The sequence below is a fragment of the Manis pentadactyla genome, chromosome 12 (assembly GCF_030020395.1).
Source record: "Manis pentadactyla isolate mManPen7 chromosome 12, mManPen7.hap1, whole genome shotgun sequence".
Taxonomy (NCBI): domain Eukaryota; kingdom Metazoa; phylum Chordata; class Mammalia; order Pholidota; family Manidae; genus Manis; species Manis pentadactyla.
Genome location: NC_080030.1, coordinates 3598964 through 3671052, shown reverse-complemented (window position 1 = coordinate 3671052; position 72089 = coordinate 3598964). Strand labels below are relative to the sequence as shown.

At 46.6% G+C, this 72089-nt stretch overlaps 1 protein-coding gene and 2 long non-coding RNA genes across 3 annotated transcripts; all 3 read right to left on the bottom strand.

Annotated features, from left to right (window-relative positions):
- Window positions 1–10406: 10406 nt before the first annotated feature.
- On the bottom strand, window positions 10407–12694 carry LOC130680002 (uncharacterized). The gene is made up of 2 exons (XR_008992992.1): window positions 12597–12694; window positions 10407–11929 (listed from the first exon to the last, which is right to left on the bottom strand). It is a non-coding gene; the product is annotated as an uncharacterized LOC130680002 (long non-coding RNA).
- A 6759-nt stretch (window positions 12695–19453) lies between these two features.
- LOC130679938 (RNA exonuclease 1 homolog) lies at window positions 19454–23160 on the bottom strand. The gene is made up of 8 exons (XM_057489541.1): window positions 23138–23160; window positions 22170–22675; window positions 21596–21669; window positions 21299–21409; window positions 20742–20857; window positions 20518–20656; window positions 20245–20365; window positions 19454–20163 (listed from the first exon to the last, which is right to left on the bottom strand). The coding sequence occupies exons 1-8, from the start codon at window positions 23158–23160 to the stop codon at window positions 20075–20077; spliced, it is 1179 nt and encodes a 392-aa protein (XP_057345524.1). The 3' UTR covers window positions 19454–20074.
- A 17659-nt stretch (window positions 23161–40819) lies between these two features.
- LOC130679999 (uncharacterized) lies at window positions 40820–62589 on the bottom strand. Its single transcript, XR_008992989.1, has 3 exons — window positions 62221–62589; window positions 44257–44346; window positions 40820–44138 (listed from the first exon to the last, which is right to left on the bottom strand). It is a non-coding gene; the product is annotated as an uncharacterized LOC130679999 (long non-coding RNA).
- Window positions 62590–72089: the final 9500 nt, after the last annotated feature.

Below are 72089 nucleotides of genomic sequence, written 5' to 3'. Positions count from 1 at the left end.
GAGACACTGACACCACCAAAGGCCCTGGGTGGAGTTGTTTCAGGGGAAACTGCGCCTGAGTGGGGAGCGGGATCCACGGGGTGGCAGAATGGGAGGAGGATGCCCCAGGATGGCCGGGTGAGCTGCCTTGTGCTGCAGGGAGGAGGTGAGCGAGGGTACCTGTGAGCAGAGCCCCTCCGTTCCCCACCACTGTGGGGCCCTGTGCATCCGGTCCTGGGCGCCTCAGTGGACGGGCTCCAAAGCCCGGACGGCCACAAGGCTCACAGCACACCTCCAGCTGCCTGGGCTCCAGCTCCGACCGGTGGCTGCCTGGCACAGGGGCACCAGGGGCACAGCTGGATGACACCCCTTGTCATCCCCAGGAGCTGTTCACCAAGGTCAGCCGTTATGAATCCGAGGCCTACGCTGCATACAAGCCACAGATGGGAAGAAGGTACCAGCCAGAGAAGGCAAGCATTGAGCACGTGGCCCCCACCATCCATAAGGTCATGAAGCAGTTTGAAGCCACGGTTAGGTTGGTCACCACCTCCTGCCTCGGGACCCCGAGCATGACGGCCCGGGCCAGGGCCCGCGTGGTGGAGTTCTGGATCCGGGTGGCTGAGGTGAGTCATGGGACAGCCCCCGGGGTCCATCCTGGCGTCTTGGGACCTGCTCCCCGCCTTTGCCAACTCTCATGATGAATGCCTGCGGTCTGCCCCGCACGGTCCCTGGGCCCTCCTGCCAGGGGCGTGCTGACCTGGACTCGTAGGCCCCAGGGGGGGACAGCCATCCCTGCCCCTTCCTTGGGTTGAGCTACAGTCCTCCCAGGAGGGCTGCTCACCAGGTACCAGGTGTGCTGGGCTTAAGGACAGGAGTTCATGGGGGGACAGAGCAGAGAAGCAGGCCATGCTCTCAGCTCTGTCTTCCCTCCCAGGACTGTGAGACCTTCCTGAATTTTGCATCCTTCCACGCGATTCTCTTGGCCCTGCAGTGCCCTCCTGTAGGTCGTCTTCAAAGCACCTGGGGACATGTTTCCTGGTGGGTAGTCCTGTCCCCGGGACCAGGGCACCTGAGGGGACAGGGATACCCCGAGGTCTGGCAGTGTCCCCTCAGTCGGCTGGGACTTCCCGGGAGGCGGCAGAGCCTAGGGACAGGGATGGCGGGCTCTTGGAGCCCCCTGTGGGTCAGGCCAGCGATACCCCTGGAGGAATCAGTTTCCCGCAATGTCAGGTGTGGGTTGAAGCCAACTGGAGATCTCGAGCATGCGTTCTGCAGCAGGAGGTCTCTGCCCCAAGGACAGCGACCTGGCCCAAAGCAGATTCGCCCCGGGGAGAACTGGGAATGGAGGCCCCGGGTGGAAACACGCAGCCCCCTCCCCAGGCCACGGAGTGCCCAGGGCCCAGGGCTGTGGTGGAAAGCCCCCTGCAGGCTAGTTGATATCTGGGGTCTCCAGGAGAACAGGTCTGCCCCCAGACTCCCCACCTGCTGGCCACATGTCCCCTCCTCCTCTCCCCGCCCCTTAGGAGGAGCTCCAACAGGTTTAAAGAACTTAACAAGACGGACAAGAAGGCTGACCGGCAGTGGTTCCACGGGGTAAGTGGAGGCTAGACGTCTCGAAGGGAGGGGTCCTTGGGGCAAGTCCTGTGCTGTGCTGCGGCCCTGCCTTGGGCAGACTCAAGGTGTGCGGGGTGAGAGGGGGGAGCTGATGGGGGAAGTAGGGACCCCAGGCCCCCAAGGACCTCGTCTGTCCCCCTCCCAGGCCCCACTTGACTGGGGGCCTGGCATCCAGTGAGGACCCAGAGAACAGGCCCCCGGTCAGGGCTGGGGCTGGCGTGGGGTTGGCAGCAGCGGTGGAGCCCGTGGCTGAGCAAGGTCGGCCTCTCCCTGGGTCCCCTCAGACCCTGGGGTGCGGGCCTGCCAGGTGAGCAGGGTCCAGGGAGCACAAGATGGGCTTCAGCTTGGTACCCATCCCACCTTGTCGTGTGAGAGGAGCCGTGATGATAGCCAGGTGACAGTGGGTGCTCAGGAAACCCTGGGAGGCAGAGGGACCTCCCCTGACCTTCTCAGGGCGGCTGGCCACGGCCCAAGGACTCCCACGAGTATGTGTGTGCTGGAGCTGGGGTCGCTCTAGACTGAGAGCCTGCTGGAGGTGGGGACAGCATAGGTGCCAGGGGACTCGCGCAAGGCATCCATCAACCAAGGCCTGGTGGTGGGAGGCCGCGTGGAAGGGGAGCACGAGCACCTGAGTGTCCTGGACCTTGCAGGCGGGGAGATACCTGTTGCTGCGATGGCGGTGGGGTCGCACAGTATCCCACTACCAGGAGAACCAGGTGAGAGTGGCGTGGCACAGGTTACAGGCAGTGGGGGCGGGCCTGCACCTGCTCCTGGTGCCACCAGCCCTGAGCTGCCAGCACTGGGGTGACCAGGAGGAGGGCGAGAGCACTGGGTACGGGGAGAAGTTGGAGGACAGGTGCAGGGACCACAGGACCTGGGATTGGCCAAAAGCCAGCCCTGAGAGGGACCGGGAGAGGAGCGCAGGGTGAAGGGAGAAGGGGAGGGAGGCAGCACAGGGTGGTCCAAGGGAGCTGGGGGCTGCGGGTGGGGGGTTCAGGAGAAGCTCTGTGGGCGCCCCTGAGGTAGGCGGGGACTCATCACCTCCCCACCCCCGTGGCACAGGGCATGGTCCCCTTCCTGGGATATATTCTCGATGACGTGCCCATGGACCAACTCCCGGAACATAACGATGAAGTAAGTGAGCCCAGCGGGGCACAGGGGGGCAGGATGGTGAGCTCTGGGGAGGAGAGAGCCCCCAGTGAGCCCACATCTCTCAGCACCTGGCCACCCCCACTTCTGAGAGTCTCCCCTCCACCCCAGGAGCTGGACCTCTAGGAGAGGACCCGCCCCGATCCTGGCCCCAGGGCAGGCGGGGCTGAGGGCGAGAGGGGCAGCATCTGGGCAGGACTGTCCTCCCCCTCAGGCCCTGCCCTGGGGGAGGCATGTTGCTCCTTCAGGGCAGGAAGCACATCAGGGGGCTGGCAGTGCCTTCCCGCCTGAGGCCCCGTCTCCCTGTCTGCCATCACAGAGAGCTGCGTGGGAAGCTTGGCCTCAGCTCCCCAGTCCCCTCCCTGCCTCTCGGTAGCCCTGATCCCGGGCCAGGTCCGGGTGCTGTTTCTGGGCAGGCCTGCCCCTTGGAGGGCCCTGGAGGTCCTCCACCTTGAGAAAGGGTGGGGACGTTCCGGCCTCATTCTGGGCTCAGGGGGCTGTTTCCCATGCACTTTGGCTGCCTTGCTGCCTTCCAGGGTGATGGTATAAAATAAGAGTTGAGTGCCCAGCCATGAAAGGTGAGGGACGGAGTCAAGAACCCCTGGGCAGGACCTTGTCCACCCCATACCCTGGGTCTAACGTGTCTTGAGAGAGTTAAGCCACACAGAGCTGAGAACAATAAAGGCTTTGTCAGGTGGGGGGTGGGGGTGGCATCAAGGCCGCCTTCCTGGAGGAAGAGATGGAGACCCAACAGTGGGAACAGGCAGGGCTGGATGGCATTGGAGGGAAGGCGGGTTCCCGTGTCAGCAAAGATCCGGGACCATCCCAGTGCCCCCGCTCCTCACCCCCCTCCTCGTCTGCATCCTGTCCTTCCTCTGCCCCAGGTCATTTCCATCGTAAATGAGATCGGGATTCAAAGGCGCGTGGCCAGGCAGTACGACCTGGAGCCCGATGAGCGCTTCCAGTCCTTTCTCCAGGCCATGGAGCCCCTGGATGAGGAGCAGAGGTGAGGCCGGCAGGAGGCAGGCGTGGGCTGCAGCTGCCCGCAGGCTCTGGGAGAAGGGACCCTGACGTGTGGCTCCAGGGGCTCACAGGTGTCCCTCTGTCCTGCAGCTACACCCTGTCCTGCCAACTGGAACCCCCACGCCAGAGGAATGGCATACAATGGCTGTTGCAGTTATTCAGGTGCCATAAGATTTAAACTTCCTGGCCAGGGCCAGGTGAGTCTCTGGGCGGGGGCGACGGGCAGGGGGTGGGCTGCTCCCCAGCCTCAGGGAAGCTACGGGCCACGTTGTGTGTGGGGGCGTCCTAAAGACAGGTGGGGCTGGGATCCCAGCTCCACGGCTGACCAGTCCTGCCAGACTGATGGGTGGTTCCCCTCCCCCTCTGGGACCCAGCCTCCTCCTCTGTGAGTAGGTGACGCCCAGGAGCCTTCCCGAGACAGGGACCCCCCGGATGCTGGTGATTGACAGGACCCTCCGTGCAGGGCCAGGGGCCCAGAGGGCAGTGGGGACGGGATGGAAGCAGGATAACGGGGGGAACCCGGGATAACCTGCCTCTTCTGTTCACCTGTGTGGCCCTGCAGCTGCTGTCATCGGGCCCGCGGCCCTGCTGGTGTCCTGGCTGCATGTGGACGAGAGCTTCCCCTTCGGGCAGGCGGCACCTGGCACTCCCAGACCCGAGTCTGCTTCCTGCTCCTCTTCCTCCCCCTGCTCATCCTCCCCCTCTGCTGGGGCAGGTGCTCTGGCACCTCCTCGGGTCCGGCAGACCCGGGCAGCTCCCCGGGCTGCCGCTGCATCCTCAAGGACCCGTACGCAGCAGCAGCCAATCTGGCCTCCTTCGTGCTGTGTCGTCCCCTCTGCTCGTGTCCCACTGGACAGAGGCGAGCTGCCCCACCACGCGGAGGGTGTCACCATTTGTGCACGTGGCCTCACGTGTTGTCAACACCACCTGCTGCCTGGGTGCCATGAGCCACCGAGTTGCAGCCACACGGTTCCAGGAAAAGGTGGGGCCGTCCTCACCAGGCCTGGACATTCCCGGGATGGACACGGACACGGCGCAGTGCTGCGTGGAACCACCGCCCCCTGGGTGCCCAGAGGAGGCATCTGAGGATGCAGGGGTGGCCGGCTGCCGCAGGTTCCCAGGGCATGCTCCCAGGGGTGCCCCCTGTGCAACTTCCACCCCTCATCCCTGAGGAGTAGCCTCCCTAGGGATTAAAGACGGCGGGGTGAGAGGTGAGACAGAGACCTCCTCCCAAAACCACATATAATATGAAAATGTAATTCATACAACTCAGCCTGAAAGAATAACAGGAAAGAAGGCTGCGCAGACTGCACACACCTAGAGAAAAGAGCAGACCTCACGGAACAGGGTAAGGTACCAGTGCTGTGACCCGGCGGGACTCGAGCCCTTCCCCCACCCCAGCGCATCGGCGGGAGGAAGAGACACAGACCAGGGACGGAGTGGAGGCCTGGCACTGCTGAACACCCAGCCCTGGAGATCTGTTCGGAGCAAAACCTACACTGCATGGTGCTCTGGTGATTAGTGGGGCTGGAATACCTGGAGAGATGGAGATTCCCGCTGCTTGTGGAGAACAGGCATTCATATCCGGCTGCTCTGGGCGGGCAGTCTCAAAACCTTCCTAAAAGCAAGAGGGCTGCTAAAGGGGCAAGGATTGCACAGACTTTACTGCTCAGGAGAAAGGACAGGTAGCCAGAATTGGGCGGGTGCACTCTGCCCAGCAGGTTGGGAACTTAAAACCATCTTCAGGTGCTACATCCCCCTGGCTCGCTACGCAGTTCCAAGGACCCCCACGCTGATATGCAGCCTGCTGTGTCTTCCTCCTGGCTAGCCTGCACCTGGCTCGCAAACCGGCTGCCCCTGCCCTGGCATCAGGCCAGCCAGAGGGACGTCCCACATCACATACAAAGGAAAACCCATCAGGCTATCATCAGACTTCTCAGCAGAAACCTCACAGGCCAGAAGGGTGTGGCATGGTATATTTAACGCAATGAAGCAGAAGGGCCTCGAGCCAAGAATACTTTATCCGGCAAGATTATCATGTAAACTTGAAGGAGGGATTAAACAATTTCCGGATAAGCAAAAGCTGAGAGAATTTAGTTCCCACAAACCATCCCTACAGTGTATTTTGGAGGGACTGCTATAGATGGAAGTGTTCCCAGGGTTAAGTAACTGTCACCAGAGGTAATAAAAAGGGATAGACAGAGAGTCCAGAATATGATCCCTAACATATAAAGAATGGAGGAGGAAAAAGGGGGAGGGGGAAAAACCCTTTAGATTGTGTTTGTGATAGCATACTAAGTGAGTTAAGTTAGGCTCTTAGGAAGGAAGTTACCCTTGAACCTTTGGTAATCACAAACCTAGAGCCTGCAGTGGCAATAAGGACATACCTACCGATAACCACCCTAAATGTAAATGGTCTGAATGCACCAATCAAAAGTCACAGTCACTGAATGGATAAAAAAACAAGACCCAACTATATGCTGCCTACAAGAGACTCACTTCAAACCCAAAGACATACAAAGACTAAAAGTGAACGGATGGAAAAAGATATTTCAAGCAACTAATAGGGAGAAAAAAGCAGGGGTTGCAGTACTTTTATCAGACAAAATAGACTTCAAAACAAAGAAAGTCACAAGAGGCAAAGAAGAACATTACATCATGACAAAGGGGTCAATCCAACAAAAGGATATAAGCATTATAAATATCTATGCACCCAACACAGTATCACTTACATATGTGAAACAAATACTAACAATTCAAAGGGGAACTAGAATGCAATGCATTCATTATAGGAGACTTCAACACTCCACTCACTCCAAAGGACTGAACAACACACATTAGAACAGATGGACCTATTGGACGTCTACAGAACTCTCCACCCAAAAGCAACAGGATGCACATTCTTCTCAAGTGCACATGGAACATTTTCAAGAACAGATCATATACTAGGCCACAAAAAGAGCCTCAGTAAATTCAAAAAGACTGAAATTGTACCAACCAGCTTCTCACACAACAAGGGTATGAAACTAGAAATAAATTACGCAAAGAAAATGAAAAAGCCTACAAACACATGGAGACTTAACAACATGCTTCTAAATAACCAACGGATCAATGACCAAATAAAAACAGAGATCAAGCAATATATGGAGACAAATGACAACAATAATTCAACCACACAAAACCTGTGGGACACAGACAAGGCGGTGTAAGAGGGAAGTACATGGCAATACAGGCCTACCTCGGGAAAAAAGAACAATCCAATATGAACAGTCGAAACTCACAATTAACCAAACTGGAAAAAGAACAACAAATGAGGCCCAAAGTCAGTAGAAGGAGGGACATAATAAAGATTAGAGCAGAAATAAATAAAATCGAGAAAAATAAAACAATAGGAAGAATCAATGAAAGCAGGGGCTGGTTCTTGGAGAACAGAAACAAAATAGATAAACCCCTAGCCAGACTTATCAAGACAAAAAGAGTCGACATGATGCATAAACAGAATCAAAAACGAGAAAGGAAGAATTACTACGGACACCACAGAGATACAGAGAAGTATTAGAGAATACTATGAAAAATTATATGCTAACAAACTGGATAACCTAGGAGAAATGGACAACTTTCTACAAAAATACAACCTTCCAAGGCTGACCCAGAAAGAAACAGAGGATCTGAACAGACCAATTACTAGCAACAAAATTGTATTTGTAATAAAAGTACCTAAGAACAAAACCCCTGGAATAGAGGGCTTCACCACTGAATTTTATCAAACATTTAGTGAAGACCTAATACCTATCCTCCTTAAAGTTTTCCACAATGTAGAAAAAGAAGGAATACTTCCAAACTCATTCTATGAGGCCAGCATCATCCTCATACCAAAGACCATGCAGGGACACCACAAAATAGAAAATTACAGACCAACATCCCTGATGAACATAGATGCAAAAATACTCAACGAAATATTAGCAAACCGAATTCAAAAATACATCAAAAAGATCATCCATTATGATCAAGTAGGGTTTATTCCAGGAATGCAAGGATGGTACAGTATTAGAAAATCTATCAACATCATCCACATCAACAAAAAGGGGAATAGAAACCAGATGAGCATCTCCATGGATGCCAAAAAAGCATTCGACAAAATTCAACATCCATTCATGATAAAAACTCTCAACAAAATGGGCAGACGGCAAGCGCCTCAACATAGTAAAGGCCATAGATGACAAGCCCATAGCTAGCATCATACTTAACAACGAGAAGATGAAAGCTTTTCCTCTAAGATCAGAAACAAGACAGGGATGCGCACTCTCCTCACTGTTGTTCAACATAGTACTGCAGGTCCTAGCCATGGCAATCAGACAAAACAAAGAAATACAAGGCATCCAGATTGGTAAAGAACAAGTCAAACTGTCACTATTTGCAGAGGACATGATATTGTACATAAAAAACCCTAAAGACACCACTCCAAAACTACTAGAACTAATATCTGAATTCAGCAAAGTTGCAGGATATGAAATTAATATACAGAAATCTGTTGCTTTCCTATACACTAACGATCAGTTAGCAGAAAGAGAAATCAGGAAAACAATTCCACTCACAAATGCATCAACAAGAATAAAATACCTAGGAATAAACCTAACCAAGGAAGTGAAACACCTACTATACCCTGAAAACTGCAAGACACTCTTTTAAGAGAAATTAAAGATGACACTAAAAAATGGAAACTTATTCCATGCTCTTGGTTAGGAAGAATTAATATTGTCAAAATGGCCATCCTGCCTAAAGCAATCTACAGATTCAATGTAATCCCCATCCAAATACCAAAAGCATTCTTCAACGAACTGGAACAAACAGCTTTAAAAATCAAATGGAACCACGAAAGACCCCGAATAGCCAAAGCAATCCTGAGAAGGAAGAACAAACCAGGGGGATCTTGCTCCCCAACTTCAAGCTCTATTACAAAGCCACAGTAATTAAGACAATTTGGTACTGGCACAAGAACAGACCCACAGACCAGTGGGACAGACTAGAGACTCCAGATATTAACCCAAACACATATAGTCAATTAATATATGATAAAAGAGCCATGGACATACAATGGGGAAATGACAGCCTCTTCAACAGCTGGTGTTGGCAAAACTGACAGTTACATGTAAGAGAACGAAACTGGATCATTGTCTAACCCTATACACAAAAGTAAATTTGAAATGGATCAAAGACCTGAATGTAAGTCATGAACCCATAAAACTCTTAGAAAAAAACATAGGAAAAAATCTCATGGACATAAACATGAGCAACTTCTTCATGAACATATCTCCCCAGGCAAGGGAAACAAAAGCAAAAATGAACAAGTGGGACTATATCAAGCTGAAAAGCTTCTGTACAGCAAAGGACACCACCAATAGAACAAAAAGGCATCTTACAGTATGGGAGAATATATTCATAAATGACAGATTCAATAAAGAGTTGACATCCAAAATATATAAAGAGCTCATGCACCTCAACAAACAAAAAGCAAATAATCCAATTAAAAAAATGGGCAGAGGACCTGAACAGACACGTCTCCAAAGAAGAAATTTAGATAGCTAACAGGCACATGAAAAGATGCTCCACATCGCTAGTCATAAGAGAAATGCAAATTAAAACCATAATGAGATATCACTTCACACCAGTAAGGATTGCCATCATCCCAAAGCCAAACATTAACACATGTTGGCGAGGTTGTGGAGAAAGGGGAACCCTCCTACACTGCTGGTGGGAATGTAAGCTAGTTCAACCATTGTGGAAAGCAGTATGGAGGTTCCTCAAAAAACTAAAAATAGAAATACCATTTGACCCAGGAATTCCACTCTTAGGAATTTACCCTAAGAATGCAGCAGCCCAATTTGAAAAAGACATGTGTACCCTTGTTTATGGCAGCACTGTTTACAAGAGTCGAGATATGGAAGCAACCTAAGTGTCCATCAGTAGATGAATGGATAAAGAAGATGTGGTGCATACACACAATGGAATATTATTCAGCCATAAGAAGAAAACAAATCCTACCATTTGCAACAACATGGATGGAGCTAGAGGGTATTACACTCAGTGAAATAAGCCAGGCGGAGAAAGACAAGCACCAAATGATTTCACTCATGGGTGGAGCATAAGAACAAAGCAAAAACTGAAGGAACAAAACAGCAGCAGACTCACAGAACCCAAGAATGGACTAACAGTTGCCAAAAGGAAAGGGACTGGGGAGGATGGGTGGGAAGGGAGGGAAAAGGGGAATTAAGGGGCATTAGGATTAGCAGACATAATGTAGGGGGTGGGACGGGAAGGGCAGTGTAACAAAGACAAGTAGTGACTCTACAGCATCTTACTACGCTGATGCACAGTGACTGCAATGGGGTATGTGGGGGGGACTTGATAATGGGGGAAATCTAGTAACCACAATGTTGCTCATGTAATTGTACATTAAATATACCATTAAAAAAATTGCATGGCCCCACCAGCATTTCTCAGTGTCAACCTTTCAGCTTCCAATCACTAAGCTGTGAAACTCAAGTGATAATTTCTTGAAAAATAATATCCAAATTATAGCTACATACACTAAATCAGGTGGAAATGGCAGCAATTATCCAGATAATAAAAGAAAAATAAGCCAAAAATATCCAATTATTTGGGTGAAACATTTTCAGTTGTTCTAGATTTAGATAATTATATCTGTTATCTTTTTAGGTATACAATTTGAAATTCTTGCCTCAAGTAAAATCAAACAGACAAGCCCTACAGAGAACATTACAATTTATGAGACAGATTATTGTTAGATACAATGACTAATTCCTTTTTAGATCTATACTGATTTAAGTCTTGAGTAAATACACACAGTCTATTTAACACTGAATTGAAATACATCATCTACAGGCAATGATATAGTTCTTTACTCATTTCAAAAGGTTTATTTGGAAAACACTTTTTTCTTTGTGGTTTTGCTATACACCTAATTAAAATCTTCAGGCTTGACCTTAAAGACTGTGAATGGTGAGTTGCTATTGTTGTGTAATATAAGCGAGCATTTACGTGATACAAAAAAAAAAAATTGAGTGGCGGCGGAAACAATTTGCCAAGCCCCTGTACTGGTGTGTTTGACTCAGGATGGATTTGGGGGCGCACTGCAGAGGGCCACAGATACACTCAATCCTACATTTGCTTGACCCAGATGGTCCAGCCTTTATCTCTCACCACCCCACCATGGAAGATGGGGATGTGAACATCCCTACACGTTCTATTTTGTAGTTTCTTCTAAGGTGTTTTTGGTTGCAAGTCAGTTCAAGTTCATTGTTGTAAAGCATTATATTGTTTGAATATACCACCATTTATTTGCCACTTTATCATCAATGGATATTTGAGCTGTTTCCAACTTGGGACTAATAGATTATAGGGATGCCGTGATGTCTTTTGGTGAGTAAACATACCCTTTTGTGATGAGAAAGACCTTGTTTAACTAGGTCTGAAATAGCAGAGTCATAGGGAGGTCCACCAATCCAACTTTATTAGATACTGCTAAACAATTTTCCAAAAATGGTAAGTCAACTTGTTCAACCACATGTTCAAAGTGTACGAGAGTTCTAATTACTCCTCAGCCTCACCAACACTGAGAGTGGTCTTTTTCATTTTGATACTTTATAATGAACCAGTAGCGGTCTTACATTAGAAAAGATTTTCTTTTAGCTTTTTATTTTGGATTTTAAATTAAGTTGCAAAGGTAGTGCAGACAGTATCCAGTTTCTCCTAAGTTAACATCTTAAATAACAATGGTACATATGTCAAAACTAATTAAGTTATTGGTACATGACTGTTCAGTAAGCTATAGACTTTATTGGATTTCACCACTTTTCACATGAATAGCTTTTCTGTTTCAGAATCAACTTAGGACACCACACTGTACTTAGTCATTAAGTCTCCTCTGGTCTGGGAAAGTTTCTCAGTCTTTCCTTGTTTGTGATCATGGTAGTTGTGAAGAGGGTTGGTCAGGCACTTGGTAGAGATCTGCCAATTTGGGTTTGTCTAATGTTTTCCTCAAAATCAGCCTGCAGTTGTGTATTTCGGGGAAGACCACCACGGAAGTGAATTGCTCTGCTTAATCACAACATACCGGGGAATAAAGTTATCAGCTGATTTCTCCCTGGTGATGGTAATCTTGATCAGTCAGTTGTAATACTGACAAAGTTTCACCACTGCACACTTCCTCCATATCCCCTTCTTTGGAAACGGGTCACAAGCCCAGCCCATACTCCTGGGGAAGGAGTACCTAAATATATTATGTTCCTCCCCAGGACACCACCTTTATTTATTCAGTCGATCATTTGGATCAGTATGGACTTGTATACTGACTTTATATTTTCGGTTATAAACCAATAATACACTATTTATTATGTTAAAGAAAACAACTCAGATTCCAAAAGACATATGCACCCCTATGTTTATTGCAGCACCATTGACAATAGCCAAGATATGGAGGCAACCTAAGTGTCCCTCAGTAGATGAATGGATAAAGAAGAGGTGGCACATACACACAATGGAAAACTACTCAGACATAAGAAACAAACAAATCCTACCAGTTACAACAACACGGATGGAGCTAGAGGGTACATTACGCTCAGTGCAATGGCCAGGCGGAGAAAGACAAGTACCAAGTGATTTCCCTCCATTGTGGAGCAAAGCAACAAAGAAAAACTGAACAAAACACCAGCAGACTCACAGAACCCCGCGCTTGGCGGCCGCGTCCCGACAACCCCACGGCCCCCACCGCCCCGCTCCTCCGGGATCCCCGCGCCAGCGCCCCGTCCTACCGAGCACCAGCGCCCGGAGCAAGTGCAGCTGGAGCGTCCGGAGCGGCCACCACCCGCCCGCCGGCCTGCGCTCAACGTTGGAGTCGGCCGCCCGCCGCGCCGCCACGCGTCCTGGCCGGGCTCTCGGGCGCCGCGCGGACTCCGCGGTGCAGGCGCCGCCGCCGCTCGGGGCCTGGAGGGACCCCCGCGGGCCATACTGAGGGGCCGCCGCCGCCTGCCCGCGGCCCAGGGCCCTCACGCGCTCGCGGGGGTCCCGTTAGCGGGCGGCGGCGGGCCTCGGGGGGCGCGGCGGCGGCGGCGGCGGCGGTGAAGTTCTCAGCAGGAAAATTCCGTCAGACCGCCTTCACCGGCCCCGCAGCCGGAGCGCCCGGGCAGCGCCACGCCTCCCGAGGACTCCGGCTGCAGCTGACGAGTCGCCGCCTTCGTGGTCCTCCAAGAGCGGCGCAGGGAGAGAGGCGCGCACAGGCGCCCGCCACGGCCGCTGATTGGCCGAGGGGAGTTGGCTCGCTGGACCGCGCCCCGCCCCCACCGCCTCGCCTGTTTTCTAACTCGCGCTGGGAATTCCCCACAGAGCCGCGAGCCCCGCCGGCTTCCCGCGCCGCTTCGCCCCCTAGGGACGAGCGGCAGGCCCTGCAGGCACTGCTGCCCTTGACCCTTTGGTAACCACGAATCCAAAGCCTGCAAAGGCAGTAAGTACGGATCTATCGATAATCACCCTAAATGTAAATGGACTGAATGCACTAACCAAAAGACACAGAGTTACAGAGTGGATAAAAAAGCAAGATCCATCTGTATGCTGCCTACAAGAGACTCACTTCAAACCCAAAGATATACACAGACCAAAAGTGAAGGGATGGTTAAAAGATATTTCATGCAAACAATAGGGAGAAAACAGGAGTTGCAGTACTTGTATCAGACAAAATAGACTTCAAAAGAAAGAAAGTTACAAGAGAGAACGAAGGACATTACATAACGATAAAGGGGTCAGTCCAACAAGAGGATATAACCATTTATAAATATCTATGCCCACAACACAGGAGCACCTACATATGTGAAACAAATACTAACAGAATTAAACGGGGAAATACAATGCAATGCATTCATTCTAGGAGGCTTCAACACACCACTCGTTCCAAAGGACAGATCAACCAGACAGAAAATAAGTAAGGACACAGAGGCGCTGAACAACACACTAGAACAGACGGACCTAATAGACATCTATAGAACTCTCCACCCAAAAGCAGCAGGACTCACATTCTTCTCAAGTGCACATGGAACATTCTCCAGAATAGACCACATACTAGGCCACAAAAAGAGCCTCAGTAAATTCAAAAAGGTTGAAATTCTACCAACCAACTTCTCAGACCACAAAGGTATAAAACTAGAAATAAATTGTACAAACAAAACAAAAAGGCTCACAAACACATGGAGGCTTAACAACATGCTGCTAATAATCAATGGATCAATTACCAAATTAAAATAGAGATCAAGCAATATATGGAGACAAAGGACAACAACAGCACAAAGCCCCAACTTCTCTGGAACTCAGCGAAGGCAGTTCTAAGAGGAAACTATATAGCGATTCACACCTATTTAAAGAAGGAAGAACAATTCCAAATGAATAGTCTAAAGTCACAATTATTGAAACTGGAAGAACAAATGAGGCCCAAAGTGAGTAGAAGGAGGGACGTAATAAAGATCAGAGAAGAAATGAATAAAATTGAGAAGAACAAAATAATTGAAAAAATTAATGAAACCAAGAGCTGATTCTTTGAGAAAATAAACAAAATAGATAAACCCCTAGCCAGACTTATCAAGAAAAAAAGAGAATCTACACACAGAAACAGAATCAGAAATGAGAAAGGGAAAATCACAACGGACACAACAGAAACGCAAAGAATTATTAGAGAATACCATGAAAAATTATACACTAACAAACTGGATAACCTACAAGAAATGGACAACTTTCTAGAAAAATACAACCTTCCAAGACTGACCCAGGAGGATACAGAAAATCTGAACACAACAATTACCAGCAAAGAAATTGATTCAATAATCAAAAACTACCCAAGAACAAAACCCCCAGGTCAGATGGATTCACCCCTGAATTTTATCAGACGTTTAGAGAAGACCTAATACCCATCCTCCTTAAAGTTTTCCAAAGAGCAAAGGAGGAGGGAATACTCCCAAACTCATTCTGTGAGGCCAGCATCACTCTGATCATCTGAGGCTTGGGACAAAGGGAAGAGAGGGTTGTATGGGGTGACTGTCTAAGATGCAGTGTAAATTGGTCCTGTCTGAATATTTTGGTGAATAGTTTCACCCAAGCAAAGCACTGGTCATAAACATTTCCTTCAGTCTGTTCCCCATGATTAGCAGAAGGTTTAGATTGATCTTTCTGCATCCCCTTGTTCCACTGGGAACAAGCATCTTCTCTGTCCACTTCCCCGCCACCCCCGCCGCCCTTTTCTTCCTCCTGGGCTTTCATCTGTTACTCTGCCACTGATAGGCTTCCAAGGAAGACCGCCTCATTCATAGTCCCTGGCCCTCTGAGCACTTTTTCTGAGTTGACGCTGACCTCTCGAAAAGCTAAACTGTCTTCTGTGCCCCACTCCTGCAAACACACGCATTCCTACGCAGCTCCTGGACATCTCCCGTGTCTTGAATCCTTGCCAAGATGTAAGAGAGCAGGACCGCCTTGCTAGTCAGGCACGGGAACTCCCTCCTGGGCTTCATCAACGGACCCCATGTATTAGGGCAGACTTTCTAGCTAAGAAGCCCTGGTGAATTTATCCATGGAGGAGAGAGGAATCACCATTCTACCCTCTCCACCCTTCCTTGGAGTCCCCCCAAATATAGGAACACTCAGATGTGTTAGCAAGAGCCACAGAAATGTGAGAGATTCAGTAGTAATTATTCACAGCAGTAAAATAATTTTGTGTAGCCTCCCATTTTGGTCCTGAAGTCATATAAGGAACCCCCACAGGGATTTTCCTGCCTCAGGGGGTAAACTATGGTAATATCCTGAGCCTGAATCAAGTCACTATTTCCTAAAACAACTTTTATCATCTGATCATCTGAATTCATAGAAAGTTGAAAACAGCCTATTTTACTAGAGAGGATTAAGTATGTGCTCCTTCCTGGTGATCATTACATTGAATGTATATATATATGTTTCTAAATCATAAATCATATAAGATGGGTTAGAGGAATTTAAAAACACACAGAAAACTTTAGTAGCACTGAGTCCTGACTATGCTTAATGCTTAAAAAATTTCTTGACAAAATTTATCAGACCAGATAGAAGTTCGTCATATTCTAATAATTTTAGTAGAAGCTTATTTACAGGCACAGCGGCTCATAGTAAAACCTAAAGTATATGAACACTGAATTAAGTAGAAAATGTGATTATGACCATCAAATGAGAATCTTGTAAAACAAACCAAGGGTAGTGGTAATTATTCTAATATTGTATTTTAAAACATATACATATGCCTTTTAACCTTTGGGGCAACCCAGTGAAGCCCAGCCATTGGGGTATTTGAGTTTCAAGGGAATTCAGTGGCTGTCTTAACTCGGTTCCCTAGAAGCAGAGCCTGGGGCTAGTTGAGGGAGGGAAGCAAAAAAGAGCCAAACAGGGACACAGCCTCAGGTAAAATCTAGCATCACAAGGTGCTCAAAAACGTAAATCCTGTCTCCAGGGAAGGGGCATGAGTGAACTAGCTTCAGTCGGCCGAGGACAGTTGTCTGGAGACGGAGGGGCAGCGGTGAGCCTTTAGCAACTGCCTACAGCAGCTGGGAAACGGGTCCACCGGTCTTGGTGAAAGGGTTTTGGGCGGAGACCAACAGCATCCACTTCAGTGACCTAGGAAAAGGCTAGAAAACCAAGGCTGAGCAGTTCATCAGAATCTTCTGACTCTTAAGCCAAATGCCCTTTCTTGTTCCCTTTTTCCTCCCCCCTCCTCCTCGTCTTCCTCCTCTTTCTGTGTTTAAACCCTTGATCACATCAGAATGTTTGCAGGTCAGGATCTGGTCATGGGTTAGTGGGCTCAAGGTTTTCCATGAGGTTGCAATCAAGTCATTGGCTTGGCCTGAGGTTTCATCTGAAGGGTCGACCTGTGTGTGTACATGTGTCGGGAGACATCTTACAACCTTACTCACATAATTATTGTCAGGCTTTTGTTCCCCACCACATGGGCTTCTCCACAGGACTCCCTCAAGACTCGGTAGCTGGCTTGCCCAGGATGAGTAGACACAGAGAGTGTGTGAGATAGAAACCACAGTCTTTTCATAACTTAACATCAGAAGATACATGGCATCCTTTCTGCCATATTCTAGTCATTAGAAGCACCCAGCAAGTCCATGCCACACTTAAAGGAGGAAGTTATACAAAGGTATACATTCCAGGAGACAGGGATCACTGGCGGTCATCTTAGAAGCTGCACATCACAGTCCACCCTCTGGCGCTGAATGATTCATGTCCTTCCTTATTCAAAAGGTGGTACTCAGGTCCGGATTCTAATCACAGATGACGCCGCGGTCAAGGGGGCTCACAGGGGCCAAGTCAGAATCCAGACACCCGAATTTGCCAGATGAGACAGTGGCAGGACAGGAGTGAGTTTCTAGGGCTGGGGACTCCTCGGGACCCCGGGGAGCATGACGCTGAGACGCCTTCACCCAGACTCCCGGAGTGATGCTGAGAGTTGTGTCTCAGTCCTAACATCTCCCTGCATGAATTCACCTCTCCGAGCCTCAGTTTCTTCATCTATGAAATGGGGGTGTGGATCCTTGCAGGATGTTAGTAGTGCCTGGTCCACAGTAGGCATTGTAGAGATAGGTATTTATTCAATACACTGTATATTCATTATAGCATTATATATGCTATGTTATAATATGAACGGTAATGGTAGTTATTAAAATTAAAAATACAACATGCAAAAACTAAACAAGTGAATTAGAAAGATTGTACCAATAGCTAAACTAACATTTCTTACCTAGCCCATGTAGGTGCTGTTCTAAGGATCCCTCATGGATTAGCTCACAAGTATACAATGAGGCTATTTTGCAAAAACAAGAAAATTGAGGCTCAGAGGTTAAGGAGCTCGCCCACGGTTGCAGTTGGTAAATAATTTCTGGATTCTGAGCTTCCATGCCTCATTTCTGGAAGGAAGAACTGAGCAGGGGAAATTCAACGAGATGGTGTTTGCAAGCATGCTGTGAGCCAACACTTGAGACATTTAAACATCAGAGTCCGGCGGAAGTGATGAGTTAGAAGTGTGAGCTCTTCAGCCCAACAAATATGGGTCTCAGTCCAGGTGGCCTAGAGCAATCGTACCTCAGTTTCCCCATCTGTGAAATGGGGCTGAAAATAGTGCCAATTCTTTCAGTTGGAGGATGAAGCCCACGGCAGCCGCCACAGGCTGGGAGCTGCCCCGCAGCGCTGACGCCAGGACGTGGGGCTCAAACTGGAACCCACAGCAGTCATGTTAGGGAGGGGGCGTGGCCGGGGCTAAGTGCTGGGAGTCGAAGGAGCAAATGAGGACGTGGGCGAAGCTGGAGGCTCCTGTGGCTCTGCCCCTTAGACTCGCAAATGAGTCTGTCTCCACCATCAGACTAAAACCTTCAGAGGGGAAAACAAGAAAACAGCCCATCGGGGCCAGAGACAGGACAAGGGGCTAAGTGGGGGGAAGAAGTTCGAGGGGGGCCCATCAGTTGAGTGCACATCACTTCTTTCCTTAGGAAGTGGTCCCCCTATTCCCGATTCACTGAGGCCAGGCCGAGGAAGAGCGCAGAGAGGGCATAGCCTGCTGAAGGTCACACAGGCAGCTCAGCTCCCCTCCCACAGAGCTCTTCGTGCTAATCGGATCCTTCCGGGAGCCAGGACACTGGACTGTCCCCCACCCCCACGCCATCTGAGCACCGTCCACACCCTCTCCCAAGGGCAAGGGTACAGTGGGCTCCTCCCAGAACAGGAGGCCCACTGAGAAGTCACCTGCCCGTTTTCTTCTTGGGGAAACTGAGTACCAGATGGAAAAAATACACACCCACATGCATATGCACTCATTTATCCACTCAACAAACACGAAAATATGGTTCCTATAGCGCTAAAAAGAGAGTTAAACATAAGGGCCTGGAGGGGGCAGGAGAGTGAGCTTTGGAGAGGAGAGAGCCCCCAGTGAGCCCAGACCTCTCAGCACCGAACCAGCGCCCCTCCTGAGAGTCTCCCCTCACCCCAGGAGCTGCGCTGCATGGACAGGACTGCCGGAAGGACCCGTCTAAGCCCCGGTCCTGGCATCAAATTGCCTGATGACCACAGGCATGACCAGAGCCAGGAGCTCAGTGCCTGCTGTGTAGGCCTTGCAGTGCAGTGTTCAGTCCTGCTGTACAGCTCCTGGGGGCCACAAGGGGGGGTTCATCCAGCTGTGCCCCCAGTGCCCTGTGCCAAGGCAGAGTCACGGGTCAGAGCTGGAGCCCAGGCAGATGAGGATGTGCTGTGAGCCTTGTGGCCATCCCGGCTTTTCTGGGAGTGGGACAGGTGCACAGGGGGCCAGTGGCCACCGCCCTTCCCATGGTAGCTTCCCAGATTCAAGGCAGTGGCTCTCCGGGTCTCCTCCCCCACCCCTCTGCCCCCCACCGGCAGACAGGGCAGCAAGCAAACACCGCTGCACTTGCAGGCCTTGGCCGCCAGCTGCACTGTGGGCCCTGAGGCAAAGCCACAGGGCTCAGGGCCTGCTTCCCCCGGCAGGCTGGCTGCCCGACGTGGGTTGGGACAGGAGCTGGTTCTCAGAGAGGCAAGCCAGGTTCCCACCCTGCTCCCTAGCTGCAGCCTCACCAAGAACACGACCAGATGCCAGATCTAAAGTCCATACAAACATTTATTCTGTCCCTGTTGGGGCTGGGGGAGGGGGTCAGGGCACTGGGCTGTGGGCCTTTACACACAGCCTCGGGAAAAGGGCAGGGGCTCCGGTGAGGCCTGGGGGGAGGGTGGGGGGGCTGGCTTGGTTCCCAGAGGTCCTGCAGTCCAGGTAGGCTGCGCCAGGGAAGGGGACTCCTGGGCCCAGCCGGCTGACCAAGCCCGGCCCAGGAAGGCAGGCAGCACCAGGGTCCTGCTGCTCCAGGTGGGAAAGACAACTGTGCAAGTCATCAGGCTTAAATTAAAGAGAATAAAAATACAAAATAAAAAAGGACAACCCCGTCTCAAACCTGCACGGCCCTGGAGGTGGGGGTGGGAGCAGGTGGTCTCGCTGGGGGACGCGGCGGCCCTCGCGGCAGCAGCAGCCTGGAGGGCAGGGGTCCAGGGCGGAGGGGGCGGGGCTGAGCGGGGCGGCGGGGACTCCGGCGGCTCTCGTGCTGCTGCTTGCCCGCTCTCGGTCTCCAGTCTCAGCGACGGACCCGGTCAGCTCCCGAGGTTTATTGCACTGTTTGGAAGAGGCCTGGGGCAGAGGGCGGGTCGGAGCCCCGGGGGAGGTGGGCGGCGGTCACCGCTTGGTCTTGGCGTCTTCTCGGATCTTCCAGATCACCAGGTGCATGCAAGCGCTGGCATCCTCACTGGAGCTGTGCCCGTCCACTACGGAACAGCGCCGTGTCAGGAGGGGCCGGCCTGACTGCTGGGCCCCCGCCCTGTCCCCCGCCCCTGCCGGGCCCTCACCGCTGTCCTGGATGATCTGTCTGAGGTAGTCGGCCATGAGGGTCCTCAGGGAGCGCTTGTACGGCAGGCCCAGGCGGTGTGGGAAGAGCACAGCCGTGTCCACCACGGTGCTGTGGATGACCTAGGGACGCACGGCCAGCTGGGACTCGGCGCCCAGGGCCCAGGGGCTCCGGGGTAGTGTGGCCACGGAGAGAGGCAGGCTGCAGACACGGACCCTACCCCCTACCCGAGGGCTCGGGGCCTGCAGTGAGTGGGGCCAGGGCGGCTGGGCACCTTCAAGGCCAGCAGGTCGCTCTCCAGGCTGTGTCCGATGAGGATGGTGTCAGCGCTGAACATGCTCAGCAGGACAGCCTGGACGTCCCGGAGAGAGATGCTCGTATCGGCAAGGTCAGCCTCAGTCACCCCTGAAAACCTGGAGTGGGAGGTACAGGGTCCATGAGGGCAGCTGGGTGGGCTGAGCAAGGCCTGAGGGCAGCGGGGCAGGGCTGGGGCCCTACCTGGTGTTGTAGTCCACGATCTCATTGTCTGGCTTGACGAAGGTGTCGTAAACGACGTGCATGTCCGTGTCCACCACTGTGACGCGCGTCAGCTCCAGGCCGTAGGTGGTGTAGGACTGCAGGGCCAGGGATTCACCCTCAACTCCACCTCCCCTGCCGCCCAGGCCCCGCCTACCAGGTGCCCGGGCCCTTTTCAGACAGATTCGCCAACTGGGCCAGAGACCTTTGGGCTCCTGTGGCCACTGGAGCGAGCGGACCTGGGGCGCCCCTTCCCAGAGCCCACACAGCCCCTGCACAGTGTGTGACGGGTGCAGGCAGGGATCCAGGCACGGGCGGGCAGGCGCTGGCAAGGCCCGGAGGTGCCAGACACGGCTCAACACATGCCGGGGCTGGGACCTGGCTGCTGTCCCGCCGTCACCCGCTGTTTACCCCAAGACCTGCACTGCCTCAGAGCTCGGGCGGAGGAGCAGGGGCGGCCCGCTGCGGCCAGGATGCCTGTGGTCCTGAGCAGCAACGAGCGCCTGGTGGGCGCCCGTAGAGGCTGCTGGGTGACTCACCATTTCACAGTCGAGGGCGAATATTCCTGGATGGGCACCTTCTGAAAGCTCTTTATCGAAGGTCTTCACGAAGCCTTCGAGGTTTTCCTTCCGGCCATCCAGCACGTGTTGCTGGGAGCGGGGGCGGGGGGCGGAGGTGAGGGTGCAGGCTCGGGGGCTGCGGCAGGAGGGGCCTCAGGAAAAGCCAACAACCGGGCGGACCCAAGGCAGGAGGAGGGGGGCTCAGGGCTCCAGCCTGGGCCATACCTCAGCCCCTCAAGGTTGGGGGGCGCTCCGAGCAGGGCCCAGGAGACCTACCTTGGCGACCTGGCAGCCGGTGGAGCCAACGGCGGCTGAGCAGCACAGGTACTGGGTCTCCCAGCCACCGGCCACTGAGAGGGAGACGCGGTCAGGGCCCATCCAGCCACCAGGCCCCATCCCCACGCCTCCCGTAGGTGGCTCTGGTACCGTCTGCCTGAGCGGGGCAGGGGCTCCCCAGACAGGACCCCGCCCTGGGCCAAGGGAGTGGGAGCCCCCTTTCCTGGGAGGTACCAGGCTCCACGAAGGGGTGAGGATTTGGGACAGGAGGGCCCTTCCTGGTTTGGCAGTGGGGTCACGCCCAGACACGGGTGGGGATGATACCCCACATGCCTGGCAGAGATGGGTGTGCAGGAGGCTGGCAGGCAGCTCGAGAACACGTGGGTCCCCAGAGCACGAGCCGGGCGACTGGATGCAGCCACAGGCCAGGACGGGCCTCCCCGTGCAGGCGGGCGGCCCCCTGGGCACGGGGCCCAGGGAAAGCCGGTCACGGTAAGCCGTTCATATTGCCTTTGGCACAAAAAGCAAATGGCAGAGACTAAACTGGGGTCAGAGGGAGGGGCCCGGGTCTCACCTCGGTTCCGTCGGAGCCGCCCCCAGTGGTAGGAACACTCCTCGTCCCGCACGCAGCGGCCCGAGGGCGACAAGAGGTGCTCAGTGCCACAGCGGCAGCAGATCCTGCAGGAGGCTGTGGGGGCCGGGACGGCAGGCAGCAGGGGGCCGCAGCTCCACGCGCACCGCACCCATGCTGGCCCCCGACGCGGCCGCGACTCACAGTCCTTGGGCTGCTTCTCCTCAGCCGTGAAGACGAGGGCACCGCCTGGCCGCCCCGGGTGCGGGAACGGGTAACCGTTCTCCTTGAGCTGGTCCTCGGTGAGCAGGTACCCCTTGAGGCGGCCGTACAGGGCGGCCCCTGGGGGTGGCGGGAGGCAGTCAGCCCGCAGCCGGGCCAGGTGGGGCAGCCGTGTGGGGGATACCCCTATAACGTGAATATTGTTCCATTTGCATTGGTCACACCGTTCTCTCAATATTCTTTCATTCTTAGGGATCCTTTTTTCTCTCTGTGCCTCAGTGTCTTTGTATTCCTCTTCTCTAATTTATTTTCCATTAACTGTCTCTTCTACTACATCTAACCTGCTTTTAAATCCCTCCATTGTATGTTCCATTTCAGATATGCAATTTCTTAATGATTGAATCTGTCTTAAATTTGTTCCTGAATTCTTGAATATTTTTCTGTACCTCCGTGAGCATGTTTGTGATTTTTATTTTAAACTCTCTTTCAGGAAGATTGGTGCGTTCAGTTTCATTTGGCCCTTTTTCTGGGGTTTATGAGATTTTGATCTGAACCAGGTTCCTTTGATATTTCTATGTGGCTCCCTCTAGTGGCCAGAAGCTGCAGTCTCTGGAGCTGCTCAGCCCCTGGAGTGAGGTTGGGGGTCACAGGGGGGCGGCGCTGGTGCCCGGGTGGAAGAAAGAGCTGTTTCTTGCTTCCCGGCCGCAGTGCCTGTCCCCAGCGTCAGAGCCAGTTGGCAGAGCACACACGTGTAAGCCTCTGTGCTTCGCATCTCTAGCTGTTGTAGGCGGGGCCTCCCTCTGACTGGCCTGATGGTTTCCGAGCTGGTGCCAGCAGGCCAGGAGGAAGGCGCAGCAGGCATCGCAGTGGGGGCCTCGGAGCTGAGGAGCCAGCCAGCGGGTTGGGGCACCTGAAGCTCCTCAAAGTTCCCAACCTGCTGGGCAGAGTGCACCCAGACAACCTTGTCCCCCTGCCCCTTCTCCCGTGCAAGCTCCGTGCAAACTCGCCCCTTCAGCAGCCCTCTTGCTGCTAGGAAGCCTCTCTGACCCCCTGCCTTTCCTTTGTCCCAGAGCGGCCAGATGTGGATCCCCTTCCTCCACAAACGGCCCGGCCCGGAATCTCAGTCTCTCAAGCACTCCCTGTCCCAGCTCCCCACCACCACCAAACTCCACAGCACCACACAATGTAGGTTTGTGTTCCAAGGCAGATGTCCAGGGCTGGGTGTTCAGCAGTGCAGGGCTTCCACCCCCTCCCCGCTCCATTTGTCTTCCTCCGGCCGGTGAGCTGGGGTCAGGGAAGGGCTCAGGTCCTGCCGGATCAAGGCTTTGGTACGTCACCCTGTTCCGTGAGGTCTGCTCTGTTCTCCAGGTGTATGCAGTCTGGTGCAGCCTTCTTTCCTGTTGCTGTTTTAGGGCTAGTTGTATTAACTATATTTTCGTACTGTATGTGGTTTTGGGAGGAGTTCTCTGTCTCACCTCTCATGCCACCATCTTATATCTAGACCAACCACATTAATGGGAAAACAATTAAGTGAAATGATTATGCACTAGTAATCCACTTTGGCGCATCTGTAAAGACCAGAGAAGGATCACAGTGAGAGTTCTGGAACAGTCTACCATGGAGAAGGGAAAAACAGGACCATTAATGCTGGGAAGTTGCAAATGAATTGAAATTTTTTAACCTTTAAGTTTCATTACATGAGCCTCTCTTATTATTCATGTCTGATTCATAAAACACAAGCCAGTACATGCATTTCTGGTTAGAAACTTTGCATGGAGCAATACAAATAAAAGGTTTTAACAGGTCTTTCTTTTTTATCTACAAATTCTGAAGTTTTACGTTTTCGAATGACCTTTGGTTGAGTTTTCTTCTATTTGTTTTCTTTGAGGAAAACATGTTAAAGCAGACTGCATTTCAGAGTTGTGTTCTGAAAATTATGAAAGAATGAAAAAGTAAGAAGGAAGAGATTTAATATGATTTAAGTACAAGGGACACAGTCTGTTTTTGACTTGGGAGGCTTTTCATAGTGTATTTGTACAGAGATGAAGGTTTATTTCTTCTCAGGGCTGTGGTATGAGGTTGAATTAGGGAAGATACAATGTAATGGCAAATCTTAAAATGTGAGAGCTCTTACATACAGTTTTTCGTCAGTCTTCTGAGTTTAACTGCGAAGCTGTGTAAGTCAGAACCCAGTTTTTCTTCTCAGTTTTGTTTCAGGGGTTCATTAGTTTACGACAATTCAGGAACTGGTTGAATAGTAAAGATGCTATCTCTGGTGGAAGAAAAACAAACTTTATGATTTTATATCTATAGGCTCATTTTATAACTTGTGAAACAGAATCAGGGAGTTTTTCTTGCTTTCAGACTTACTCCGTTTTTACATAAGAATAAATTTCTCTTTGAACTCATAGAAGAATGACAGAATATTTGGAATTTGTGTTTAGATTTATAATAGTGCTGATATTTTAAAAGTAAAATAATTTTTGATTCCTTACTTGATCCAATGGTTTACTATTTTTTTCTTACATTTTCAAATGAATTAAAATACAGTAATGCAGTTAACATCAAATCATAATGATGACTTGTTAGTTAAAGGCTATTTCAGTCTATAAAACTTTGATTACTATGAATTTAGCTGTGGTTATATGAGTTTTCACATATGACTGCCCACAAATTTTTATGTTAACTAAAATTATAAACTGTTTAAACTGTTCAAATTACTTAGCAATTAAACCTTCAACAAAATTGCAATTCATTTTAAATTTAGCAGAGGTTCGATGCTCTTTCTGAGGAAAACAACTGAACGTAATAGTGAAATATGTAAATTCAGTATTTTGCATGAACTGTTTCCCATAGGACAAAACATTCCCAGCACCAGGTATAGGAAAGCCTTCCAGTAATGTGAATTAATTTTCTAGTAAGGATATTTGGGAGGATTCCTGCTTTTTTGAATTTTATCCAGTTTTCACTCTTTGGAGCACACATTTTTAAAATTTGTGTTATATTCCTAATTTATGGCACTTCAAATTTTAATATTTAAACTCACATTCAACTCACTGAAGTCATGTCACATCGAATAAAGTAGATATTACCTATTACTTTGAGAATTGTATGACCTGAGACCATTAAAAACTAAGTTGGACATTGATACCAAAAATAGCATTTATAAAGCTCACCTTCCGTTTTGTTTCACTGGATAGAGACAGTGGTAATGTTCTCATATTATGTATGCCTCAGCCTTTGTGTCAAAATTTACATCATTTGGATCAGTATGTAGTGTTTATCTGTAAACTAGTGATTTCTTGTGTGCACATCCATAGACACCTGTATCCCGCAAGAAATGATAGGATGAGTTTTTAACCTGAATTTAAACACTCCAATTAGTTTTAGGTACATTTGTCACTTTCGGGTTCAATTTCAGCAGTGCGGCTGTTTGCGACAAAAATCTTTGTTTTTGATTTCTTTGGTGGTTTGTCAGCCACAGCCTACCAATACCATTACTTTATGACTACCTATCAGTGTGGCCCCAGATGTCCCAGTCTTTCTTGATCACTTGTTTCATCAGTTAACTCATGGATTTCAATGACTTAAGTAACAATAGATTTCCTGTAATTACTGAGAGTCAGAGGAATAATGTTTTGTATGCACAGATACACCGAGTCTTTCTCTACATTTTTTAAGCCATCAATCAGTAATATTCCTGTGCTATAACCTGAGCACAAGCACACTTAGTCAAAAGATGAGTAAGTTTTGTGAGTTCTGAACTCGGTCTGCTTTGTGTAATGTTTGGTCTTAAGGCTAAGTACCATTTTTCTCCTGTAGTTTTGCTATTCTTGAGTTAATTTTCTGTACTTCCTTGCTTCTTGAGTCTGCTGATTGGATTGTCATCCGTTACCATTTAAATTCAGCTGTCATTTTTTTGTCCTCATAGTATTACTATTATTCTCAGATTTTTCCAATAAGCAAAACTGTAATCATGTTGCTCCCTCTGCCCCTAACTCTTCCACTTGTTGAGATCATTTACCTTTTCATGCTTGCTTTCTGGTAGGTTTGATAAATGGAAATTAACTTCTAATCTCTTGCCTCCTACAATTCATGTTTTCCATACTAACTTATGGCCTTCTCATCATTTACTTTTTTCTCAGACAGAAAATGAGCAGTTCAAAAAAAAACCACTGTGAATATGTATTTTTGTTATTATGATACAGGGAAGCCTAAAACTAGTCTTTATCATTTTTTGTTGGAAGTATATACATGAACTAAGACCATTTTACCTGCTCAAATTTGTGATCAACAACTGAATTTGTTTCTTGGATAGAAATGGAAGTCCAATGTCACAGTAAATATTTGTCTAATGAATATGGATTTTAATGATTACTAGACAACTTGACTTCATGTGTCAATGGCTTACGGCCTACTAATAAGAAAACTTTCATGTAGTATTTCTGCTTATTATTTCAGGAACAGAATAATTAGGACCACTATTTGTAACTCAAACATAGCTTGTTAACATTCAAATTTATCATACCAAAAAAAAATGTGTGTGTGTGTGTGCATTATAATTCTAGTGATGTTTCAAAGAGTCTTCCTAAAAACTTAAAGTGTTTTAGACACACTGACATTTTGTTAGGTCTTGTTTTCCTTTTTTATAAAATTAAAGTAACTTAGAAATAACTAGTCCATACTTTTTGATGATGCTTTATATTAATTCCTGTTTGGAACACATTGGAATAATAATGATGATTATGTTTTATGAAGTTTGTATTGGTTATCAATTATCAGCTATTTTTTTCACTGTTTTTATCTTGAATATGATAAATGATCATGTAACTGAAAACTGTAAAAGATTAGTTTGTCATAATATTCTTTGGTCAATATATATATGAAATTAACCTTATAAAACTGCCTTTATGTTTGCATTTTCTTATCAGTGTGCTTTTATAGAAACCCAGATTTACTATTTACATTGTCAATATATTTAGAGCATCGCAAATGTGGGCCATGAAAATGATAATTTAATCGTTTCAGTGAAACTGAATAAAATAGAATGTCCTTTCACATCATTTGTGAGAACTTCAAATTGTTCATTTTCTATTTTCTAAGAGTACTCAGTTATATCCTAAAAATGCAAGGCTGTTTTAGTGTTTTGACCGAATGTCCTAACAGCAGAAACACATGGAGTCTCTTGGTAAGTCTGCATTTGATGCCAATGATAGCAGTGCGGTAGGTAGAAAACCAGCGCTGCTGTCGGGGCTCCCCTGGGGAACACTGTGCTGGAGCCGCAGCGGGCAGCTTTCACCTCTTCCAGTTGCCTTTTACATTAATGTCACTCACTGTGGCAACGACAGACTGAGCGTGAGTTCTCTGAATGGACAGTGACATTCCCAACGGCTTCAGAGGACATAGTCCCTTCAAAATGGCATATTAGCACATGACCTTGCTAGAAGAATGTTCTTCCTTAAAAATATAGCCATTTCCTTTTTTCCTTCTCATTTCATGTTGGGATCTCTCCAAAAACTAAAACATTTTATTTTGTAAAGAACTTTTTGGATAAATAAATTAGGCTTGTTAAAAATGTAATCAGATTCGCAAATCTCTTCACTCAAAACAGCCACTCTTAGCTTCTGCTAACATCCCTCAGTGGTAATGTTTCTCACTTCTCATGTATATGTTTAAATGTATGTACAGAATTTTGTACAAATGAGAATCATATTGATCATATTTTGCAACTTGCTTTGTTTCCTCCATATGTCATGGACATTGTTCCCTAATAATTTTATAAATACAGATTTGCATTAGAATTTAATGGCCTTATAATCTATTCTTTATATGTATCGTGATTATGACTATTTAATGGACCTTAGGAGGGTTTCTAAGTTTTTACTGTGAAAGCAATGCTATGTGTAAATCCTCTCCAAGTTATTAAGTTACTTCCCTTGTGTAGATTCTGGAACTGGAGCCGCCAGAGCTGCTCCTGTTGTGTTCACTTGACCAGTCTCCCGTTTCATTCTCCCACCAAGAAGGCACGGAAGTGATTTTATCGTATGTATTAGAGAAGATTGTTATTTTATGTTAAAATAAACCCATATTTCATGTAGTGGAAAACAAAAACTTGAGATTTCAAAGAACTTTCTAAGTTGCTTTGCATCAGGTCAGTTTAAAATCCTGTTCCTCACTGCCTCTTCTATTAACAATGCTTTGATAGAAAATACCAAAAACTATTCTGGATGTTTGAAATATCAAACAGTGATTATACAGTAAGGGAAAAATAATATATTAACAATACAGTTCATAGTTTTCTACTAGTTTTAACATGAATACGTGTTTCATCAAGCCTTGATGCCCCACAAGAGCTTTAATAATTAAGATTAATGATAAATATGGCAGTCTGTGTTCTAACGTAGAGTCAGCTGTCAGCCGGCTGCTGGCAGAAATGTTTGCGTTGCCAACATGTAGGAATTCCTCATTATCTTAGGGTATCATGCTGTACAGAATTCAGTAATGACAAATAAGGAATGGATACTGATACATATTTTTAAAAGTAAAATTGAGACTTTCCCTGGCTCTTGGTGCGTTGTAGGTAGGGAGAGCGAGGCCTAACCCCGCCACCCTGTGTCCTTCCTTGGACAGCCGTGAGGCCTGTGAGAGTCAAGGGAAGGCACCCTGAGCCCTCGGTCCTCCCAGCCCCGGTCAACTGCTTTTCCCAAATCTCGAGCTGAATGGAGTGCAGCCCCTGGTGCTCCCGTGCTGTGGGGAAGTCCTCGTAGGCCTTAAATCAGCACTATCCTGTCCTGGGTTTGTTCTTACCGGCAGCTGTGCCCCTGAGGGGGGCACCCCCTTCCCTGGCCCTGGTGGCTCCTCTGCGCTGCTGCCAGTCGGCTCCCAGGAGGCGAGACCAGGACCCTGCCTGCCCCCGAGAAGGGGTGCTTGCTGGGATCTGGAACAGGGCTGTGGGATTTCTCTTTATATAGAACTGAACACTGTAATGTCCATCTTGTATTGTTAAAGAGGGATGCATGGTGTTTACCTTTTGGGAGAAAAATGGTTTCCTCATACATAATGACAATTTTTAAATTGATTTTCTAAAATCCTTTGTGTGGTTTCCTTTATATCTTACTAGATTTTGTCAGAAATTTTAAAAGGGCAGATTTTAAGAAATGGGTCAGCCTTACCAGGAAAAGTGTAAGTTTGTTCTGATTTTGCATGAAAAAGAAAGTTTGGTGTTTCTACTTTTGTCATATTTATGTTATGAGAACCAGGGAAGCTGTGTTGTGTTACCTTGCGTCTATGCGTCAGCAGGAAATGACAGAAATAATGTGGTTTTTATCAATATTAATACTTACAGGTGCACTGTTTCAGAAAGGTCAGGAATGACAGCGAAACACCTTCATGCGAACGCCTTATAATGCGTCTTGAAAACATGCAGCAATTTAACCCACTCGGTCGTCCTTGGCTGCGAGAGGACGCTGCCACAAACACAGGAGCAGCAACCACGGCGGCGCCCTCCAGGCCCGAGCCGGGGATCCCTCCGGAGCTGCTGCCGCCAGAGCACAAAGACTGGCCAGGACTTCAGCTGAAGTCACACATTTCATTGTTTTCTCTTTCTTGTATGTGGACAGTACTTCTTTGAGCACTTGAGTTATTTGTAAATCACCACATATTTGCAGAATAGCCTAGGGATTTTCTGGGAGGAATTGTTGTTTTAATAATTAGGCCCTTAGTTTTTACTGAATTGCTGTCATCAATGACAAAAAAACCTCTTTACTATTGCGAGGTTGGACATTTTTTTGAATGTTGACTATCCAATCACGGTTTTTCTATCTGTGCCATGTGACAAATGCACAGCATAACCAGGAAAGATATTAATTACTTTAATTAACATGTGACTTTGGAAGCCTTATATTAATCAGCACATGACTCCTGGTTATTTGTACCCTTGTGGGAATTTTTCACCACCAAATGCCAATACCAGGCTAAAAAATATTGCTTTGTTTATACATGGAGATAATATCCATTGCAATAGTACTGTACATCTAAGAAAATAGAAAGTTATTAAAATATTATTACTATAGTACAACTCTAAAATGTCCAATTATTTGTATTTCACATGTGCTCTCATTTCTGAGAAGTTAGCTTTTGCACAACAACCGACCATGATTATCTGATGTCCTTCGGAAGGTTAGCTGAGTTGTTTCCTATATTAGGAAAAAATTTCTTGTCACAATTGAAAATGTCAGCATCAATTGAAAGTAACACCAAGCATGTGCTTGCTTTCTGAATATTATCCTCCAGCCACCCTGCCGAGGATCTGGCTGAGTTGGATTAGATCATCAATCCTCTCTGCTAACAGCACTTTTCCTGAACACCTGGGCTGCCGGGTCACATCTGAATCCAGCTACCGTTGTTTCTGTGACCCAATGTGCATTCACCAGAGCAATTTACATTATGTGTGCCAATTAAAAGTTACCTTATAACAACAGTTTAATATGACCTAGTTTTCCCCTATGTTAGTTATGTTATTTTACAGAAGGTGCATTTTTTTGTATGATCAAAGAATCTTTTAGGACACAGTTACTCACCATGATGATTATTTTTCTCTTTTTCTTTAGGCTTGTATCAGAATCTCTATAATGAAAATAATGTCTTTCATCTTCTTGTGCTATTCAGAAATCTGCTTTGATTGCATTTAAAATTTGATTTCATTTTTACCAGATTTAAGCCTAAATAAATAATTGAATTTGTCATATATTGTGGAAAATTTCTCTGCTTCCTGCTCCTAAATTCCCTACTTGAACTGTCACACTTGTTTGATTTATACTTTCCTATATATAGTTGTAGTGATAGAGATAAATACCTACTTACATTTTCAGTGCCAATTGTTTCGTATCAGACTGCAACATAAGCATACTGTTAGATGTAGTGTTATCAGATTTTTTGATACCATAATTATCTTTTGTTTTCCTTACTTTATGAGAGGAGAAAAATATAAAACTTTATATCATGAAAATTTATGATACTTTGGAGTAGAGACCTAACTTCTGTTATTCAACCAAAGTTTTACCGTCCAGGTTTGAACAGGGTTAAGTGGGGAGTAAATGTTCCATTAAAGAGAGTTTCTACTTAATGTTGGTAGAGACAATGAAGGGTAAAATATAAATTGGATGTGCTATTTTACCTGGAACTTGTATTTCAATTTTTCGTTCATTATTTTAAGGCACATGTGAGCATTGTACAAGGATATCAAAGTTGTGGTGTGCTGTTTTGGTGAGAAAACTGTACTATTTCTACTTGATTTCTCAGCTTTTCTACTGTCATTATTTTAGGTTTAATGGAAGAGTATAAGGATATATGCATTAAAAAAGACTCTTCTTATTTCTCATATATTGATTGGCCATATGTGCATGGGTTTAATTCTGGGCTCTTTATTCTGTTCCATTCATCTATGGGTCTGTTCTTGTGTCAGCACCATACTGTTTTGAATTACTATAGCTTTGTAGTATAGCTTGAAGTCAGGGAGCATAATGCCCCCAGCTGTGTTCTCCTTTCTTAAGATTGCTTTGGCTATTTGGGGTCTTGTGCTTCTGTATGAGCTTTAGGATTATTTGCTCTAGTTCTTTGAAAAGATAGTCTTATCAATAAGTGGTACTAGAGCACCTGGTTATCCACATGCAAAAAAAAAAAAGTGAATCAAGGTACAGACATTATAACTTGACAAAATTTAAGTCAAAATAATTTATAGACTCAAATGTAAAATGCAAAATTATAAAACTGGAGAAAACCTAGATAACCTTGGGTATGGCAATGACTTTTTAGATATAACAAACACCCAAGACACGGTCCACTAAAGAAGTAATCGATCAACTGGATTTAATTAACATTAAAAACATCTGTGAAATACAATTGTCAAAAGAATGAGAATAAGCCACAGAGTGGGAGAAAATATTTGCAAAAGACGCATCTGACAAAGGATTGTTAATCAAAAAATACAAAGAACTCTTTTAAAACTTAGTATGAAAAAAAACCAACCAGATTTAAAATTTGATGAAAGACCTTAACAGACGCCCCCATAAAGATGGAAAATAAGCATATGCAAAGATGCTCCATATCATATGTCATCAGGGAAATGCAAACTAACTAAACCAGTGAGATATCCCTATATACCTATTAGCATGGCCAAAATCCGGAGGACTGACAACAGAAAATACTGGCAAGGATGTGGAGCAACAGGAACTCTTCATCATACTGGTTATGTTGTAAAATTGTAGTCACTTTGGAAGACAGTCTGACAGTTTCTTGCAAAACTGCACATATTTGTACCATATGAACCAGCAATCACACTCTTTAGTATTTACCCAAAGGAGTTTAAAAACATATCCTCACAAAATCCTCCACGCAGTTAATCAAAATAATATGGTATTGGTGCAAAAACAGACACATAGATCAATGAAACAAGAGAGGCCCCAAATAAACCCACTAGTATATGGTAAATTAATTTACAACAAAGGAGCCAAGGATACACAATGGGTAAAAACAGTCTCTTTAATAAATGGTATTGGGACAACTGGACAGTTATATGCAAAAGAATGAAACTGGATCACTATCTTACCCATACACAAAAGATCAAGTCAAAATGTATTAAAAACTTGCATGTAAAACCTGAAACCATACAACTCCTAAAAGAAAACATAGGCAGTAAACTGTTTGACATCAGTCTTTCCCATGATTTTTTAGATTTGACACCAAAGGAAAGGCAACAAACGCAAAATAAGTAAGTGGGATACATCAAACTAAAAAGCTTCTGCGCAGCAAAGGAAACCATCAACGAATTGAAAAGGCAGCCTACTGAATGGGAAAAAATACTGCAGATGATATATCTGATAAGGGGTTAATATCCAAAATCTATAAAGAATGCACACAACTCAACACCAAAAAAGGCAATCTGATTAAAATGTGGACAGAGGATCTGAGTAGACATTTCTCTGAAGAAGACATGCAGAGTAGGGACAGGCATATGAAAAGTTGTTCAGCATCACTAGTCATCAGGGAAATGCAAATCAAAACCACAGTGAGATGTCACCTCACATCTGTAAGAACAGCTGTTATCAAAAGAGAAGAAACAGCATGTGCTGCAGATGCTGAGAAGTGACTAGAGGTCACCAGGAGGGAGAGGATGGCATGGTGGAGAACGTGAGGGGGTAACAGAGCCATAAAAATCTCAATCACAATTAAAGTTGGTCACAGGGATGGAAGTGCATCATGGAGAATAGAGTCAATGTCTGTAACATCTTCCTATGTTGACAGGCAATAATCTGCACTAGTTGGGACAAGGATTTAATAACGTGTTGAATCACTGTGTTGTATATTTGAAACCAATATAATATTGTATATCAACTACATTTCAATTAAAAATTATTACTACAAATTAAAAAAAAAAGAAATAGCTTGTGCTGGTGTGGTGTGGAGAAAAGGGAACCCTTGTGAACTGTTGGTGGGAATGTAAATTGGTGCAACTACTATGGAAAACAGTGTGGCGTTTCCTCAAAAAGTTAAAAATAGAGCTTGCATATATAATTCAGCAATTTTACTTCTGGGTATTTATCTCAAGGAAGTAAAAACAGTAACTTACAAAGACATTTGCAGTCCCATGCTCATTGCAGTATTATTTACAATAGCAAAAATATGGAAGCAACATTGTGGGATTCACACATAAAGTATCAAAATCAAGTGAATAATCATATCTGACTTGATTGTTTATACTTCACGATTCATAATCAAAACAGAAACAGTTTCTGTGATATGAGTGCCCTTGCAGTGTTCACCATGTAAGAACTTGTTCACTATGTAAGAACTTGTTCGTTATGCTTCAGAAGATTGGAGACTGTTGAGAATTGGAGTTGATTAATGATTGTGCATTGAGTCCCCTATACAGAATTTTATTGTTGTTAACAACCATTTGATCAATAAATATGAGAGGCACCCTCTCAGCACCACTCTTGCGCTGTTACGCCTAGAGTCCCCTGGCTGGCCCCCTCAGGTCCTCGATATCTCATCACGTCTCCTCCCTTATCTGCAGGTCAGAAGCAGGGAGGGACCGACAAACATAGTGTCCGAGTCTCCAAAAGAAGAAGGAACGGTGCCCGACTAGGGCAATGAGCCAGCAGCAAGCAGCCTCACTGAGGACCGGGGTGAGTGGAGGCAAGCGACACACTCAGTTGATCAAAGGGTCCTTGGAACAAGGCACTAAGTGTTAGAAAGGTTATTTTTTAACATGTTGTCTAACTTTTTGTTTTAGATTTTGCCTCAAGGGGTAAACATTTTGTTGCTGTTATTCAAATATCTTTTAAGTTTAGTAAGGTTAATAACTTCAAGTTATTATTGGTTTGGATATCTGGGGTAAAAGTTCATCTTTATATACTTACATGACTTTTTGGTTGAAAGTAAACAGTTTGTTAATCTAATGTGGGGTCTCCTGACTTAAAACATTTGCAGCCTTTTCTTGTTAAGTAGTCAAATCATTCTTTTAAATGACCTACTAAAGTTGTTGCAAATTTATTTACATGTGCTATTTACATTCAGATTTAAATTGCAATCTAAATGTGAGCTAGTATAAAAACTTACCTGGTAAAATAATTTATGTTTTAAAGGCTTATTTTTTATCAAACACAGCTGTAACCCCTTATGTATTTTTGTGCACTTGACACAGTTGTGTAACAGTTGAATAATGCTGGTTAGCTGTAAAGGTGGTGGTGTTTTGTAGTACAGAAGCTTGGCTACTTCATTGTGGATAAAATGAGAGTTCCTGTGGCCAGGATTCTTACCTGGCCCTGCTTGACTAGCTCACTGCACACCTGTGGGCGATACATGGCTGTTGACTCTATAAAAAGAGCTTCACCCAGTGCTCTGGGTGAGACATGGTGGCAGGGCTGCAAGGCTGCAGGAGAGCAGAGCAGAGGCTGGAGTGGTGGCAGCGCCAAGGACAGAGGCCCAGAGGATGGCTGTGTGGGACAACTGCACAGAGAGGCCCGAGGACAGCTGTGTGGACAGAGGGGCCCAGAGGACGGCTGTGCAGACAGAGCGACCCAGAGGCAGAGACTGGCTTGCTGCATGCAGAATCGCTCTGAGTGAACGGGATTCTAGTGACTGACCTGCCACCTGGAAATAAAATTGGGTATAACCCTTTCATCCCAAGAACGTTTTGCTGTCATTTTCTTTGGTCACATTGAATCCATAATGAACTTGCCCAGGGCTGAAACCCATAGGCAAGACATTCATGTTTTCTCCTGATTGCCCCTATGTAAGGGTGATGTGCTATGCTGAAGCAAATGGCTATCCAGTTCATTAAAAATCTGATAATTGCAAAAAAAAGAGGGTCTGACACATGCACTTCCAGTCACCGAAGCCTTGCATATATAACTAGAGCATACAGTGAGCACATCATCTAGCAGATGATAAATACATCTTTTTCTTTCAACCCCAAAGTGGTAAATATGATCATTTTCATTTACAAACTTGAATATGAAAAGTTAAGCAAATGACCTGAAGTTTTTGTAAGTACTAAATAACATGCTGTATCTTTTTGCTTATGCATATGCTGTAATGTAGCTACTTTCTGAAATCTAACACATTTTTCCTGGTGTTCTAAAAAATTTAAAATTGCATTATATTCTCCTTTATAAAACTGTGAAACAGAAAGATAATGAGGTCATCCATCTCAAATGTCATAACTAGAAGTATCAAGACAACTGAGTCACAGCCTTCAAACATCCAAGGTGTAAATAAATAATTTAGCAAGCTAAAATCCAAGTCACACAATATCCATCATATTATTAATAAGTTTTCACAAATGCCTAGGGTACCTAACTGGTTTTCTTGGTTTCACTGGATATGGCTGGTAATTGTAGGTCTGCTTTTGTTATGTATCTGTATTCCTATTCTGTTAATGTGTATACGCAATTTAATTAGTAGTTTGTTAAAACCTATCCATGCTGAAGTTACTCTACAAGAAGTTATGTCAAAGAAATAATCAATCTTCCCATGTTTTCTTCCGCCTGCTACTTCTACAGCTTTTCTTCTTCCTTCCTAATTACAACCCTTTAGTAGAATTCGTGCCTCATATCGAAAATTACCGAGTATCATAATTCTTCCAAGTGGTAAAGATACCTCAAGACAAATGCTGGGCATAGAAGCCACAGGGCATAAATCTGCAAAGAAGTAAAAAGCTAACCTTTTCAAAGAATATTGCTTCTCACTTACCAACTTTACATTTCCCTGTATGGCCTCGGAAGACGGCTGGTTAGCCAGAGACGGGTAAGATTCCTCAAGGGAGGAACAACCTAAGACAGGCACAGTCGCAGGGGGGCCATCAGGTGAGAAATTGCGGATGAATAGAGGCGAGGCTTAGAACCTCAACCCCCGTTTTGAGAGAAATCTTCTGCATCCGTGGATGTTTTGTTGCCCTTGTCTAGCCTGGATTAATACTTAGTCTATAGGCACAGACCTGATCATCTACATTTGCCCTCTTACAGCACTAAATTATGTTTTCTACCTTTATCTTGCATCTACCTACCACTTCAGCATTTTACTAAAAAAAAAAAAAATAAGGGAGAAATGTGGGATTCACATATAAATCAAGTATAAAAATCAAATGAATAATCATATCTGACTTGATTGTTTATAGTTCATGATGTGTGATCAAAACCGAAAGTTTCTGTGATGACTGCCCTTGCACTGTTCACCATGTAAGAACTTAGTCACTATGTAAGAACTTGTTCACCATGTCAGAACTTGTTCGTTATGCTTCAGAAGATTGGAGACTGTTGAGAATTAGGCTTGGGGTTGATTAATAATTGTGCATTGAGTCCCCTATACAGAATTTTATTGTTAACAACCATTTGATCAATAAATGTGAGAGATACCCTCTCAAAAAAAAGAAAATCCAAGTCACACACACCTGTTACTCTGCATGGCTTTGATCCCCAAGATTATCATAACCCTACCCTGGCTCTGCTTTGAATCTTCTTGATGGCTCAATATTCCATTTCAATTTATGAGCTTTGAATTACTGCCCCGGGAGATAGTTATTCCTAGCTTGACTTTGTAATTTGGACCTCATGTAATATCCCCTTGCTTCTCCTTCAGCCCAGCATAGGACTAACTCTAGCCCCACTCATCCTTTCTTCTTCACTTCATAGTTGCTAATCCAGAAATCTGGTCCCAGAATTATTTTCAATTTCCACTACCCAATTCTCTTTGAGCAGCTGACTAAATCAAACTTTGAGAAATACATTCAGCTTTCTTACATGAGAGTAAAGGAACTGGAGTCTAGGGAGATTGGGCAAATAATGGCATAGACTTCAGCTGGGATCTCTGAATTCTCAACCCAACCCTCTTCCTATATATTGAATTGCCACAGTATATTGTGTTTAAATACACTGAATTGAAATGATGTTTGGGAACATCAACTGTGATGTTCGGAGCCATATTAAAAAAAAAAACTTTAAAGTAGACAACTGTAATGTAATTAACTCAATGTTTGTGATGAAGTATATTTACATTACAGAGGAGTTTTCAAAACAAGTGAAACAGACCTATTACTAGTATCCAGAAACTACATTTATGCCAACAGTTATTAATCTAACCAAACATCTGCTTAAACTTTTTAAACACACCACACATATATGGGTACCTTCACACAAGCACACACCTATTCACACTAATTATGACTTTGCTAAACTTAGGAATCCTAAAAATCCCACCAAGGAGCTAATTGGTCACAACATTATCTCACTCTTTATTGTATCAGTGAAAAACATTTTAGTTTCCATCAGGACCATTTTGTTTCCTTGATACAAACCAAATGTTCAGTGATACTTTAAACTTCAGAATAATTTTTCTTCACTTGAGAATTAAATGAGTATTACTGGACCAAGGTATTAGAATACATTGTGTAGTACATGAAACATAAAAAATAGGGACATTTTGAAAGGACCTCATGGTAAGAGAAGTAGGAAATTTAACAATATTATGTTCCATAACCACATTTAATAATTGAATGACAATGATTTTTCATTTCTTTCAACTTAATTATATTATACAATTTACCTAATACTTATTAAATGAATGACAGGAAAAAAAATCTGTTTTCTTATGTTTTTGTAAAAGACTAAACCAAATTAAAGCTGAATTATATAAACATGCTGACTTTATAGAATGGACAATAGTAGCAAATAAATTTTATGTGGCAGATTTATTAAAAATTACTTTCTGACATCTAATTAGATCCCTGTTCATACTGCTCTCCTGTTAGAACTATTAGAGCCCTCCCAAGTGTAAGTAAGAGAAATCCTTCACATGCCTACATTAAACAAATGAAATACACTGGTTTACAAATCTTAAAATCTGAAAGCATACCTAGCTTCAGGTATTTCTCAAAATTTTTCTCAGGTATTTGGCTTTTACTCTATTATTGTTTTCCTTCTCTCTTGATGTTGAACTTCCTCATTCTCATGTACACAAGATAGCCACAAGCACCTCAATTTTACATCCTACCAGCTTAGCGACTACAGTGGAAAATGAATGATCATTTTCAGTAGTTCCAGCCAGTACCTCAGATTCAACTCTTAAATACACTTTTGGTCGCATGCCCGCACCTAAACCGTCCTCATCACCAGCAATTTGAGGATGTCGACCGGACAGGCTGCGTCGCGCTTCCTTCCCTTGCGCTGCAGCAGTGACCTCAGCTAAGCCTAAGCAGAGGGGTGCAGACTGAGGAACGGGCTTTCCCCTCAGGAAAACCTGGGTGCTGTGACCATGTATGAGAAATGGATGCTGAGCAGCAGAAACAAAACACACTGCTGCTTCTCAAAAAGTAACAAAACATCTTAATCAGCACCTTATTTCTTACAGGAAAATAATCAAAACCCAATCTATGATCTGTGTCAAATATTTCTTCTGGGATCCATTTCACATTTCCATCCCAACCCCATCACTGTGGCCACAGCTGCCCCAACAAACCGCGGTCTTCCAAGACTACTCCTTGTGTCTGACATACACTCTCTTTACCAACACACACTGGTATGCCACCTTCCACCTGTAGAAACTCATACTTTTTCAGATGTAAATGTTGTTATCTCTGTGAAATATTTCCAACTTCCATTATCATCACACAGTTCTCTGTACTCACACAATACCATATACATAAATCTCTTATAGCATATAATATACTGTATTTTGGTAGTTTCTATGTGGTATTTCCCTCATCTGGAGTGTGAATTACTTGGGAGTACACACCGCTGCAACATTTGACATGTCTCTAGAGCCTAGGACAGCAAATGACTCTGTTAAAGTTAGATGGATTAATTATTAAGTTGAGTTGAATAATGTCTCAAATCCAGTGGCCAAATCATATTTACATGAACAATTTGAAGGAAAGCCTACCAAGCAAGTGCTAAATGGGGATGGAATATTAAGGAGTCCAGAAAGTCTAAGAGGTGTCCTTCAGACAGCACTGCAAAGGAGCATCATTTTCACCAAGCCATCTTGGCTGCACTAACATGCCCAGAACAAAATCAGCCAAGTCAGTACTCATTACAGTAGGCAAAACAACTATTACGGTTCTGCTTAAAAAGTGCCTGTGATGTTCTGGCTAGTTTTGTTTAAGTAGCATTTATAATATTTAGGAGAAAGGAAGACAGAAATGAAACGGGACACATCTGTGGCGAACTCCTTAAAGAATTCTCTGGGTGAACGGAAAACCTACCAAAGCTTTCTGTGTTTCTTAACAGCAGCTTGAGGGTTTGTATAATGCACGATGAAGCCATGAAGGGTTAAAAGGAGAGGAACCAACTAAAGAGATTCGGCCACGGGCCTGGAGAATTATCCAAGATGGGTGCCTTTCTTAGTGAGTGTCTACGATTGAGGAACTCCTGAGGAGAGCAGACAGACTTCCCTGGGTGTCTGAAAAAGAACTGTTGCATTTAACTAGCATGACTTTGACATGGCACTTTGAAAAAGGCAGTCGTATGTAATTTGACATACAAATAACTAGCACATATCAGAGACTGAGAAGCCTCCTGAAAGCCTGAGAATAGGCTCATGTGGGTAAAACGAGGTGAAACACTTGGTACACAATAAGCCTTGGCACTATGTGCTGTTTTTATTGGGGGGGGGGTTAATTGAGGTATCATTGATACACAATTTTACATTGGTTTCAAATATTCAACAGAATGGTTCAGCAGTTACCCACATTATTAAATCCTCACACCCTCTACTGCAGTTACTATCTATCAACACAGAAAGATGTTACAGAATCACTGACTATATTCTCCATGCTGTACCACCATCCCTGTGAACAACTCCTATTGTGATTGTGAATTATGGTGCCTCTAACCCCCTCACTATCCCAACCCACCCTTCCCAACCCCTCACCCTCGGTAGCCACAAGTCACTTCTCAGTGTCCGTGACCACTAGACACTTCTCAGTGCCTACGAGTTTTTGCCTTGTTTCTACATCCCACAAATAAGTGAAATCATGTGGTGGCTGTCACTGAACATAAAATAACACCCTCCTCCCTGGAATCCAGAACCTATTTGGTAATGATGGGCACCTAAGGCAATGGAACCTACCAAGCCCTGGGCTAGAGGTGGGTCTCAACCACAGACCCATCAGAAGCTGCGGCACTGTGGAAGGAGAGGTGGTAAGGATCCGACCGAGGCGCATCCTGACACCCAACTGAAGCAGAGAGTGAAGGAAACTAAATTCCAGTTACACTGTGTCGTAAGAGGCGGGTAATTTTCCACTTGTTCACCAAGAAGGAAAATTCAGGTCCCAACAATTAAGACGATTCTGTGGATGAGCAGAAAACTCAGATGGGCCAACTGGTTTGGGAGGAACATTTCTATGAATTTGTAAGTGACCTCAGTGAAGACGTTTACAAACTTATGAAGGATAACAATTTGTTAGAAACTGCAGGGGAAAGTACGGAAGAAGAACTGCTGAAGGGACTTCAGTTCATAAAAGAAAACCCACCACAGCACTCAGGTGAAAACAAAGGTATATTCACTTTGCAGGGGGTGGGGGGCAGGAATCAGATGAGATGGTTAAGAAACTTTGTAATAGTAAATGTCAACCAAAGATTATGAAGAAGTGGTACAAATTAATTTGATACCAACTTCCTTTTCATTAAAAAACTGGCATTTACTTGATTTTTGGTGAGAAATGTCAAGGTAGGTTTTTTTCCTGATTCACATTTGGGCTGTTTTAATTGGGAAACTGTGTGAAATAGCTTCTTGATATTTGTCTTGGTTTTCCACCTCAACTGAGAGTTCCTCCTACTCCCTGAATATTTTTTTCTAAGTAGACATGTAACTTCCTCACCAGTAAAAAGAAATATTTCATACTCTAATCAAGTGGTTCTCAACTGGGGGCAATGTTGCCCCCTACACTCCCCACCCAGGAGACACTTGACAATGTCTGGAGATACTTTTGGTTGTCACACGTAGAGAGGGGGTATTACTGGCAACTAGTTGGCAGAGGCCAAAGGATGCTGCTAAGCATCCCGCAATGCACAGCACAGCCCCCAAAACAAATAAATGTCCAGCACCACCACGTGACTACTCCTGAGGGTGAGGAACCCCGCTGTAACCTCAGGTCTGGTGCTTCTCTCCTAGTTCAAAGCAGAGAATTTTACTAATGAAAAGAATACTGAAATAGTTTGGTTCTTGAATATGGTTTTTTATGTATTATGCTAGGGTCAGTCTAGTCATTTGATCCGACCTTCAATTTTACTTCACTGCAAAAGCTTGGTAACTTTAAGAAGTAGTCAAATACTTTTAAACCTATAAACCTTGTTTATATTTGGGCAATGACTACAACATTCTTATATTTTTTAAAACCTTTATATATTATCAAAAGTACTTAAGTCGAGAACCTAGAGTAAGTAACGTTGTAGACTAATGAGAATTAGACCACAATGCAAACTGAACTAAAATACTAGTGTTGTACCTTAACTGGCATTTACCTTGTTTAATTGCATTAGTGTTTTGACAGTAGAGTGAAAAAATGTTTCTTGACATTCCTCTCACAGTGGTGCACAAGGTTGTGTATATGATAAAATACAGACTTCCACCAGATTTCTTTAAAAACAATTTTCTAAATCATCTAGGATTAGTTTGCTCTTTTCAGATGGAATTGAAACTTTCCTCCCTTTATTTGTAAATCTAGACAGTATAGTTTACAAAACATTAACTCTATAAATGTGAAATCTGTTTAAAATATCCGAGTACTTAATTTCTCGTTTTCTCTGTGTTTTTGAAAAAAAGTTTCAGAGTGCTATTTTGTGATGGCTCTATTTGGTTTTACGTTTCTGCTCCCCTACCCCATTTTGTTAGTAGATACAGTCTTCCAATGATGAGGAGAGTGACGGCTCTTTAATAGAATGAATGGCTTATCTCTTCAGAACAAACTCAAAATGTGAGAAGTGGGCACAGAGAAAACCAGCCTTGGGGAGGAGCAAGCCAGATATTCCCACCAGGAACAATTTTGTACTCAATTTACAAATAACTGCTATAAATAACATTAATGATGGGAGCCCAAATCCAGAGAATGAATATAGACTACGCACAAGACTTTCCCAAGAAAGTTTGGAAAACAGCTCAAGGCAAATGGAAAATCCACAATCGGAATCATCATTTGCAAGACCATCTAGATCAGAAGGAAGAACAAATAAACCACTGATGCAAGTCCCACCTACCAGAGGTCAGCAAAGAAGCAGCAGCAGGAGCCTAGACCATCGGAGAACCACCCGGACCTTCGGAGAAGAACCCAGACCCTCGGAAAAGCACCCAGACCCTTGGAGAATCACCCAGACCATCGGAGAAGCTGGAGAACCATCCAGACCTTCGGAGAACCACCCAGACCCTCGGAGAACCAGAGCAAGGACTGTTAAGTATGTCAGCTCTGGATTCACTGAGAGAACTTTTTGGAAATCATGATGCTGTATTACCTCAGACTGCTGAGCAGCCTCTGGTAAATGAGACAGAGTCCTCAAGCTGAAGTAACACCAAGGCAGCAAATACCTGAGTGTGAGCCGCCAGACAGGGGTCTTTTAGACAGCACAGCTTATAGAGCTCAATTAACATCTGAGATACCAAATGTCACCTTAGAAAATGAATGAAGACATAGGCATATGTTCTCACATTCTGAGCAGGTAGATGCAAGAGCTCATGTCAGTACCATCAGAAGTCCTGGTCACAGAATTTTAAATATTGATTTAAATGATACTGCATCTGGTGCAAATAACAGCAGGTCCATGACAGGATTCAGTTATTCAAGGAACCTTACAGACAGTGACAGTGATTTAGAACCTCGTGTCTCACGTTCAATTCCAGACGTGGAAAGGCCTGTCACCATATGCAAGAGAGAGCTCTGAGGACAGCAGGAGTTCTCGTTTCAATTCATATCCTAGATGGGATTCCTCTTCGACTTCTACAATAATTTGTACTTCAAGCTCTAGTTGTGGGCCTATAAGCAATTCCAGCCCTATGTCCAGTTCCAGCTCCAGTGATGCAAATTCAGAAATTAGTTCAGTGACGTTTGACGACAGTGATGAAAGCAGCTTATCACCAGGCCCACCAACAGCGCCCTTCGAACAGAGCAGACAAATGACCCCAATAATATTTGAAGAAAGTAACTCTTGGCCGTCCATTGATCTGGAACAGTTCATTTTATATGATGATGACGAATCTAGAGGACTAACCAAAGCACAGATTGACAACTTGCCTGTAAGATCTTTCAGGAAGAACTACACAGAGACATCCTGTTGCATTTGCATTACAGATTACAAAGAAGGCACCAAAGTTCGTATCTTACCTTGCTCCCACAGTTTTCATATCTACTGCATCGATCGCTGGTTAGCCGAAAAATGCGCGTGTCCTATTTGCCGCAGGGAAGTAGCAGATGCTGGTGAGAGAAGAAATTCTAACTGGGATCTGAATTCCCAGCTATATGAACTATTACAGTGATTGATAAACAATTATCTGCCTTATGTCCACTTTTGAGAATATGCTTAAATATAACATCAGAGTTGCATCTAATCTAAATCTGAATCTAAATTTAACACTGGAACTAAATCATAGGTTCCTGAAGGAATTACTGGACTTTCCCCAATTTCTGTTCCAGAAGAAAAGGAAGTATGTAAAAGCAAGCAAGGTTCTCCTATCTAACTATAAAAATGAATTTCAAGAAATAAGCCAGGCGGAGAAAGACAAGCACCACATGATTTCACTCGTGTGGAGCATAAGAACAAAGCAAAAACTGAAGGAACAAAACAGCCGCAGACTCACAGAACTGACAGTTCTGGACTGACAGTTACCAAAGGGAAAGGGACTCTGGAGGGTGGGTGGGAAGGGAGGGAGGGACAAGGGGAGCGAGGGGCATCAGGATCAGCACACATAATGCAGGAGGGGCGCGGGGAGGGCGGTATAACACGGAGACGACAAGTAGTGACTCTACAGCGTCTCACTATGTGGATTGTCAGTGACTGTAATGGGGTGTGTGGTGGGGACTTGATAATGGGGGGAATCTAGTAACCATAATGCTGCTCATGCGATTATTTGATTATGTTTCATTATTGTTTGATTAATGATACCAAAATAAAAAAAGAGTATGATTCTAAGGCAAGTTTATTTTAAAAAAGTGAATTTCACACCACAGTGGGTCACTGAATTTCAACACTGAATTCCAGGTGCCCTGGAGTGGGATGATCCTGATTCCATGAGATAAATGTCTTAATATGATATAATCAATCCAGATGGAGCCTCGCGGTCTTACCTAGTCACATAAATCCCACTCATCTCATAGCCCTGTCCTACACTGGATTTGCATGCAAAAAAACAGGAACACAACTAAAATAACTAAGAAGCAATTTAAGAGTTTACTAGAGTCACTCACATAAGGAAGCCATGTTACATTCACAGTATGCTGTAAAAAGCTTTGAAAACCTCTCCTTATCTCCTTCCCCACCAGTTTATCCCACCCCCTAACACTACCGTAAAGTTTCTCCCATTCCCTACTACCCAATCTATCATTGAGGGTCCTGGCCAAAAATGGATGGCACATTTGAAAAAGATGATAGAATAGAATTAAAGAAGAGACTACTTAGTACAGTATGTAGCTATTGAAGGGAAACCAGAAAATGACAAAGCACCCTGAGGCTAGCAACTGTGAGAAGCCAGTATTACCACCACTAGGCCTGAAGAGGCATACAGAGATGGTGGTTCCTGCGACCCAGAAAGTGCTGAGGTTGTAGTAGCAGGCCGCCCAACAAGAACTGAGACCTTACATAGGCAAATGGCAGCCAGCGCCAACCTAAAGCTTGGGAGGTGGGGATCGTGGAAATAAATACCCTTACCTTTCTTTCCTCCCGACTAAGGGTAGAGGGCCACTGAGGGCAGCTCCCCAGGGTGATGACCACACACTTTATACCTTTTGTACAGTTAACTTGATAGAGGTACTTTGGAAATGCAGGCTGAGACTTGAGTTAAGCTAGGAGAGACAGGTAAGCACAGCAAACAACCTACGATTACCTAATAGACAATAGAAAGGGCAACTTTTTGAGGAACGGTCCAGTCAGAGGGGGCAGCGGCAGAAAGTTTAATGCCCAGGATGAGAGATTTTATTCTGGCGAGGGCCAGGATCCACAGCGTGCAGGTGTTTGTTAGTCAGAGGGTAATCGTCGGATACAGAGGCGGAGAGGATCTGGAGGTCTGGCTGGGCCTTTTACTGATCTATTTCTTTGTCTGGATCGTGGGCCTTTCTCACTCTGGAATGATGGACCCACAGAGTGATGCCTGCAACTCTGAGGGCAGGGGGAGTGGTTAGAACAACAATGTGGGCGCCAGGCCACTGAGGTTTGAGGGGGTTTCTTTTCTAATCTTTCACCCAGACTGCCCCAGCCTGGAAGGAATGTATTGGGGTTCCTAAGGAGATCGGGGCTTTCTATGGTGTACTGTTGCAGCTTATTTAGGGTGGCTCCCAAGGCTTGGAGCTGTTCTCTTGCTCCTGTATCTCCCACCTGGCGTAGGTTCCCTGGGAGGCTGTCTAGACACAGGGGGGAGGGAGAGGCAGGGGGCGTTCATACACTAACTCAAAAGGGAAAAGCCTTCAGTTCCAGGTGTGCTGCGAGCATGCAGGAGAGTCAGGGGCAGTAGGTCCGGCCACGGGAGGCTAGTTCCTTGGCAAAACTCAGCTAGGGTTCCTTTCAGGGTGCAATTCATTTGCTCTGCTTTCCCTGAACTCTGTGGCCTGTATGCAGTGTGGAGTTTCCAGGTATTGTTGAGGGATTTAGTTAAAATCTGTACTGCATCTGCTACAAAGGCAGGTCCATTGCCACTGCAAATTATAGACAGTAGGCCAAACTGGGGCACAATTTCTCTCAGGAGGGCTTTGGCTACCTTCCGGCTTTGTTCTGTCCTTGTTGGGAAGGCTTCGGCACACCCCTAGTATGTACACACTATCACTAGGAGGTATCTGTGCTTGGCTGGACATCTGTGAAGTCTATGTCAAGGTCTTCAAAGGGGGCAACTCTTGCTCTTTGGACACCTGGTGGGGGGTCACAGTGCCTATCAAGCGTTATTTCTGGTGCAAGTCACACACTGCTCACTTATTGCTTGGTATAGTGCTGGCAACTGGCTGATGTAGTATTGCTTTTTGAGGAGAGCTTCCATTGTAGTTTTTCTCAGGTGGGTGAGCTGATGGTATTTGCTTGCTAGATGCCTTCTGGTTGCAGTTCAGATAAAGATGCATCTGTCAGACAGCATCCAAAACCCTTTTTCAGTTAGGGTGGCTCCTTCAGCCATGGCTCAGTCCTTCTTTTTTTCAGTGTACTTGGGTGGAGGGGCCTCCAATGGGGGTGTTAGGGCCATGGTGAGGAATGGAGCTTTACCTGTTTTTTTAATTGGCTGCTGCTTTAGCTGCTAGCTGGTTACCCTGTGTTATAGGGTTGTTTTCCTTTTGGTGTTCTTTGCAATGCAAAATTGCTACTCTTTTTCTTTTCTTTTTTTTGCGGGGAGCCAGACAGCCTTGAGGAGTTTTAGTATTGTGCCAGCCGAGAGCTGGAGAGGAAGCAGTGTCCTTGTGTGTGCATGAGGGACACAACAGCATGACATTTAGTTTGACATTGAGTTTTTGTCCTAGGGTAAGTTTATATGCTTGTTTTATTGAATAGAACTGTGGCTGGCAGGGTGGCCACCCTGCTGCAATCAGGTTCAGTTTTTCTGACAGGTATGCAATCAGCCACTGCCAGGGCTCAACAGTCTGTGTGAGATCCTTGCGGGCCACTTTGTTTATGTATGAAGAGACTGAAGGGCTTTTCTGTATTTGGCAGGTCTAGAGCTGGTGCTTGTTTTAAAGCAGCCTTTATTTTTAGGAAAGTGGCTTTTGCCTTTTCTGTCCAGACAAGGTGCTCTCCATCTGCCCGCACCCTCCCACCACCAGGAGGCTATAGAGGGGTCTTCCTTTGCCGAGAATCTGGGAATCCAGATTCAGCAGAACCCGGCGGCCATCAGGAATTCTCATATGCCGTGCTTTGTCTGGGGCTGGGGTAAGGAGGTAATGATCTTTTCCTCTCCGGCCCTAGTGCCCTTTTTCCCCAGGTGAGGAGGAAGCCCAAGTACCGGACTTGTTGCTGGCAGATTTGTGCCTTTTTTTTTTTTACCTGAGTTTGACAGGAGTTGCAGGAGGGCCTTTGTGCCTGCTGCACAGTTCTCTCGCGTGTCACTGGCAAAGGGAGGTCATCTACATACCGGAGGAGGGAGCAGCGTGTGGCTTTTCTTGGAAAGCTGGCAAGGTCTGCGGCCAATGCCTCTCCAAATAGAGTGGGTGAGTTCTTGAACCCTTGTGGAAGCCGCATCCATATTAACTGCATCTACTGCCCCGTATCTGGTTCAGTCCATTCGAAGGTTCTGGGGGGCCAGCCGGAGGCAGGAGAAGGCATCTTTTATATCTAGGCAAGTGAACCATTTGGCAGACCCTGGGACCTGGCTGAGGAGGGTGTATGGATTTGGGACCACCAGGTGTGAAGAAACAGTCACTCTGCTGATGCCTTGCAGGTCTGGAATCAGCCGGTGCCCTCCTCCTGGCTTTTTGCTGGGTAGAAACAGGGTGTTCCAGGGTGACTGACACTCGATTAGAATGCCTGCCTCTCTGACTCCGGTCAGGTGCTCCCGGATGCCTGCCCTCGCCTCTTGTGAGAGGGGCACTGCCGCTGTCTCTGTGGCTGGGCCCACAGAGCCAGTTCTACAGTGACAGGGGCTCGGTTAGAAGCAAGTCCAGGTGGGTTGTCTCTAGCCCATACCGAGGGGAAGGCAGCTCTGACTTCAGGTGGGCTACAGAGAGGGCCTGGGCACAGAACAGCCTCCATTCCTCTTCCCTGGGCGTGGTTATTGCCAGTATGAGGGACCCTGGTGTTTCTTGCCCCGAATTTAATTTAAGGCTGGTGCATCCAGTTGGTCCCAAAGTTATTTGAGCTCTGAGCTTCAGAGTAGATCTCGGCCGAGGAGGGCAACAGGGCCCTCGGGCAGGTAGAGAAACTCATGCTGGACCTTGTGGCCTCCAAGCTCACACTGGCGGGCTTGGCACAAGTGTTGCCGGACTGCCTTCGTCCCAGTGTCTTCGAGAATAGTTGCAGTCTGAAGGGGGCTACAGGGAGGGGACCACAGAGTGTTCTGCCCCTGTGTCAACCACAGAAGTCTTATTTTGGCCCCCCACCTTCATTCTGACCGTGGGCTCCTGGGGGCCAAGCGTAAGAGCCGGTGCTTGTCAGTGTGAGTCTGCTCCTGCCAGGCCAGGGAGCCTTTCCCCCACCCTCCCAGCAGCGACTGGGCCTCCGGGCTTTGCCTTCGTGGGGGGCAATCGTTCTTCCAATGCCCCTTCTCTTCATAGCAAGCACACTGGTCCCTGGCTAGGGGGGTCCTAGGCTTCCCCCTTCTTGGCGGTCGGCTTTTCTCTGCCTTTGGGTCATCTTTTTTTAGGGCGGCTACTAAGAGGCTGGCCTTTTTCTTTTCATTCTTCTTTTAGCCTCTCTGTCGGCCTGAACTTCTCTGTTTAGAAATACTTTGCTGGCAATTTCAATCAGTTGATGATATTCATCCCAGCAAAGCCTTTAAGTTTTGGAGCTTTCGTCTGATGTCTGGGCGGCTTGGGCCACGAATGAGGTGTTGACCATTGGTTGGTTCCCTGGTGACTCAGGATTGAAGGGGGTGTAGATGTGATAAGCTTCAAACAGTCTTTCATAATAGTTCCCAGGAGACTCTCCTGGTTGTTGAGTGACTGAAGATACTTTGGTCATATTCACAGGCTTTTTGGACCTGGCTTTGATTCCCTGGAGGAAGGCGTCCTGATATTGGCAGATCTGGTGCTGTCCCTCAGGGGTGGTAAAGTCCCACTTGGGGCACTCCTCGGGGCAGCAATTTCAGCCCATGCACCCCGATCAAGTACCCTGGCTGGTGCGTGCTCTTCCAGGTACTGGTGAGTCAATTTTATAATCTGCCTCCTCTCTTCTGTGCTGAATGGGGTGTGGAGAAGCTGTTGGCAAGTCTTCCCAGGTTGGCTGATGGGTTTGGAAGAGGGCCTCCATGAGATAAACCAGGGCTTGTGGCTTCTCTGAGTATGACTGGGGTGTTGTGTTTCCAATTGAGGAAGTTAGTCATGGAGAAGGACTGACAGTAAAGCATGGACCAGCTGGGCTGGGTGGTCCTGTCTTCATCATGCTTCTCAGCCTCCCACATCTCTCTCACTGGCATCTGAGGGGAACCTGCTCCTGGCTGAGGGTACAGTCTGGCTGCTGGTCTGGGGTAGAGTGGGCCTGCCGGTTCTGGAGGTGGCAGGGAGGCCAATGGCAGAAGGGTGTCTGGGACCGGGGGGCTGGGTGCTGACAGTCTTGTGGGCACATAAGGTGGGGGCAATATTGGCTCTTCCTCTGGATCACAGCAAGAATCTGTGGAGGCTCAGGCTTCTGTCGATTCTTTGTGGGCTGCTTTGTTGAGGTGACTACCTGTCCCTGCCTGTTGCAAGTGAATCGCACCCAAGGGGAAGGGTCTGGCGACTCCTACCCAGTAGTCCATATATGGGACCTGGACAGGATGACCTGGATCTCCAGTGACAACCCGCCAGACTCGGCAGATTGTTGGGACATCTAGTGTCCCTTCCAGAAGCTACCCTAAAGGTGGGCCATTCAGACGTACACAGGGTTTTCAACCTGCTGGGAGTTAATTTTACTCTGTAGTCTGTGAAAATCCCTTCCTGAAATTTTTGATCATGGTGTTGAGAACTGTGGGTTTGCTGTGCCCTGACTGCATGAAGTGTCCGTGTAACGGTGCCACAACAACAGACAAGGGAGGGGACGTTCCCTTCAGAGAGCAGACCAGATACCCGTCTGTTCACTATCCTCGCAGAGAATTTGGTCAGCCTTGACTAAGGTGCAGCCGTACAAGTCCCGGGCCAGGTCAGCAGAAGCGGAGTCACATTTATGCCATGGTGGCCGACCGCGAATACGGTGAAGGGCTCACTCAATAATAAAAACACATGCCAATATTCTTGTCAATTACAGAAGCAAAAATCCTCAACAAAATACAAGGAAATCAAATTCAACAGCACACTGAAAGGAACAAATACCATAAATAAATGGATTTCAAACAAGGACAATTCAGCATACACAAATCAATAAAAATGATACCTCCCATTAATAGAACAAAAGACAAAAATCCTATCATCTCAATAGATGCAGGAAAAGCATCTAACAAAAGTCAACATCCTTCCATTATAAAAAAAAAATCTCAAAAAATTGGATGTAGAAACTACTTCAACATAATAAAGGCCTTACATGGAAAGTCCACAGCCAACATCATACTCAACAGTTAAAGACTGAAAGTTTTTTCTCTAAGATCAGAAGACAAGGATGCCCACGCTCACTACTCCTTCTCAGCATAGTACTGGAAGTCCTCACCAGAGCAATCGGTCAAGAAAAAGAAATAAACGGCATCCAGATCAGAAAACAAGAAGGAGAACTGTCTGCAGATGACATGCTTTTACATACAAAACCCTGAAGACTCCACTGGAAAAACTATTACTAATAATGAATTCTGTAAAGTTACAGCGTACAAAATCAACTTACAAAAACAAAATTGTATTGTATATTGAAATTTTCTAAGAGTAAACTTTAAAACTTTTCACCATACACACAAAAAAATGGTAACTGTGAGGTGATGGATGTTTTAACTAACCTTATTGTGGTAAGCATATTGCAATATATACCAAAAACACCATCATGTTGTACACCTTAAATTTAAACAATGTTATATACCTCAACAAATCTGGAAAAATAAAACTTGTGTAATAAGAAAATTAAAATAATTTACGAAAATTTAACAAATAAACTTGTCATCAAGTATGAGCTGGCTCAAGCACACCACGCATGTGACCAGAAAACCCTTTGGTCTCTAACTGTCATTTGGGCTCAGTATTCTCTGAAATGCACTGTGGGAAATACGGCTCTAAGGTCACCCTCACAAGATATGTAGACTATGTTCTCTAAATCTCTTTACTTTTCACACCTAGCATTAAAAAAATGTTTTACATGTGGACCTCCAATTTATGTATATTCAATAAAAAAAAGTTCTTTTCACATTCGTATTAGAACTCTGTTAAATATAGCTCTTGACAGACAAAAATAGCCTTTAGAGTTTAAAATATCTGTTGAATTCCTTGTTATGATCAATTAATGTTTATAATGAACTGGTTAAAATATCCCATATAGAGTACATAAAGCTTAATCATTAGATTCATATATAAAGAATATTTGTAGGGTGGAGCCAACATGGCGGTGTGACTAGGACAGTGGGAATCTCCTCCCAAAAACATATATACTTTTGAAAATACAACAAACACAACTAGCCCTAAAAGAGAGACCAGAAGACACAGGACAGTGGCCCGACTGCAGCTACACCAGCGAGAACCCAGCGACTGGTGAGGGGGGTAAGATACAAGCCCCGGCCCGGCGGGACCCGAGCGCCCCTCCCCCCAGCTCCCGGCGGGAGAAGAATAGGCTGAGCGGGAGGGAGACGGAGCCCAGGACTGCTGAACACCCAGCCCCAGCCATCCGGGCCAGAGTGCAGACACAGTGCGTGCGCTGGGCCCTGGATACTGGGGGAACAGGGCAGCAAGACCTCTGAGCGGGTGCCGAAGCTGATGCCCCTGTGACAAAGAAAAGCGGGGGCTTTTTGAAAGTCTTAAAGGGACAGGGACTTAACAGCTTGACGGAAACAACACAGGTCATAGTCAAGCAGCTGGAAATTACAGGGAAAACCGGGTGCACTAACCCCCTGGGCAACAGCTCTGAGACCCCTCACGGAGGTAAACAGCCAAACAGCCCCCCCACTGTCCATTACCCCTCCGGGTGCTGCGAAAGCAGAGAACTCCGCCCACAGAAAGGGAAATTCCTCCCTTCCGGCCAGGCAAGACACAAAGACCCAGTCCACACGCAATTACCCAACACAAGCCACTAGGGGTCGCAGTTGTCCCAGTAAAGAAAGGCCAGTAGCAAGTGAAAAGTTTGGCCCTCCCAGCTGACAGTCAATAGCACCTGTCAACATGAAAAGGCAAAAAAATATGATCCAGACAAGACTAACCCAGACAGCTTCGGCATCTGCTACATCTTCCCCTGAGAAGGAACCTGGGGAGATAGATTTAGCCAGTCTTCCTGAAAAAGAATTCAAAACAAAAGTCATAACCATGCTGATGGACTTGCAGAGAAATATGCAAGAACTAAGGAAGGAGAAAACAGAAATAAAACAAGCTCTGGAAGGACTTCAAAACAGAATGGACGAGATGCAAGAGACCATTAATGGACTAGAAAACAAAGAACAGAAATGCAGAGAAGCTGATGCAGAGAGAGATAAAAGGATCTCCAGGAATGAAAGAAGTCTAAGAGAGCTGAGTAACCAATCAAAAAGGAACAATACACGAATTATAGGCATACCAGAAGAAGTAGAGAGAGAAAAAGGGATAGAAAATGTCTTTGAAGAAATAATTGCCGAAAACTTCCCCAAACTAGGGGAAGAAATGGCCTCTCAGACCACAGAGGTACACAGAACTCCCATGACAAGGGATCCAAGGAGGGCAACACCAAGACACATAATAATTAAAATGGCAAAGATCAAAGACAAGGACAAAGTATTAAAGGCAGCCAGAGAGAAAAAAAAGGTCACCTACAAAGGAAAACCCATCAGGCTATCATCAGACTTCTCAACAGAAACCCTACATGCCAGAAGAGAATGGCATGATATACTTAATGCAATGAAACAGAAGGGCCTCGAACCAAGACTACTGTATCCAGCACGAATATCATTTAAATATGAAGGAGGGATTAAACAATTCCCAGACAATCAAAAGTTGAGGGAATTTGCCTCCCACAAACCACCTCTACAGGGCATCCTACAGGGACTGCTCTAGATGGGAGCACTCCTAAAAAGAGCACATAACAAAACACCCAACATATGAAGAAGGGAGGAGGAGGAATAAGAAGGGAGAGAAATAAAGAATCATCAGACCGCGATTATAATAGCTCAACAAGCGAGTTAAGTTAGACAGTAAGATAGTAAAGAAGCTAACCCTAAACCTTTGGTAACCACAAACTTAAAGCCTGCAATGGCAATAAATTCATACCTTTCAATAATCACCCTAAATGTAAATGGACTGAATGCACCAATCAAAAGACACAGAGTAATAGAATGGATAAAAAAGCAAGATCCATCCATATGCTGCTTACAAGAGACTCACCTCAAACCCAAAGACATGCACAGACTTAAAGTGAAGGGATGGAAAAAGATATTTCAAGCAAACAACAGAGAGAAGAAAGCAGGTGTTGCGATTCTGGTATCAGACAAAACAGACTTCAAAATAAAGAAAGTAACAAAAGACAAAGAAGGACATTACATAATGATAAAGGGATCAGTCCATCAAGAGGATATAACCATTATAAATATATATGCACCCAATACAGGAGCACCAACATACCTGAAACAAATATTAACAGAACTAAAGGAGGAAATAGAATGCAATGCATTCATTCTAGGAGACTTCAACACACCACTCACTCCAAAGGACAGATCCACCAGACAGAAAATAAGTAAGGACACAGAGGCACTGAACAACACACTAGAACAGATGGACCTAATAGACATCTACAGAACTCTACATCCAAAAGCAACAGGATACACGTTCTTCTCAAGTGCACATGGAACATTCTCCAGAATAGACCACATACTAGGCCACAAAAAGAGCCTCAGTAAATTCCAAAAGACTGAAATCCTACCAACCAACTTTTCAGACCACAAAGGCATTAAACTAGAAATAAACTGTTAAAGAAAGCAAAAAGGCTCACAAACACATGGAGGCTAAACAACACGCTCCTAAAAAATCAATGGATCAATGACCAAATCAAAATGGAGATCCAGCAATACATGGAAACAAATGACAACAACAACACTAAGCCCCAACTTCTGTGGGACACAGCAAAAGCAGTCTTAAGAGGAAAGTATATAGCAATCCAAGCATATTTAAAAAAGGAAGAACAAGCCCAAATGAACGGTCTAATGTCACAATTATCGAAATTGGAAAAAGAAGAACAAATGAGGCCTAAGGTCAGCAGAAGGAGGGACATAATAAAGATCAGAGAAGAAATAAATAAAATTGAGAAGAATAAAACAATAGCAAAAATCAATGAAACCAAGAGCTGGTTCTTTGAGAAAATAAACAAAATAGACAAGCCTCTAGCCAGACTTATTAAGAGGAAATGAGAGTCAACACAAATCAACAGTATCAGAAACGAGAAAGGAAAAATCACGACGGACCCCGCAGAAATATAAAGAATTATTGGAGAATACTATGAAAACCTATATGCTAACAAGCTGGGAAACCTAGGAGAAATGGACAACTTCCTAGAAAAATACAACCTTCCAAGACTGACCCAAAAAGAAACAGACAATCTAAACAGACCAATTACCAGCAACGAAATTGAAGCAGTAATCAAAAAATTACCAAAGAACAAAACCCCTGGGCCAGATGGATTTACCTCAGAATTTTATCAGACATACAGGGACAACATAATACCCATTCTCCTTAAAGTTTTCCAAAAAATAGAAGAGGAGGGGATACTCCCAAACTCATTCTATGAAGCTAACATCACCCTAATACCAAAACCACGCAAAGACACCACCAAAAAAAAAAACTACAGACCAATATCCCTGATGAACATAGATGCAAAAATACTCAACAAAATTTTAGCAAACCGAATTCAAAAATACATCCAAAGGATCGTACACCATGACCAAGTGGGATTCATCCCAGGGATGCAAGGATGGCACAACATTCGAAAGTCCATCAACATCATCCACCACATCAACAAAAAGAAAGACAAAAACCACATGATCATCTCCATAGATGCTGAAAAAGCATTTGACAAAGTTCAACATCCATTCATGATAAAAACTCTCAGCAAAATGGGAATAGAGGGCAAGCACCTCAACATAATAAAGGCCATCTATGAAAAACCCACAGCCAACATTATATTGAACAGCGAGAAACTGAAAGCATTTCCTCTGAGATCGGGAACTAGACAGGGATGCCCACTCTCCCCACTGTTATTTAACATAGTACTGGAGGTCCTAGCCACGGCAATCAGACAAAACAAAAAAATACAAGGAATCCAGATTGGTAAAGAAGAAGTTAAACTGTCACTATTTGCAGATGACATGATACTGTACATAAAAAACCCTAAAGACTCCACCCCAAAACTACTAGAACTGATATCGGAATACAGCAAAGTTGCAGGATACAAAATCAATACACAGAAATCTGTGGCTTTCCTATACACTAACAATCAACCAACAGAAAGAGAAATCAGGAAAACAACTCCATTCATAATTGCATCAAAAAAAAAAAATACCTAGGAATAGACCTAACCAAAGAAGTGAAAGACTTATACTCTGAAAACTACAAGTCACTCTTAAAAGAAATTAAAGGGGACACTAACAGATGGAAACGCATCCCATGCTCATGGCTAGGAAGAATTAATATCGTCAAAATGGCCATCCTGCCCAAAGCAATATACAGATTTGATGCAATCCCTATGAAACTACCAGCAACATTCTTCAATGAACTGGAACAAATAATTCAAAAATTCATATGGAACCACCAAATACCCCAAATAGCCAAAGTAATCCTGAGAAAGAAGAATAAAGTACAGGGGATCTCACTCCCCAACTTCAAGCTCTATTATAAAGCCACAGTAATCAAGACAATTTGGTACTGGCACAAGAGCAGAGCCACAGACCAATGGAACACACTAGAGAATCCAGACATTAACCCAGACATATATGGTCAATTAATATTTGATAAAGGAGCCATGGACATACAATGGCGAAATGACAGTCTCTTCAACAGATGGTGCTGGCAAAACTGGACAGCTACATGTAGGAGAATGAAACTGGACCATTGTCTAACCCCATATACAAAAGTAAACTCAAAATGGATCAAAGACCTGAATGTAAGTCACGAAACCATTAAACTCTTGGAAAAAAACATAGGCAAAAACCTCTTAGACATAAACATGAATGACCTCTTCTTGAACATATCTCCCCGGGCAAGGAAAACAACAGCAAAAATGAACAAGTGGGACTATATTAAGCTGAAAAGCTTCTGTACAGCAAAAGACACCATCAATAGAACAAAAAGGAACCCTACAGTATGGGAGAACATATTTGAAAATGACACATCCGATAAAGGCTTAACGTCCAGAATATATAAAGAGCTCACACACCTCAACAAACAAAAAACAAATAACCCAATTAAAAAATGGGCAGAGGAACTGAACAGACGGTTCTCCAAAAAAGAAATACAGATGGCCAACAGACACATGAAAAGATGCTCTACATCGCTAATTATCAGAGAAATGCAAATTAAAACTACAATGAGGTATCACCTCACACCAGTAAGGATGGCTGCCATCCAAAAGACAAACAACAACAAATGTTGGCGAGGCTGTGGAGAAAGGGGAACCCTCCTACACTGCTGGTGGGAATGTAAACTTGTTCAACCATTGTGGAAAGCAGTATGGAGGTACATCAAAGTGCTCAAAAGAGACCTACCATTTGACCCAGGAATTGCACTCCTAGGAATTTACCCTAAGAATGCAGCAATCCAGTATGAGAAAGATCAGTGCACCCCTATGTTTATCGCAGCACTATTTACAATAGCCAAGAATTGGAAGCAACCTAAATGTCCATCGATAGATGAATGGATAAAGAAGATGTGGTACATATACACAATGGAATACTACTCAGCCATAAGAAAAGGGCAAATCCTACCATTTGCAGCAACATGGATGGAGCTGGAGGGTATTATGCTCAGTGAAACAAGCCAAGCAGAGAAAGAGAAATACCAAATGATTTCACTCATCTGTGGAGTATAAGAACAAAGGAAAAACTGAAGGAACAAAACAGCAGCAGAATCACAGAACTCAAGAATGGACTAACAGGTACCAAAGGGAAAGGGACTGGGGAGGATGGGTGGGTAGGGAGGGATAAGGGGGGGGAGAAAAAGGGGGGTATTAAGATCAGCATCCATAGGGGGGTGGGAGAAAGGGGAGGGCTGTACAACACAGAGAAGACAAGTAGTGATTCTACAACATTTGGCTATGCTGATGGACAGTGACTGTAAAGGAGTATATAGGGGGGACCTGGTATAGGGGAGAGCCTAGTAAACAAAGTATTCGTCATGTAAGTGTAGATTAATGATAAAAAAAAAAAAGCAGTTCCTGTGTGGTGACCTCCAATGAGTTCTACACAATGATATAAAGGGCATATAAGTGTAGGCAAAGGGTCTGTTTGTGTTTATACAGAGGATCAAAGCCTAATTTGGCTACCCCGAAAATGAACTAAGATACGATATGAAAAAGAACTTCCAACATCAGCACTCTCTGGAAGACTCATGCCAGAAGATGATCAGCAAAAAAAACCCCAACAAAGATCCACGCACTGCTACAGCTGTAGATGCACTCATCCCACCAGTTCCTGGACTTGCCATGGGAATGAGGAAGGAGATATCTAAGCTGGCCTGTGCATACAGTAAAACAACAAACTTGACTGGATCTATACTGTTGGAACTCAACCAAGAATTAGGAGAAGTGCAAATTGTAGCACTCCAAAATCTTACAACCACAGACTATTTACTGTTAAAAGAACATATGGGATGTGAACAGTCCCCAGGAATGGGTTGTTTTAATTTATCTGAATTCTCTCAGACTGTTCAAGCTCAGTTGGACAATATCCACCATATCATAGATAAGTTTTCACAAATGCCTAAGGTGCCTAACTGGTTTTCTAGGTTTCACTGGAGATGGCTGGTAATTACAGGTATGCTTTGGTTACATAACTGTACTCCTATTATGGTAATGTGTGCGCACAATTAAATTAGTAGTTTAAAACCTATCCATGCTGAAGTTACTCTACAAGAAGATATGTCAAAGAAATAATGAATCTTCCCAGGTTTTCTTCCACCTGCTACTTCTATAGCTTTTCTTCTTCCTACCTAATTACAACCCTTAATTAGAATTCGTGCCACATGTCGAATTTACCGAGTATCATAATTCTTCCAAGTGGTAAAGACACCTCAAGACAAATGCTGGGCATAGAAGCCACAGGGCATAAAAATGCAAAGAAGTAAAAAGCTAACTTTTTCAAACAATAAGGCTTCTCTCTCACTTACCAACTTAACATTTCCCTGTATGGTCCCGGAAGATGACTGGTTAGCCAGAGACGGGTAAGATTCCTCAAGGGAGGAACAACCTAAGACAGGCACAGTCGCAGGGGGGCCATCAGGTGAGAAAATGGGGATCAGGAGAGGTGAGGTTTAGAACCTCCCCCCTCATGTTCTGAGAGAAATCTTCTGCATCCGTGGATGTTTTATTGCCCTTGTCTAGTTCGGATTAACACATAGTCTACAGGCACACACCTGATCATCTACATTTGCTCTCTTACAACACTAAACTATGTTTTCTACCTTTATCTCGTATCTACCTACCACTTCAGCATTTTATTAAAAAGAATAATAATAAAGAGAGAAATGTGGTATCCACATATAAATCAAGTATAAAAATCAAATGAATATTCATATTTGAACTGACTGTTTATAGTTCATAATGCATGAACAAAACCGAAAGCTTCTGTGATGACTGCCCTTGTAATGTTCACCATGTAACTTATTCACTATGTAAGAATTTGTACTCCATGTAAGAACTTGTTCATTATGCATCAGAAGATTGGAGACTGACGAAAATTAGGCTTGGGCTGGATTAATGATTGTGCATTGAGCATTGACCCCCCTATACAGAATTTTATTGTTGTTAACAACCATTTGATCAATAAATATGAGAGATGCCCTCACAAAAAATATATATATAAACACACTTCCAATTGCAAAATAAATAAGTAACCGGGATGTAATGTATAGCATAAGGAATATAGTCAAAATATTGTAACAACTTGTATGGTGATAGCTGGTACCTAGAATTATAATGTATATAAATGTTGAATCACTGTGTTGTACACCTGAAACTAATGTAATACTGTGTGTCAACTACCCTTCAATAAAAAATAATTATCCAGGAAAAAAAAAAAAGAATATTTGTAAAATATTCCCCTGAAAGTTAACTCTAGGGGTTTCAATTAGACAAAGTAAAAACCACTTATGTAATAGATGGCATACAGATTGGTAAGGAAGAAGTTAAACTGTCACTGTTTGCAGATGACATGACATTGTACGTAAAAAATCCAAAAGGATCCACTCCAAAACTACTAGATCTAATATCTGAATTCAGCAAAATTGCAGGATACAAAATTAATACACAGAAATCTGTTGCATTTGTATACAATAATGATGAACTAGGAGAAAGAAAACAGGAAAACAATTCCATTCACAATTGCATCAAAAAGAATAAAATATATAGGAATAAACCCAACCAAGGAAGTGAAAGATGTATACCATGAAAACTACAAGACTCTCATGAGAGAAATTAAGGATACCAATAAATGGAAACATATCCCGTGCTTACAGATAGGAAGAATTAATTAATATTGTCAAAATGTCCATTCTGCCTAAAGCAATCTACAGATTCAATGCAATCCTTATCAAAATACCAACAGCATTCATCAACAAACTAGATCAAATACTTCTAAAATTCATATGCAACCACAAAAGACCCCGAATAGCCAAAGCAATCCTGAGAAAGAAGAATGAAACTGGGGGGATTATGCTCTCCGACTTCAAGCTCTACTACAAAGCCACAGTAATCAAGACAATTTGGTACTGGCACAAGAAGAGACCCACGGACTGATGGAGCAGACTAGAGATCCCAGACATAAACCCAAGCATATATGGACAACCAATATAAAATAAAGGAGCCATGGATATACCATGGGGAAATGATAGTTTCTTCAACAACTGGAGTTGGCAAAACTGAACAGCTACATGCAAGAGAATGAAACTGGATTACTGTCCAACCAAAGACATAAAAGTAAACTCAAAATGGATCAAAGACCTGAACATATGTCATGAAATCATAAAACTCTTAGAAGAAAATATAGGAAAAATCTCTTGAATATAATGAGAAACTTTATCCTGAACGAATCTCCTTGGGCAAGGGAAACAAAAGAAAAAATGAACAAATGGGACTAAATCAAGCGAAAAAGCTTCTGTACAGCAAAGGACACCATCAGCAGAACAAAAAGGCATCCTACAGCATAGAACAATATATTTCTAAATTACATATCCAATAAGGGGTTAACTTCCAAAATATACAAAGAACTCACATGCCTCAACAGCCAAAAAGCAAATAACCATATTAAAAATGGTCAGAGGATATGAACAAACAGCTCTCTAAAGAAGTAATTCAGATGGTCAACAGGCACATGAAAACATGCTCCACGTCGCTAATTATCAGGGCAATGCAAATTAAAGCCACAATGAGATCACCTCACACCAGTTAGGATGGTCAACATCCAAAAGACTAGGAACAACAAATCCTGGCGAGGATGTGGAGAAAGGGGAACCCTCCTACACTGCTGGTGGGAATGTAAGGTAGTTCAACTACTGTGGAAAGCAGTATGCAGGTTCCTCAAACAACTAAAAGTAGAAGTATCATTTGACCCAGGAATCCCACTCCTAGGAATTTACCCTAAAAATACAGCAGCCCAGTTTGAAAAAGACAGATGCACCCCTATTTTATTGCAGCACTATTTACAACAGCCATGAAATGGAAGCAACCTAAGTGTCCATGAGTAGATGAATGGATAAAGAAGAGGGTGGTACATATACACAATGGAATATTACTCAGCCATAAGAAAGAAACAAATCCTACCATTTGCAACAACATGGATGGAGCTAGAGGGTGTTATGCTCAGTGAAATAAGCCAGGCGGAGAAAGACAAGTACCAAATGATTTTCCTCATTTGTGGAGTGTAAGAGCAAAGAAAAACCGAAGGAACAAAACAGCAGCATGATCACAGAACCCCGCGCCTGGCGGCCGCGTCCTAATAAAACCACCGCCCCCACCGGCCCGCTCCTCCAGGAATCCCGCGCACCACCGGCCCGCTCCTCCGGGGACCCCGCGCACCACGGCCCCGCTCCTCCGGGGGCCCCGCGCACCACCGCCCCGCTCCTCCGGGGGCCCCGCGCACCACCGCCCCGCTCCTCCGGGAGCCCCGCGCCAGCGCCCCGTCCTACCGAGCACCAGCGCCCGGAGCAAGTGCAGCTGGAGCGTCCGGAGCGGCCACCACCCGCCCGCCGGCCTGCGCTCAACGTTGGAGTCGGCCGCCCGCCGTGTGGCCCCGAGTCCTGGCCGGGCTCACGAGAGCCGCGCGGACTCCGCGGTGCAGGCGCCGCCGCCGCTCGGGGCCGGGAGGGACCCCCGCGGGCCATACTGAGGGGCCGCCGCCGCCGGCCCGCGGCCCAGGGCCCTCACGCGCTCGCGGGGGTCCCGTTAGCGGGCGGCGGCGGGCCTCGGGGGCGCGGCGGCGGCGGCGGTGAAGTTCTCAGCAGGAAAATTCCGTCAGACCGCCTTCACCGGCCCCGCAGCCGGAGCGCCCGGGCCGCGCCGCGCCTCCCGAGGACTCCGGCTGCAGCTGACGAGTCGCCGCCTTCGTGGTCCTCCCCAACCGGCGCAGAGAGGCGCGCACAGGCGCCGGCCACGGCCGCTGATTGGCCGAGGGGAGTTGGCTCGTTGGACCGCGCCCTGCCCCCACCGCCTCGCCTGTTTTCTAACTCGCGCTGGGAATTCCCCACAGAGCCGCGAGCCCCGCCGGCTTCCCGCGCCGCTTCGCCCCCTAGGGACGAGCGGCAGGCCCTGCAGGCACTGCTGCCCTTGACCCTTTGGTAACCACGAATCCAAAGCCTGCAAAGGCAGTAAGTACGGATCTATCGATAATCACCCTAAATGTAAATGGACTGAATGCACCAACCAAAAGACACAGAGTTACAGAGTGGATAAAAAAGCAAGATCCATCTGTATGCTGTCTACAAGAGACTCACTTCAAACCCAAAGATATACACAGACCAAAAGTGAAGGGATGGTTAAAAGAGATTTCATGCAAACAATAGGGAGAAAAAAGCAGGAGTTGTAGTATTTGTATCAGACAAAATAGACTTCAAAAGAAAAAAAGTCACAAGAGAGAAAGAAGGACATTACATGATGATAAAGGGGTCAGTCCAACAAGAGGATATAACCATTATAAATATCTATGCCCCCAACACAGGAGCACCTACATGTGTGAAACAAATACTAACAGAATTAAAGGGGGAAATATAATGCAATGCATTCATTTTAGGAGACTTCAACACACCACTCACTCTAAAGGACAGATCCACCAGACAGAAAATAAGTAAGGACACAGAGGCACTGAACAACACACTGGGAACAGATGGACCCAACAGACATCTACAGAAATCTACACCCAAAAATAGCAGGACTCACATTCTTCTCAAGTGCACATGGAACATTTTCCAGAATAAACGACATACTAGGCCACAAAAAGAGCCTCAGTAAATTCCAAAAGATTGAAATCCTACCAACCAACTTCTCAGACCACAAAGGTATAAAACTAGAAATAAATTGTACAAACAAAACAAAAAGGCTCACAAACACATGGAGGCTTAACAACATGCTGCTAATAATCAGTGGATCAACGACCAAATTAAAATAGAGACCAAGCAATATATGGAAAAAAATGACAACAGCACAAAGCCCCAACTTCTGTGGGACAAAGCGAAAGCAGTCTTAAGAGGAAAGTATATAGCAATCCAGGCATATTTAAAAAAGGAAGAACAAGCCCAAATGAGTAGTCTAACATCACAATGATCAAAATTGGAAAAAGAAGAACAAATGAGGCCTAAAGTCAGCAGAAGAAAGGATATAATAAAGATCAGAGAAGAAATAAATAAAGTTGAGAAGAACAAAACAATAGAAAAAATCAATGAAACCAAGAGCTGGTTCTTTGAGAAAATAAACAAAATAGATAAGCCTCTAGCCAGACTTATTAAGAGAAAAAGAGAATCAACACACGTCAACAGAATCAGAAACGAGAAAGGAAAAATCATGACAGACCCCACAGAAATACAAAGAATTATTAGAGAATACTATGAAAACCAATATGCTAACAAGCTGGAAAACCTAGAAGAAATGGACAACTTCCTAGAGAAATACAACCTTCTAAGACTGACCAGGGAAGAAACAGAAAATCTAAACAAAACAATTACCAGCAAAGAAATTGAAGTGGTAATCAAAAAACTACCCAAGAACAAAACCTCCAGGCCAGATGGATTTACCTCAGAATTTTATCAGACATACAGAGAAGATATAATAACCATTCTCCTTAAAATTTTCCAAAAAGTAGAAGAGGAGGGAATACTCCCAAACTCGCTCTATGAAGCCAACATCACCCTAATACCAAAACCAGGCAAAGACCCCACCAAAAAAGAAAATTACAGATCACTATCCCTGATGAACGTACATGCAAAAATACACAGCTGTTTTTGTTACTAAGACTATTTGGTTGGCAATATTAGCACTAAAAAAAAAGACCATCTTGGTGGAACAGATGAAGAACACAATGACATGATGATCAGCAATAGGACATGGCTTTATGAAACCTATATGTTTCATAAGGTCTAATAACAAGACAGGAGAGAATGTCAGGAGTAGAATAAATTGACAGGAACGTAACTGCAGTGAGAATTAATATTCCACGGTGGTAAACTGAGTGTATTAAAAAAAGGAATGATTGAGCTATAATCATACTCATTGGTATTTATCCAAATGAAGTGAAAACTAACAACCACACACAAACCTGCATAGAGATGTTTCCAGAAGCTTTATTCATAATGACCAAGACGTGGACACAACCACCATGTCCTTCAGCTGATGAATGGATGATCTGTGGTGCGTCCAGACCACGGGGTATTAGTTCCGAAAAGAAATGAGCCCTCAAGCCATGAGGACATGGAGGCACCTTAAATGCATACCGCACCACGGGAGAAGCCAATCTGAACCATCTCTGCAGGGTATGACCCGAGTTCCAGGACATTCTGGAAAAGGCAAATCTACAGGGAAAGTTAAAGGGATCAGGAGCTTGCCAGGGCCTGGGGGTGGGGAGGTAGGTGGAGCACAGAGGATTTTTAGGGCCGAGAAATTATTCTGTGTGATGCCATAATAGTAGACACGTGTCCTTACTCATTGGTCCAAACCCATACAACGTGCAGCACAGAGAGTGATCCCCAGTGTGAGCCACGGACTCTGGGCGATGAGCACAAGTCAGAACACAGTCACCGACTGTAATGAACACCCTGCTCTGCCGCACAGGTGGCGGGGAGGCTGTGCGCGTGGGGCACAGGGGGTACTTGGGAACTCCTGGACTTTCCACTCAACTTGCTATGAACCTAAAACTGCTCTAAAATACCAAGTTTCATATTAATTTAAAAGAAGGGTCTAATTGTTTTTTACATTAATGCCTATATTGTGAATACAGTACTGTTTAATAAGATGAATATATCAAATGTGTGCATCTATTCATAAGAAATAATGACACAGAGGATGTAGATGTTATAAGATAAGCCATATACCGAAATTTGCGCCTTACAAATAACAAGTGAGCTTTTCTTTAAAACACACTTTCTATTTTAGAATAGTTACAGAAAATTTCCAAAGATGGTGCAGAGGGTTCCTACACACCCCACACCATTTCCCTGTTACTAATGTCATAAATTGTCCCATTCTTCCAAGAGGGCGGGCTGTCAACATGACCAATCACAGGTGATGTGAGCCTTCTGTTTCTTAAGCTTTTCAAGGGACAGTAACAAAAAATGGTAACATACATAGGCCAAGAAGGAAATCTCCAAGTGCAAAAAGAAACTGCTGAGACTCACAGACTCCAAGAAGGGACTAGAGGTTACCAAAGGGGAGGGCTTGGGGAGGGGGAAGGGAGTGGAGGGGCTTCATGATTGGCACACGTGGTGTGCTGGGGGGCTCACGGGGGAGAAAGTGTAACACAGAGAAGACAAGCAGTGACTGTGTGGCATCTCGCTAAGCTGATGGACAGTGACTGTGGTGGTGGTGGTGGACTCGATAATACGGGTGAATGTAGTAACCACAATGTTGCTTATGTGAAATCTTCATAAGATTATATATCAATGACACCTTAAAACAAAAACCTTTCATCTCTCTTTCCGTGTTTTCAAGAAATACCCTCAACTTTTCAAGAAGATATTAAACAGAAACTGACGACAAACTGAAAGGACGCTGCAGCTCTCGGGGGAGTGGTGTTCCCACCGTCGGGAGAGCACCCTGTGAGGCCAGTGACACCAAAATAAGTCAAGGGAAAACGCCAGGTTGGGAGAAGAGCTTTTATTCCTTACAGTGGCTCAGGATTGCTGGCGGGGCCGAGCCCCCCCCGACCCTGCGGTCCCAGCTCGGGACCCCCTCTCCCACTCCCCTGCGGCCACGGCGTGCTCTCTTCCCCTACCAGCCCCTTCCGGGAGACTTCACAGCTGGGTCCTTGGTGGCTGACAAATGATACGGTGCATGAAACCTCCAATTTATTCCTCCTTGCTGCACCCATTCTTATAACGCATGTCCAGAGTGGGTGCCTTGATGGCTCTCAGTCACCTGGAAATACCCTAGAGGGGAACTGAATTGCGCGGAGTTCCACGCTCCAGGCCAAGCCTGGTTGGCATTCTTCCATCTCTGAGTCTGTGCGTCGCACACACGTGACATCAGCCCCCAGGAGCTGGAGGTGTCATCCATGTATCCCTGGGGATGTCCCTAGGGAGGAATGTCTGGCATGACCCTGCCTGTGCAGGTTGGGACATTGGGCAGCTCCTGGGAGGTACCGCGGCCTCAGGGGGACAGGGAACTGGGGAGAAAAAGAAGCCTGAGCTCAGCTCATCTCCTCAGAGCTGGGACCCCGGTGACATTGCCAAAGAGCGAGGGGAGAGCTCTGCTGGAGATCTGTGTAGTCGTGCATGGCAAGGGCCAGGAGGGTGGGCGGTCAGCAGCCCAGAGGGGCATGTGGGCATGTCTGAATGCAAGGAGGGGCCCAGGAAATGGACCCTTGAAGAAGTGATGTCACTGGAGACACGCCCAGTTGAACCTGAATTGTGACCCGGACGGAACCCAGATCCTGGCCGCAGACCCCAGTCCTGCTCACTTGACCGGAGGCGCTCGACAGAGCAACATGCGGTCTTGTTGTGCGGAGCCTTCTGAAGGCGTGGGAGTCAGGGAAGCCGAGACGGAGAGTCCTGCTGCTCGCTGTGGGCGCGGGCTCAGTGACCTCCTCCACCGCCTCTGTCCGTGTCTCCCGAGGAGCCCCGAGGTAACACAGGGCAGCCCAGAGCGGGCCACTCCAGGGCCAGGCCACAGTGTGACCCATCCCAGGCTGAGCTTCCCCCGGCCCTTCCTGTGTGTGTGCGGTGGGCGTGGGGCATGGGTGGGACTGGAGGCTGGGGAGGAGGGGGGCCGTTCCTGGGTGGCAGCACGTTGCGAGGTGGTGGCCCCCTAGTGGGGGAGTCAGTGCCACAGCTCTGGTCGCAGCATTCAGGACGTGGAGGTGAGTGTTGGGACCAGGCACTTCCACCCGCACGTTAGTCCTGAGCCCGGGGGTGTCCTCTCCTTCCCCCAGGGACTGGATGTCTAGGCAGATGGCCCTGTGTGCCTGACCTCGGGGGCGGGCTTTGCGGCCCACACTGCCCCCTGCGGGGAGGTCCACGCAGCCCCGGGTGCCTCCTCCGCAGCTACCAGGCGCCGGCTTTGCAGAGCTCCACCCTGGGGAGCGACGAGGAGCTGGTGGATGGACTCACCTACCCCATCTCCCTGGGCCTGGGGCAGGCTGGCTACACCCAGGACCCCGTTCCAAACCTGGCAACCTGCCAGGGCCCTCCCAGGGCTGCCCCACGAGCGTGGCCGACCGGCCCACTCCAGAGGGCCTGGAACCTCGTCCCCGGGGGCACCCCGTGCCTCTCCTTGCTCGCACCCCAGGGGGCTGGGGGCTCTCGGGTGAGCTGCGAACCTCCCTCGTCCTGGTGGTACCTGGGTTTCCCACTGACTATACCCCTGCTGCCCCCCTCAGCCTGAACCTGAGTCAACTGTCCATGGGACTGAGGTCCCCAGGCACAGGGCTCCCCGGAAACGCGTGAGGAGGAAGGGGAGAAAGCGCTCGGCACGAGTGGAACCAGCTCCAAACACCAGCCCCAGCGCTCCAGAGCCCACACACACTCCCGAGCCCACACTCCCTCCCGAGGAAGCCGAGCAGACGATCCCACTCCAGCGGCTCCAACGGTAAGCACCCACCCCCTCCTCGGCACAGTCGGGCCTCTGCCCACGGCCTGCTGTGTGACTTGAGCGTCCCCACATGTGTCTGAGCCGTGGTGTGTTCCTCTGACAGGTAGGGTGGCTGGTGATCAGCCTGTTAGGGTGCCCATGGGGAACACGGGAGGAGCCTTAGAGGGGCTCCCCAGGCACTGGGTGCTGCAGAAAGGACTGCCGGCCAAGCTGGGCCACATCAGGGCTAGTACTTCTCTGCACCTGATGAAAAGTCTTTGGCTTCACCCGTCAGTGGCCTCAGTTTGGAAAAGCACAAGGAAAGCAGCCTTGGGAGCAGAGGCTCCCGATTCCCTGTGGCTGGGCCTGGTCCTTGTCCTCACTGAGGCCACATGAGGGGCCGCTGGGGGCAGCAGAGGGGTACCTGGACAGGTTCTGGGGGGACTTCCTTCAGCAACAATAGGTGTGCAGCACCCACTTGGTGCAGGTCCTCTGGGCACACTTAGCCTAACTGCGTGAAGGAAGCAGACACAATACTGGGACCCCGACCCGGGGGGAGTCAGGCGGTCATTTCAGGCTTTATCTGCAGGTCATGGCCAGGGAGTTTCATGGACGATGCCCTCATGGCCTCCTTTTGTCAAGGGTGGTATGACGAGGGCCCACAGGAGGAATGGAAAATGTGAGTTTTCACTGGGAACAGAGGCGGGAACTGCCCGTGTGCACAGAATGGGCGGAGAGGGCGTTTGGGGCTTGGGGCAGGGGACGCCCAGCAGAGCCCAGCAGGTCACCTATCTTTGGATTTTGAAGGGCGGGCTGACGACTGGGGACTTCCTACTCGGGAGGATGGGAGAGGATGGGGTCCCAGGACAGACACGCAGGGTCAGAAAGGGGGGTGGCAGGTGCCTGGACAGGCAGGGGAGGGCAGAGCGGCTGGAAAGACCAGGCTTCTCAGTCTGCCACCCCCCGGCCTTCCCGCAGCCCCAGGATGGGACGGGCTTGGCGCCTTGCCTGGGAGCCCGAGAGTGCGCCCAGGGTCCACCATGACAGCCAGGCTTCATCCACCCAGGAGGGGCAAGTCCTCCACCACTTGGGCCAGAAGGAGCACCTGGGGCCCACGGTGGCAGAGCTACAAGGTGAGGGGCTGCAGCCAGGTGACCGCCTAGGGTGGGCTTCCCGGACTGGCGTTCCCTTCAAGGCAGTGAGGCGCGGGGAATCAGGCCCGGGGTGACCCTTCCTCTGTGTCCTGCTCCAGCACCACGGCAGATGCAGCTGGGTCCAGAGACACAGAGAAGGCCGTCTTCAAGGATAGAGCCCATCCCGGAGCTCCCTGATACCCCTGTGCTGGAGCTACGGCCAGTGTCACCTGCTTCAGCCCCTGCAGAGCCAGAAGATGTCCCAGCAGTGGCCTCAGCCCCGGCGCCAGGCCCTCAACTGGAGCCCCATGAGCCCTTGGGCCCATGGCTCAGGGCACCGGACCAAATGGTACAGGGCCTGGCAGAGCCTAAGGCGGGCGTGGACCCAACCAGACCCTGTGCCGTGGGCCCCGGGGACATCCCAGGAGTGGACTCATGCCCCGAGCTGGAGGCCCTTGAGCCCTCGGGCCCAGGGACCGTAGCATCTGCCGAAACGGCACTAGACATGGCAGAGCCAGAGGCAGGGCCAGCGCACACCAGCCCCTGTGCCGCGAGCACCCCCTGTGTCGTGAGGGAGGAGCCGCTCACCATCCTGCAGTTCCTCCCCCGCCTGGTGGCCGAGCAGCTGACCCTGATCTGTGCGGTGAGCGGAGCGGGCTCCCGGGGTCGGGGCTGGGCCTTCCTTGTGTCACGGGCTGCCCGAGACCTGCCCTCCCCTGACGTGGACTCCTGTGATGTGGGCCCAAGTCCCAGCTTCCCCATGGACTCACCCTGTGCCCTGAGAGACCCTCCCCATGCCCAAGACTGCACTGACCACAGGGGGACAGTAGGGCTGGCCCTTAGGGGTGCTTGCCGACCAACGAGGAGGAGTGGAGGGAAGGTGGGCAGGGCCTGGCGGGACTGGGAGGGGCAGGGCAGGGGAGGGGGTGCTGAGGGATGTGCCGCCAGGGCCTTAGGTCCTCGGGCCATTAGCCTGGCAGGCCTCCACAGCCTCCACACTTCAGAGGCCCCTGCCATGGACCTGACGGCGTGGGAGACACTGACACCACCAAAGGCCCTGGGTGGAGTTGTTTTGGGGGAAACTGCATCTGAGTGGGTACCGGGATCCACGGGGTGGCAGAATGGGAGGCAGATGCCCCAGGATGGCAGGGTGAGCTGCCTTGTGCTGCAGGGAGGAGGTGAGCGAGGGTACCTGTGAGCAGAGCCCCTCCGTTCCCCACCACTGTGGGGCCCTGTGTGTCCGGTCTTGGCGCCTCAGTGGAAGGGTTCCAAAGCCCGGATGGCCACAAGGCTCACAGCACACCCCCAGCTGCCTGGGCTCCAGCTCTGACCGGTGGCTGCCTGGCACAGGGGCACCAGGGGCACAGCTGGATGACACCCCTTGTCATCCCCAGGGCCTGTTCACCAAGGTCAGTCATAATGAATGTAAGGCCTACACTGCATACAGGCCACAGATGGGAAGAAGGTACCAGCCAGAGAAGGCAAGCATTGAGCACGTGGCTCCCAACATCCATAACGTCATGAAGCAGTTTGAAGCCACGGTTAGGTTGGTCACCACCTCCTGCCTCGGGACCCTGAGCATGACGGCCCAGGACAGGGCCCGAGTGGTGGAGTTCTGGATACAGGTGGCCAAGGTGAGTTATGCGACAGTCCCTGGGCCCTCCTGCCAGGGGCGTGCTGACCTGGACTCGCAGGCCCCAGGGGGGGACAGCCATCCCTGCCCCTTCCTTGGGTTGAGCTACAGTCCTCCACCCAGGAGGGCTGCTCACCAGGTACCAGGTGTGCTGGGCTTAAGGACAGGAGTTCATGGGGGGACAGAGCAGAGAAGCAGGCCACGCTCTCAGCTCTGTCTTCCCTCCCAGGACTGTGAGACCTTACTGAATTTTGCATCCTTCCACGCGATTCTCTTGGCCCTGAAGTGCCCTCCTGTGGGACGTCTGAAAAGAACCTGGGGACATGTTTCCTGGTGGGTAGTCCTGTCCCCGGGACCAGGGCACCTGAGGGGACAGGGATACCCCGAGGTCTGGCAGTGTCCCCTCAGTCGGCTGGGACTTCCCAGGAGGCGGCAGAGCCTAGGGACAGGGATGGCGGGCTCTTGGAGCCCCCTGTGGGTCAGGCCAGCGATACCCCTGGAGGAATCAGTTTCCCGCAATGTCAGGTGTGGGTTGAAGCCAACTGGAGATCTCGAGCATGCGTTCTGCAGCAGGAGGTCTCTGCCCCAAGGACAGCGACCTGGCCCAAAGCAGATTCGCCCCGGGGAGAACTGGGAATGGAGGCCCCGGGTGGAAACACGCAGCCCCCTCCCCAGGCCACGGAGTGCCCAGGGCCCAGGGCTGTGGTGGAAAGCCTCCTGCAGGCTAGTTGATATCTGGGGTCTCCAGGAGAACGGGTCTGCCCCCAGACTCCCCACCTGCTGGCCACATGTCCCCTCCTCCTCTCCCCACCCCTTAGGAAAAGCTCCAGGATGTTTAAAAAACTTAAAAAGAAGGACAAGAAGACTGATCGGGAGTGGTTCCACGAGGTAAATGGAGGCTAGACGTCTCGAAGGGAGGGGTCCTTGGGGCAAGTCCTCTGCCATGCTTCGGCCCAGCCTTGGGGCAGACTTGAGGTGTGCAGGGTGAGAGGGGGGAGCTGATGGGGGCAGTAGGTTCCCC

Bases quoted from the DNA above. Each gene is read 5' to 3' on its own strand.
- LOC130679938 (XM_057489541.1), bottom strand. From the start codon at position 23,160: ATGCGAAGCACAGAGGCTTACAC. The intron at 22,676-23,137 runs GTGTGTGCTCTG...AGAAGAGGAATA, and splicing joins CGAAGCACAGAGGCTTACAC to CAAAGACACTGAGGCACAGA. The intron at 20,366-20,517 runs GTGCCCAGCCGC...GTGCGTCCCTAG, and splicing joins GCGACCTGCTGGCCTTGAAG to GTCATCCACAGCACCGTGGT.